A 72,089-nucleotide genomic window follows, 5' to 3' on the forward strand; every position below is an offset into this window, starting at 1 on the left:
CACACAAGGAAATCGAGCTATTGTGTGAGGTACATTGTGCACCCGAGCCACAGGTGGCGCTACACGCCCCATCGTGTTGGTACACTTCTGGTTGTCGTCATGAAGAAAAGCTATTCAAGAGTATAAACTAAGTTATCAGTTCCGTGTTCACAAGGAGAACTGCTCGCCATTTTCTCTTCTTCGTTCGTTTGTTCTCCTTGTTCCTCCTGACCTCTTCTGCTGCTCGCTACTACTACTGTTGTCATGCCGACCGAGGCTGTTGTGTTTCCTGTTTGTGGTCTCGTCACTCGTCACTTCCGGAAGGGGCAGTGCTGAAGTAAGTAGCTCGACTACGTAGCTCGATAGGGTTTACATGCACTAAGTAGCTCGGCTACAATCGCATAATCTAGGTCGCGTAGCTTGATTACGAGAAATCCAGTTCGGTTCGATTTCAGCCGAGCTAAGGTGTTTACATGGCATTTAGAACTTCGATTTCAGTCGAGCTACAGCAGAAATTCGATTTTCTCTATGTGCATGTAAACGCACTAACTGAGTCATCCTGTTGGTGTGGGTCACTGGGGGCTGGTTGTGAACGGCCTCGAGAGTCATTAGGATGATCAATGGATTGCCCGTTAGGGTGATCAATGGAATGCTGATTCTCTCTGTCCTCCTGTGAGTCACTGAAAACATGAAGGTAGACAGCAGAGTCCTGGCCTGAGGAACTGGCTCTCCTATGTTGAGCCATGCGCCAGTGAAGCGGTTGTTTTGTCTCTCCAATATATGAGTCCATGGTTCCTCACTGCACTGAATGGCATACACTACGTTGTCCTCAGGCCAGGACTCTGCTGTCTACCTTCATCTTAACAACAAAAGACACTCATTTCAGGATTGCAATGTACGCATTTTAGCCAGAGAGGATCGTTGATATGAGCGAGGAGTTAAAGAAGCCATTTTTGTCAACCTGGAACGGCCATCACTGAACAGAGGTGGGGGTCTAAGACATCATTTATCAGCCACCTACAATGCAGTCCTTGGCACACTTCCCAGACAACTGAATGCACACCAAAACCCAGCTGTTTTCAGTCAGTGCGTTTACATGCACATAGAGAAAATCGAATTTCTGCCGTTGCTCAACTGAAATTGAAGTTCTAAATGCCATGGAAACACCTTAGCTAGGCTGAAATTGAACCGAACTTGATTTCTCATAATCGAGCTACACGACCTAGATTATGTGATTTTAGCCGAGCTACTTAGTGCATGTATACCCTATAGGGGCTAAGTAGTCAAGCTACTTACTTCAGCACTGCCCCTTCCGGAAGTGACGAGTGACGAGACCACAAGCGGGAAACACAACAGCCTCGGTCGGCATGACACGTCACCTTAGCCACCACTTTATTAGGAACACTTGTGTCTGGGCATGTACGCACCCATTTCCAATTAGTTGGTAAGTTATTAGCATATGTAGTGAAAATTCATTATGTCTAATAATTATAACTATTCTTTTAAGTTCGTTTCTTAAGACACGTATTTTTAAGTATGTTACCTCGCTTGTTGACAGTTTCGGCGAACACTTCCGCCTTCTTCAAAACAGTCACCAGATGTCGAGTGGTGACGTGCCTTATCAGCTGATGTTACTCTATGGAGGCGTGAACGTCCCGCCCAATTTGACAGGTAGTCCACGCCTCCTGCTGTCAGGTTGCTGCCCCAGGACTGCGCTCCAGGTGTGTGACAGTGCGTATGCTCCCTCATCCCGGTTCATCGTCCTCTGCGCCCGCTTACGTATCTCCACTGCCTCCAAAATCCAACGCTGATATCTATTCTCTTCAGCGCGAATGACTCTGGCCTCTTCCCAATTCATTATATGATTTTGTCGTTTGCAGTGGTCTGAAATGGCTGATTTTAAGTTTTCTTGGTTTGCTTTTTCTTTTTCGGATCTTGTGAGTCTTTTTGTTGTTTCTTTTTCACATTCTAATTGGTGTTCTTTCCTGCGAGTGTGGAAGCATCTGCCCGTTTCACCAATATAGACTTTATTACATGAACAGCAAGGGATTTCATATATGACATTGCATTTATTGTCCAGTTGTATTTTATCTTTGGGGTGAACTAGCAGCTGTCGGAGGTTCTTGTATGGTATGAAGAGAATAGATATCAGCGTTGGATTTTGGAGGCAGTGGAGATACGTAAGCGGGCGCAGAGGACGATGAACCGGGATGAGGAAGCGTACGCGCTGTCACACACCTGGAGCGCAGTCCTGGGGCAGCGACCTGACAGCAGGAGGCGTGGACTACCTGTCAAATTGGGCGGGATGTTCACGCCTCCATAGAGTAACATCAGCTGATAAGGCACGTCACCACTCGACATCTGGTGACTGTTTTGAAGAAGGCGGAAGTGTTCGCCGAAACTGTCAACAAGCGAGGTAACATACTTAAAAATACGTGTCTTAAGAAACGAACTTAAAAGAAAAGTTATTAGCATGTTAGCAGGCTAACAGTTAATATGTTCACCATTACAGATCAATTTCAACTTAGTGGCCATTTTATTAGGAACACTTCTGTTCGTACATACAAACACTCTTCTTGTGAACACGGAACTGATAATTTTGTTTATACTCTTGAATAGCTCTTCTTCATGACGACAACCGGAAGTGTACCAACACGATGGGGCGTGTAGCGCCACCTGTGGCTCGGGTGCACAATGTACCTCACACAATATCTCGATTTCCTTGTGTGCATGTAGGATTGGATTTCTCTGGCACCCCTGCTGGGACCCTTAGCTCGATTACCGACAGTAGCTCGATTTGGATGTGCATGTAAACGCACTGACTGACTCACAGGAGGACAGAGAGAATCAGCATTCCATTGATCATCCTAATGACTCTCGAGGCCGTTCACAACCAGCCCCCAGTGACCCACACCAACAGGATGACTCAGTGACACCTTAGATGAGCTTTTCATCCATGAGAGGATAAATATCTGATGCTCCCTACCAGTCAGACAGAACTGAAGAAGCCTTTTGGACGAGAGGTGAAACGTCTTCAAGAATCTTCAAGCAAGTCCAGTTGCTCTCTTTTACCACCCACAGTTTACCATGACCTGGATGACTGAGAATCTTCACAGACATTCTGCTTATATTGTCATTCGTCACATTTAAATTTATACCGTTAATTCTGTTCACACTGCCACATTTGCCATATTTATACTTTCTGGATTGCCACTGTCTTTTCTTAGATAGCTTTGGCTTGTGTGTGTATATATACTTCTTTTTTTCCTAAGTTTATATCTTTTACCTATATTTTATATTTCATGTTTATTACTGTTTGCACCGCAGATAAGAGGGAAACGCAATTTCAATTCTCTGTATGTCTTGCACATATGGCATTATTGATAATAAAGTTGACTTGAACTTGAACTTGAATATTCTTCATGACAGGTTTATGGCTGTCTCTGAATACGTCATATTTCTAATTCCTTATATCTCTGTATGGTGGGAGTCAGAGCTGAGAACATTACCAGACTCAGGCTGCTTTTCTCTCAAATATCTCATCTTTTTGGAGCTATTAGGACTCTAGGCTGCTAGCTTGAATTGGACTCCCTCATTAACTTACTGGCTTTGTTATTTATTGCAACCCATTTCCAAAAAAAGTTGGGGGACTGTGTAAAACACAAAAACAGAATGTGATCATTTGCAAATCATGAAAGTTCTATATTTCATTGACAATAGGACAAAGACAACATACTGATGCTTTTCGGAAGTGTTCTTGAGCCCATACAGTGATTTCCACTACAGACATGTGTCTGCTTTTAATGCAGTGTCTCCTGAGGGCCTGAAGATCACAGGCATCCAGTGTCAGTTTTCAGCCTTGTCTCTTGCATACCGAGATTTCTCCAGATTCTCTGAATCTTTTAATGATATTATGAACCATAGATGATGTGATCCCCAAATTCTGTGTTTTACACTGAGGAATGTTATTCTTAAATTGTTGCACTGTTTGCCCATGCAGTCTTTCATAGAGCAGTGAATCTCTCCCCGTCTTTACTTCTGAGAGACTCCACCTCTCTGGGATGCTCTTTTTGTACCGAGTCATGTTACTGACCTGTTGTCAATTAACCTAATTATTTTTTGTAAAACTCTTGCAGCTTTGGGAATGGGAGACAGGAGTGAGCACTCAGGGCGTGCTTGTGTACTTTTCAGCGACTTTATTTTTGCTCTCTAAATTTTAGACACGCACACATGGCTCTAGGTTGCTTAGCTCTCTCTCTGGTTGCTGGCTTCTCTCTGCAAGAACACAATAGACACAAATAAATTGCCAGTAATCAAACACAGGAGAAACTCATCACATTACCTGCCAGTTCTACCTGACTGCTTGCTGCCCACAGCTGACACTTGAGCATGCCCCCACTGCCACAGTTTTATTAACATTACACAATTTTTCCAGTCTTTTGTTGCCCTGTCCTAACTTTTGAAACCTGTTGCTGGCACTAAATTCAAAATGAGAATATATGTTTCAAAAAATAATTAGATTCTCAGTTTCAACATTTGATAAAGTACTTGCCCTCTTAGTCACTTATTCAACCAAAAAACTAAATTTAATTGATAATTGGGTTCACGTAGACTCAATTAGACAAGACACACCATGAAGACATGATAAAGAAAGTGATATATCAGTCTGCAAAGAATTACAAAACCATTTCTAAGTCTCTTGGACTCCAGCAAACCATGGTGAGAGTCATTATCTCCAAATGGAGAAAGTTTGGAACAGTGGTGAACCTTTCCAGAAGGGGCTGGCCAATCAAACATCTTCCAAGAGTACATCTAAGACTCATTCAGAAAGTCACAAAATAACCCAAATGAACATCTAAAACCTTTAAAACCACTGACCAGGGTTGGTTCTGGGTTTTTTGACTGATGTCCAACCCTTATTTTGTCAATTCAAAGCAAGTCATTCAACACAGGTTAATCCCCAGTCATGACAATTCAGCTAGGACCTGGGTCACAACCTGGGAGAGATGCAGAACAATTAACTCAAGCCTTTTAGTCAAGCCTTTTGTTAATGGTGTTTATGAGGTAAAGGAGTAGATCTGGAGGGTCCTTAGACATAGAGTGTTTTGAAGAACTGGGATGTATGGATGCTGTCAGTCCCCCACTCGCTTGCTCACTTGAGTTTGTTGACGGTGTAGTGGCTGCTGCTTTATGTCCCGGGGCTCCCTCATGTATGTGTTACCTTCTGGCTCTCCCCTTTTAGTTATGCTGTCATAGTTAGTTTTGCCAGAGTCCCTGCTTGTACTCAGTGCAATATGTATACTGTTCCTACTTATTCAGGTGACATTGGGCATACCTAACAACCTGTGTTTTCTCGATCGAGATGCTGACCTTTTCTGCTCCTCGCACCTGCCTGATCTATCCTGGTGCCCTGTGTCTGGTTGGAGTCTCATCGCATCGCTCCTGTGGAGGACGGCCTCATGTGGACAACTGAAAGTCACACTTGGAGGATGCTCTGGACACTTACAGTAATGCTGTTATGGCTGAGGACTACAGTTGACTTGCTAACTTTAGGACTGAAGTTGTCATGAACAGTTTTGCACTCAAGTTTCCATCAATGAAGAGTTTATAACATCAACGAAACTGACTTCATGTTAAAACTGTTAATGTTATAGTCATGTTGTCTGTTGTTGCCCAAATGAGGATGGGTTCCCTTTTGAGTCTGATTCCTCTCGAAGTTTCTTCCTCATGTCGTCTGAGGGAGATTTTCCTTGCCACCGTTGCCACAGGCTTGCTCATTGGGGATAAATCAGGGATAAAATTAGCTAATGTTTTAAATCGTTCAAATTCTGTAAAGCTGCTTTGTGACAATGTTTATTGTTAAAAGTGCTATACAAATAAACTTGGCTTGACTTAACTCTAGAAATGGGTGGACATCATATATACACATACTGTGTCTGTATTTCACTCACTCTTTCTTTCCTCATAGTTGCATCGTCTCTGCACCTGTATTTCATATTCCCTTTGATCAGCACTCGTGGATGGCACATGAAACAGTGTGTGCTGGTGCTCATGCAAATTTAAATTTCATGAGCTCAGTGCATGGTGAGTAGTAGTACTGTGTTTTCACCCATACCTCATGCACAGCTTTTTTTTTAGTCTTGTTTAACATGCTTGAAAATTAACTGCATTAAAGTTTGTAAGTTTGCACTTGAGAGTTGTTAAGTCAGTTTATTTGTATAGTGCTTTAACAATAGACATTGTTGCAAAGCAGCTTTACAGAACAATAAAGATTTTAAACATATGAACAAATTTTATCCCTAATACATTTATTTATCCCTATTGAGCAAGCCTGAAGCGATGGTGGTGAGGAAAAACTCTCTCAGACAACATGAGGAAGAAACCTTGAGAGGAACCCATCCTCATCTGGGTGCTAACAGATAGTGTGATTTATAAATAACTCACTTCTATAACTGTGTCCTACAGAGTCACAAAGTACAACTGTGTAACCATGAAATTCATTATTGTTTAAAGGTCCCATGGCATGAAATTTTCACTTTCTGAGGTTTTTTAACGTTAACATGAGTTCCTCTGACCTTCTTAAGTCACCCCAGTGGCTAGAAATTTCATAATGTGTAAACCAAACTATGCCCACCCTTTGTCAACATTTGAGAATGGCGCGTCAAAATGGCGTGTTGATAGGCTCTTCCCTTTACTACGTCAGCAAGGGAGATGATCCCCACGCCCCCCCTCTGGATTCCCACCCACTGTATGGATTGCCCGCCCAGCTCAAAAGTTGCCACCAAACATGGAAGTTGCACTGTACATGGATGTGACAACACAGAAAGGAGTCTGTTTCTACTGCCGACGGAAGAGCCCCTGAAGACGCAGTGGCTTAATTTTATTTACTCCAATAATATGCCGTCGAGTCTACCTAAGACGGTGTATGTTTGTCGGAAGCATTTTCCTGATGAATGTTTCCACAACTTGGGACAGTACAGGGCAGGTTTTGCACATCAACTGTCACTGAAGCCTGGGTCCGTACCAAGCATCCCTGCCGCATCAGCCACAAACAGCGAACAAGTAAGTGTATAACTGTTAAGTCGTTTTGCCGTGTTTTAAAATCGGTGCGTTAGCCTTGCAATGGCTACATTAGCTGTGCAGCTAACTGCTTCCTGCAGTTAGCCAGGTACTCTGCGCTACAAAACCAAAAAGCATGCAGCATGCTCTGTTAAACTGAGTTTAGTCTGGAAATTGACTGTAACTTATGAGCTTATGTTTTGCCTTGTTTTAAAATCAGTGCGTTAGCCTTGCAATGGCTACATTAGCTGTGCAGCTAACCACTTCCTGCAGTTAGCCAGGTACTCTGCGCTACAAAACCAAAAAGCATGCAGCATGCTCTGTTATAATAGCCAATCAAAACAGTTTTTACAAAGACACCCACATTCTTTTTTTAAGTCACTCGTTCATTTTATTTGTTTGTTTGTTCAGTAAAAACCCAAACATTTGTTGAATTTATTTTATTTCCTTGCGTCGCACCTTAATGACGTCAGTGCGCGGTATTTTTCCCTTCGCAGTTTGTTCCTTCTCTCTCGCCATAGTAAGACACCCACATCCGCTTGTTCTGACCCACTGGAGGTAGCGTCACAGTGCTGTTAGCCAATCAGAGGTAACACGTTTACATGTCATAAATATTAATGATAAGAGCTGAAATCCTGTCGCTCTCCCGCCACCCACTCCTCCACCAAACTAGAACAGCCTGAAACAGGAGAACCACAGCATTTTTTTCACCAAAACCGGCTCACAGGGCATTCATTCATACTAGAGACCACCGCACAATTAATGAAAAAATGATGCCATGGGACCTTTAACATGAAGTCTGTTTTGTTGAAGTTATCAACTGCTCATTGATTGAGACTTGAATGCAAAACTGTTCATGACAACTGCAGTCCTAAAGTTATCATGGTGATTGTAGTTCTAAACCATTGTAGCAAAACTGTAATCATCCAGAGCCATCTTCTAAGTGTGTCTTTCAACAGTTTATATGGGGCTATCCTCCAAAGGTGCAACGTGATACTACTTCAGCCAGAAGTAGGGCATTAGGATGGATCAGGCAGGTCTGAAGAGCAGAAGAGCTCAGCATAATTGGTGTCTCAGGATCGACATGTAACTCGACAGAGAGAGACAGACAGACAGAGCAAGACAGGGAAAGAAAGACAGAAAGAGGAAGAGAGAAAATACAGGTTGTTTGGTATGCCTGTTATTGACTAATGGTGTACCTTGTTTGCTGAGTACAAGCAGGGACTCCAGCAAGACCAACTATAATAGCATAACTAAAAGGAGAGAGCCAGAAAGTAACACAGACATGAGGGAGTATAGCTGACACTGATAGGCTGTATGATGTACATGCGACCTCATTCGTGGTAATGGTGACCTCATGAAGATTAATTATGATTTCGTATAATTTAAATGTTTTTTTTGGTATGAATACTTTGTTGCTGTTGTCACTGTATTTTTTTTGTTGTTGTTGTATTCGTTGTTTTCATATTTGTATTTCCCTGTGAGGCTTGTAGGTTATGTGACCTTATGTGAGCTGTGGTCTATATGACCTGGAAGTGTTAGTGTCAGACAAAGGCTTGAATGATGAGATGACACGCAGAATTTTAATGCTCCCGTTTATTCTACTGCTGGTTTACCAGGCATACATGGTAATATGATGTTTTAATTATTTTGTACTTGTCTTTATAAAGTTTTGGAGTATGTGTTTATGATATTGTTGTAAAACCATGTGTTTGTTTGCTTGTGTTAGTTTTCATGGTGTTCCATGACCCACAAAAAAATGAATAAATAAATAAATAAAATAGTGTTATGGACATCAGTACAAGGCGTGGACTGACTCATTAACCAGCTGGCAGCTACAGTGAAAACATGGCCTAACATCCGACCAAGGTTTACTCTGCTCCCATGATGAACTACTGGCTTCAGCATTCGGCCCTGCTACGTCATTCTCCCTGGGTCTCTGCACATGGTTTGGCTGTCTCCTGGTGGACCAGGCTGCTGGCTTTGACGTGAAATTCTGCTACTCCTATCCTGGGTCTTTGTGTGCAGTTTGACTGCTTCATGTGAACTGCAGGCAGAGCCGGCCCATGGCATAGGCAATATAGGCAAATGCTAAGGGCGCTGCGTCCATCCAGGGGCGCAGAAACGGGGGGAGAAAAATTATGACTTCCACTATTCTGAAAATGAGTCAGCATTATAATGTCTTAGCCTAATTTAATTGTACAGCAAAGCATGTAGTCAGGGTGCGATTTGTCAAAAAAAGCGGGGTGGGGTGGTGGTTGTTAATCATGAAACAATAAGCGCTCAACAGTGGTTCACCCTGTCTATTGAGGTATTTCACCTGACGTCACAGGGTCACGTGACGCCCCGGTGTCCACCATTTTGGACGGCAAGCTAGCTAATGTCAACAACATAGTAGCTGGTATGTTACTGTAGCAATATTTACGTTCAGTCATTTGGATGACTGTTAAAACCTTTCAGTCTCAAGTTTTTCCTTTACTGGATTTACTAGTTTACTGAGCTAGCACGCGATGGCTCCGGGCTCGGCCGGAGAGCGCGCGATGGCTCCGGGCTCGGCCGGAGAGCGCGCGATGGCTCCGGGCTCGGCCGGAGAGCGCGCGATGGCTCCGGGCTCGGCCGGAGAGCGCGCGATGGCTCCGGGCTCGGCCGGAGAGCGCGCGATGGCTCCGGGCTCGGCCGGAGAGCGCGCGATGGCTCCGGGCTCGGCCGGAGAGCGCGCGATGGCTCCCGGCTCGGCCGGAGAGCGCGCGATGGCTCCCGGCTCGGCCGGAGAGCGCGCGATGGCTCCCGGCTCGGCCGGAGAGCGCGCGATGGCTCAGTAAACTAGTAAATCCAGTAAAGGAAAAACTTGAGACTGAAAGGTTTTAACAGTCATCCAAATGACTGAACGTAAACATTGCTACAGTAACATACCAGCTACTATGTTGTTGACATTAGCTAGTGCTAACAGCTAGTTGCTAATACACTGCTACAACTACACCGACCCTAATAATACAGTTCTTGGTCATTGCCTGGTAACAGCAAATTTATAACGGGCCATGTCTCAACAGACTAAGAAGTTATTTCAATGACATTTAATAACATTTTGTTTATCCTGAGGACCGAAAGTAAATGAAAATGTGAACAAACCTTAGCTGTAATCAGATGGCGACCACCGGCTCCAGGGACGACCCGCTGATGTAGGCATGTTACCCAGCCTGACACAAAATATTTGTAGGCATCCAAACTCGTATACGCTTTCAGATCAATACCTGTGTATGGCGATGGGTTTTTAACGACATAGGTATACAGATCATGTGGGCCGAAGTCAGGTAAAGACGAGGGCTTCGTGTACTTCCGTACGTCAGTGAACAATCCTGGTGGAAGCAGGTAAACGTCGTTCTCTAAGCCTGCTAACCTCAATTTTTGCAAATCCCTCTCCCTCTGCTCGCCCTGTAAATGCCCTACGTCGCTGGATAGTGAAGGTGTTTTCTGCATCTCGCTCCTTTTTCTTTTATGTTTTTCGTTTGTCACCTTCCTCGCATTCAAACTGATTCGAGCCGTGCCGTCCAAAATGGCAGCGTCACATGACTTGGTCACGTGAGTGAAATACCTCAATAGTGTGTCTTCGGGCGCGCAAGTGCGCATCCGCGGCTATTCTCTGTTTTGGCCATGTAATCATAGCCGGCGATTGCTATAGGTGACCTAGGCAATTGCCTAGAGCGCAAAGTGTGCCCAGGGGCGCCAAGGGCGACCAAAACCCCACCAAAAAGGAGGGATGGAGTTATTGAATGGAGATGTTACCAAGTGCATCAGTGGTGTACAGTGTTTTCAACCACTGTGCTGCCGAACTCTAGTACCGCGGAACACTAGTGTGCCGTGAGAGATCACCAAGTGTACCGTGGAAAATTATAGAATGACTGTATATTGTAAATATTGGCAACAGCGTTTTAGTTTCAGTCAACATTTTCTATTGGTGATGTGCCTTGAGATTTTTTCATTGAAAAAAAGTGCGCTCTGGCTCAGAAAGGTTGAAAAACAAGTGTAGCCTACGCAGTAGTGGTCGGTGATTTCCTTATGCCTACTAAAAATGCACAATGATAGGTTATAAGGGGGGCGGGGGGAGCGGTGTTCATCGGGGAATGAGAATGGCTATCCACTGCAAAAAGTAGCCCAGACTACAAGTGCTTAAATGAAGAAATCCAAACTCTCGGGTGCGCAAGGGTGCAAACGAAGGCTACAGGAAGAAACAAATAGAGCCAAGTATAGAGGTAAGTCTGATCTAATCTCTCATATCAACCATTATAGTGGCAAATTAATATTTTAGACGCCTGAATCAATGTCTGCCTAGCTAACTAGATGCAAACAGCAATAGACTTCAATAACAAAGTACCCATAATAGCACTTTTGTTTGAAAATACAGCCCATTGATGTCCTAACAGGGTGCTTAAGTTTGCACAATTTAGAATTGTAGAATTTTTATTCATTTAATTTGTTAATTCTTCAGAGATGACTTAACTTTTAATAGCAAAAAAGAAACTAAAAATAATTTCTTGTTTATTGTCCATGCACTACACTTTGAACAGGGTGCGAAAGAGTTTTTGCCCATTATATGGAGATATGTATTGAATTTGTGTGGTCATTTTACTTTGTGACACTTTATGTTAATAATGATAACAATAATAACAATAATGAAAAAGATAAAAATGGCTTCTTGTTTATTGTCCATGCACCGTACATTGTTTAATAGTAATAGAATAGAGTGATTAGATTAAAGTGTTATTTAGATGTTATTAGAGGGGGTTTTTCTGGGGGGGGGGGGGGGGGGGGCGCCAAAACTCAATCTCGCCTAGGGCAGCCAAAGACCTAGAGCCAGCCCTGACTGCAGGCTTCATCGCACGGATGTGTTACATCCTTGGTGGATTAAGGACCTAATTGTTCATTTTTCGTTCCATCCTCCAGTGGATTATCACGGGTTCATCGTGCAGTTCTGCTATGTTCCTGCAGTGGACTACAAGTGTTCTCCTGCATTCATTGCCTGCCGTGGCTCACAGGTCGTATTGTGCATGTTTTGTGCAATATTGAGATGCTACCTTGGTAAATGATGGATAGTTCCACAAGTTGAAGTAAATTGTAAATAAGAGTTAAAGGTGTTTAGGAGTAGAGAATAGAGTGGAAACACATTTAATTATCCTGATAATATCCGCTCCTTATTTGCTGTAAAGGTAATAATGTTAAGCCTATACGCTTAAGTGAAATTTAAGTTTTATTCTTGTCATTCAAGTATCATGTTGTAGAGTAGGTCTATTAAGGACATTGTTTTAAGCAAGGTATGGCTTTTAATCCAAGAGTGATTTACTGCCATTACTACAGTCGCACTGTATTTCTGTATGTACTGTCTTTGTTAAATGTTAAATCCTACAAGATTGTAAAATGTCAGTTCAGGACAAATTAATAGTTCAGTGTGATGAGCTAGCTGAGCAGAATGATTCTCCATTAAAAGAGCTTAGTTCTGCTTTAGCACAGATGAACGAAACTAGAAAATCTTCCAGTGAAAAACGTTTAACGCCAAAGATGCAGGAGTTAAAAAAGCAAGAACTCATTCAAAGAGAAAGGAAGTTCAAGTCTGCATATGAGAAATGGAAAACCCAAGTTAAAGATGTTCAGTCAAAGTTAAAACAGGAGTGCTCTGAAAGGGACTTGTGTGACATGATGGATGGAGTTGAGAAGCAAGAACCTGAATTGAAAGAGTTATAAGACAACATGCAACACCAAGCAGCACCAAGTCAAGAAATTAGAAGAAAAATTGATGCATGCTCAGCGGTGACTGCAGACCTGGTGAAATTAATGAGGGTACGCTTAGTTGAAGATGGCATGGAGTTTGATGCTGAGGCAGAGAGAGCAAGGTTACGCCTGCTGCTTGACAATGAATATGCTAGGTCCATATATGGATCCACAGTTTCTAAGGCTACTGTCCTTAGCCATCACTTCAATCCTCCTTCAGAGTTGGCAAGCATTTCATTTAAAAGAGCAGAGATTGCTGCGCAGTTGGCTGCAAGGAAAGCTGAAGTTGAAATGGAGGCTGACATTGATGCATAACGACAGCAATTGAAAAAGCTTGAACAGTGCAGAGACATTGAGGTTATGGAAGCAAAGCTCAGAGTGTATGCTAAAGAGGAGTCAAGGGTTAAAAGTGAGCAATGTAGTCCAGCATGCAGTGAGGTGATCGATCCAAGTCCACTTGCTCCTAGTGCAGCATGTTTGAAAGGGCAAGCTGGAAAAATTAAGCATCTTTAGTGCAGGCATTACAGGAGTCAGGAGTCCTGGGATATAAAGCAGCAGCCACTCCACCATCAACAAACCTGAGTGAGCAAGTGAGAGAGTCAGAGTAGGGAGTGGTGTACTTGAGCAAGCACTAGCAACCCCTCACTCCCCCTGGTCAGGGTTATGACCAAAGACTGGACTCAGCAGACTGCACGAAGGAGACCACCACCTGGTGGTTCAACAGGCAGGAAGGCAGACCCAGCAAAGCATTTGTGGAGTGCAATCAGGGCAGAGTGCAACACATAGAACACTGTTGGCCATCCACTGCATCCCAACCTAGCTCCAGCCATCTTGATTCTGTCTTGCCCCAGACCCAGTTAGGTTGGGATAAGAGAGTGAGGCTGACAGCTGCGCAACTCTCCCACACTCTAATCCAAGTCACATGCAAGTCATGACTTCAAATTCAAATCCTGTGGTGATGGGCAAGTGGTGAAGCAGCAGGTGTGGAAATACTGGAAGCTGTAGTCACGAACTTGCACACAGGCTGCCAAGGGCATAGGGTTGCTCTCTGCTGGAATGAAACAGCAGCGGAATTCAGCAGTCCCCTGGGTGTCTGAGCAACCCTGTTTAGGATTCATTCTGCTCACCTCCATGGAGAAAGGGGTGAGAAAATGTGCCCCAAACATAACCTGCTTCACCTCACCCTGGCCAGCACACCACAGCTGGTGGGGATCCCACTCAGCAGTTGAAATATAACAAATAAGGAAATAAATAAGGAAGTGAAGGTTCTCAACATTGGCACGTGGGATGTGCATACTCTACTGGATAACATCAAAGCAGACAGGCCAGAGAGAAGAACTGCACTAGTCTCCAGGGAACTAGCTTGCTACAATGCATCACTGCCTTCAGCAAAACATGTCTAGCGGACAAGGGCCAGTTCATGGAACATGGTGATGGTTATACCATCTTCTGGAGTGGTTGTAGCAGCACTGAATGGTGAGAGGCAGGTGTTGGATTTGCTGTAAAGTCCCACCTCACCCAGAAACTTACCAAACTCCCGGAGGGCATCAGTGATCACCTGATGACACTTCAGCTCCCACTTGGAGGCAAGAAGAATGCAATGTTGATTAGTGCTTAACAGAGGTGGGTAGTAATGCGCTACATTTACTCCGTTACATTTACTTAAGTAACTTTTTGGATGAATTGTACTTGTAAGAGTAGTTTTAATGCAGCATACTTTTTACTTTTACTTGAGTATATTTGTGAAGAAGAAGTGGTACTTTTACTCCATTACATTGGGCTATATTCTGCTCATTACTCGCTACTTTATTTTTATTGATCCGTGCGATGCGTGGTCTGTTTATTTATGTTTTGTCGAGACTTCCAGCAGAGGCTCTGTCACATGACCGCATCTCACCGATCAAATGGAGCAGCCAGAGCCATAGTGGGAGGAGCTATGGTTTAACTCCGTTTCGCCAATCAAACAGAGCCAAGCTGCCGCGCGCGCCCGCCCGCACACAAAATTCCCGCGGCAAGACCAGTCCAGGTGGAAAAGAGCACAGAAGCAGAAGAGAAATGGCAGAGACAGTGGCCAGTGGACAGCGTTTCTCATCAAGCCAAAGAGGCACACCCCTGGCCACACATACAAACCATGTTCACTCTCCAAGCAACAAAAAATAATAATGTTATGCGGTGTCACATGTGTCTCCCCAAACCAGTGGACGTTTCAGCTTATAAAAACTCAACGTCAAATTTGAGGAAACACATTGCGGTAAGTAGGCTATGTGCTTTTGGCTGTCTTCGTAGGCAGGTTAGCCCTGTTGTAACATCATAAATAACTGTAATATACATTTTTTTGTGGAAATGTATTGACGCACTGCGGCCTCAGACGGCAACACACACACACACACACACACACACACACACACACACCAGAGAACCAAGAAATAAAACTACAAAAAAATCTTCCTAACAATCACTTTTTATTGATGTGAAACCAAAAAATGCTCATGAAAATAAGGTTGCTCGCCTAATGTCACCTCCTCAATAGCGTTACAGTTGTACACGGCTCTGGTCAAAAACTGGGAATGGAAGACTGGTGAAAACTTACTAAATAACAAAACGCCTAACATATCATTTGTGAAATCTCCATTTTTCAAGCTACTGTATTTGTTGTGGATTAGAGGGATTTGTGAAGACTTTAGGTGTTTTTTTCTGTGAGATTTGTTTTATTATTTGTCTACAAGTGCTTGTTCACAAAAGGAAGGGCATTAGCTTGTTAGCTTGACCGCTTGCTAGCAATCCCCACCACCACCCAGCCAAGCTGGGCACTGGCAGCTAGTTAGCAACCTTTTTGCTTGTTACTTCCACTTGCTAACTCCTCTGCGAGATGGATCCAGTAAACAACTTTTTGAGAGATGAAAAGATTAACATCGTTGATCGCATCTTACAGGATTATTTCCAGTCTTTTTCGTACGAGGAGATATTGCATGTGATGTTCAGCTGCTGTTAAAGCTGAACAGTCACTTCATGGAGTGAACATGCACGCGCACACACACAGTGTTATGGTTTATGTGCAGACTGCCTTTTTCTTCTTTTTCTTTGTAACCTCTACCCATTCTTTTGTTATTATGTTACTTTGTAAAGATTTAATTAATTAATATTTAATTTATTATTGTTTTCACCTGTTCACGGCTAAAAGGTCCCAGCTTCACAGTGCAAAACTGAGAGCCAGCTGCTTGCTGTTAAAGCTGAACAGTCACTTCACGGAGTGAACATGCGCGCGTGCGCGCACGCACGCACGCACACACACACACAAAGTGTTATGGTTTATGTGCAGACTGCCTTGAGCTTCTTGTTGTTATTGTTAATACACAGAACTACACACACACAGTTTATGTGTGAAATATATATGAAATCTCTGCCTGTTATGACATCCTGATCAATAAACAAAAGTTACTCAGCAGTTACTCAGTACTTGAGTAGTTTTTTCACTTAGTACTTTTTACTCTTACTCAAGTAATTAATTGGACGACTACTTTTTACTTTTACTTGAGTAATATTATTCTAAAGTAACAACTCTTACTTGAGTACAATTTTTGGCTACTCTACCCACCTCTGGTGCTTAAGCTCCTACAATACATGAACTGCATTGTCGGGGCCCAGGTGAAACAAGCTGCGTGGAAGGCTCGAACTATTGCCATCCCCACTATAGCACCTACCCATGCATGCTCGACATGTGGGCGTACCTTCAAAACCTGGATTGGCCTCATCAGTCACCTCCAGGCCCACAACCACCATCCACCAAATTGAAATTGTGGTCACCTTCGACCCTGAAAGATGAACATCATTATGATCTCATCTCATCTCATTATCTCTAGCTGCTTTATCTTGTTCTACAGGGTCGCAGGCAAGCTGGAGCCTATCCCAGCTGACTACGGGCGAAAGGCAGGGTACACCCTGGACAAGTCACCAGGTCATCACAGGGCTGACACATAGACACAGACAACCATTCACACTCACACCTACGGTCAATTTAGAGTCACCAGTTAACCTAACCTGCATGTCTTTGGACTGTGGGGAAACCGGAGCCCCCGGAGGAAACCCACACGGGGAGAACATGCAAACTCCACACAGAAAGGCCCTCGTCGGCCACGGGGCTCAAACCCAGACCTTCTTGCTGTGAGGCGACAGCGCTAACCACTACACCACTGTGCCGCCCCATCATTATGATATTCCAAGTAATTTCTAGAATATTAATTGGTGGTTCCTATACTAATTTATTTGGTTGCAAGGGTGTTGGTATGGTATTCGAGTTGGTTGCTAGGGTGTTACTACATGGTTACGTTGACAGTTCAGGTAATTGCTAGAATGTTACTAGATGGTTGCTATGCTAACTCATTTGGTTGCTAGGTGGTTGGTATGCTAACCCGGTTGGCTGTTAGGATGTTGCTAGGGTGTTGTTAGGTAGTTGCTATGATATTTCAAGTAATACGAGGGTGTTGTGAGATTCACCATGTGTTACATAATGGTCAAGTTTCATGTCTTTTTCATGACTACTGTAGTTTGGCCTGCATGATCTTCTGACTAAAAATAAAAGCGTCCCGAAATCTTCCCTATGGATCAATGAACTACTTCAGAGTGTTGCTCTGTGACAACCTAATTCCAATCATTTCCAAATTCCCAAAGCACCCCATTCCAGTAAGGGATCAAGAGTTTTGCTGATTTTTATGTTTCTATGGCAGAAATTATCTGTGAAAACCGTGCAAATGTTTTGCATATACTACAACTACTACTTATAATAATAATAATAATAATAATAATAATAATAATAATATGAAGAGCAGTAAGTTGGCTATCAAACCAAATGTAAAACTTTATTTGATGTTTATAAAATTGGTACAGTGACATACAGAAGTTACATGAAGGTTTACATATGAGGATACAGCAAATGTATACACATACTGTCAACTACACAAGTGTTTAAAGAATGTTCCAGTTGACTAAATTTAATGAATGAAAGACAATAATCCTTGGAAAGACTGTTCAGATGTGGAGAAATGTTCAGGCAAGTCACCACCCTCATTAAATCCCCAGTTTCAGCAAATAAAAATATTTGATTTCTCATGTAAATATATACATAGTTTAGAAGAATTAAATATATTACTCCAAATTCCCTTTATCTTCAGTATTGTATTTCTTGTCAAAAGCAAACTTACATGTTATATTTATGAAGAAAAACTGTGTGTATTTACTTCAGTACAATATGCTGGATTGTTTAATAGAAATATACACTATTCAAGTTATTGTGTATGTTTCCTGGTCAGGCTTAGAGCTAGTAGTGCAATGCCACTGAAAGTAGAAGTGATAGAAGAGACAGCCATATCATGGAAAGTGAGCTGGCAATCACTGGTGGCATGGAATTACCTGCAACATATAAACACATAAATGAAATTAAATGTACAAAAATACATATTTAAACCTAAAAATAAACAAGAAATTTAAGTTTGGACACTAAGAACTAATAAATAAATAACACAGTAATATCTTCGCATGTTGATACTGACCAAGGATCTGGGTGGCACTGATGGAGTTTGGATCAACAGAGAAGTTCAAGTTGGCAAGTCCCTTGCGAAGAGTGTCTTTCACTTGGGCCTCAGTAACACTGCCACCAGGACCGAAAGACAGAGTGCTATTTGTCAAAATAGAACCATTCCTGAAATTACACAAAGACATACAGGTTAAAATTCAACCGTTAATCAACAAAGAAATAAACATTCAGAGCCATCTCCTCCTTCTTACTTGAAGTTTAGGATTTGCATGAGGAGGAAGTTTTGAAAGGCTTTCTTGTACAATGGTTCAACCTAAAAGAAATTCGAAAAAGATCAAGTGAGTTAACAGAAGTGTCAAATACACTGATAAACTGGTCTATCGCATTTAGTTCTAAATGTAGTTAAAGGTAATAAATAATGAATTCACTGAGACGACACTGAGAAAAGTTCAAATTCATATATAATTGACATGTCCATTGAATTGGACGTCATAATATTCAGAAATTAGAGAAACTGAACTGACATATTGGGTGACTACAAAAATTAGACAAGTTCTGATTTACTTCTTAACAGAAAGATAACATTTGAACTATGATGAGTTCTTCAGGTTGTCTGATATGGCAGCAGAATTGCTCAGGTGGCAAAGTGACTCTTGTTTAAAAGAATCAGATAAATTGTTAATGGAAGCATTATCAATAATACATACCCCGTTACGGATTTGTTTAGACTTTGTTGAAAACTGTGGAGAGCTTGTATTGGCCAGGGCTGCATTGAAGGTTTCATTAATGCTGAAGATCAAGTTGAAAATTGCAGTTACGATTTGAGGCGTTGAAGTTGGGTTTGTTGTAGAGCTGTTTGTGACTATTGATTGAGAGATTAAATAGGAATTAGAATGTTTACATGAACAAAACATTATTTAAAAGCAGTATCTTTGAAACTGTATACTGACCAGGAACCTTGGTGACATTTACAGAATTTGGAAGAATGTTCAAGCTTGAGATGGTGGTAGTTGCATTAACAAGAGTGCCTTGCACTATGGTGTTATTTGGGATGGAGCCATTCGCACTAAATTCAAGGGTGGAGTTTACCAAAATAGAACCATTCCTAAAACGTAACCACAGTGAGATACACACTGAAATACTGAATCATCAAAAGTATAGATAAACAATTATTCAGAGCAATATTTCACATATTTCTCACCTGAAACTGTGAATCACCATCCTGATGAAGTTTTGGAACTTTTGTTTGTAAATTGGTTCAAGCTGAAAAAACATTAATGAAGAGATTTTTCATAAACACTGAAGTCATATGCATTGGCAGTGAAGTTTACTCACTTTTAGACCTTGATATTATGAAAGACAACAGGTAAGTCATATACAAAGATAAAATGTTGAGATGCAGACAGTTGCCACACTGCATGGCAAATATAATTGAGTTCAATATGCACATAGAAAAACAAGAGGAAGAATCATAAGTGACCAGTATGTATGCCCTTTTGGCAGAAAGCCACCATTTATACCATTATAGGTCCTAAACATTGTCTTGTATGGGGGTAGAACTATTTAGGCGCAAAGTTATTTGTCTTGTTCTGAAAATTAAAATAGAATGTAAATAATATTCAGAAATTAGAGAAACTGAACTGACATATTGGGTGACTACAAAAATTAGACAAGTTCTGATTTACTTCTTAACAGAAAGATAACATTTGAACTATGATGATTTTTTCAGGTTGTCTGATATGGCAGCAGAATTGCTCAGGTGGCAAAGTGACTCTTGTTTAAAAGAATCAGATAAATTGTTAATGGAAGCATTATCAATAATACATACCCCGTTACGGATTTGTTTAGACTTTGTTGAAAACTGTGGAGAGCTTGTATTGGCCAGGGCTGCATCGAAGGTTTCATTAATGCTGAAGATCAAGTTGAAAATTGCAGTTACGATTTGAGGCGTTGAAGTTGGGTTTGTTGTGACTATTGATTGAGAGATTAAATAGGAATTAGAATGTTTACATGAACAAAACATTATTTAAATGCAGTATCTTTGAAACTGTATACTGACCAGGAACCTCGGTGACATTTACAGAATTTGGAAGAATGTACAAGCTTGAGATGGTGGTAGTTGCATTAACAAGAGTGCCTTGCACTATGGTGTTATTTGGGATGGAGCCATTCGCACTAAATTCAAGGGTGGAGTTTACCAAAATAGAACCATTCCTAAAACGTAACCACAGTGAGATACACACTGAAATACTGAATCATCAAAAGTATAGATAAACAATTATTCAGAGCAATATTTCACATATTTCTCACCTGAAACTGTGAATTACCATCCTGATGAAGTTTTGGAACTTTTGTTTGTAAATTGGTTCAAGCTGAAAAAACATTAATGAAGAGATTTTTCATAAACACTGAAGTCATATGCATTGGCAGTGAAGTTTACTCACTTTAAGACCTTGATATTATGAAAGATAACAGGTAAGTCATATACAAAGATAAAATGTTGAGATGCAGACAGTTGCCACACTGCATGGCAAATATAATTGAGTTCAATATGCACATAGAAAAACAAGAGGAAGAATCATAAGTGACCAGTATGTATGCCCTTTTGGCAGAAAGCCACCATTTATACCATTATAGGTCCTAAACATTGTCTTGTATGGGGGTAGAACTATTTAGGCACAAAGTTATTTGTCTTGTTCTGAAAATTAAAATGGAATGTAAATGGATCATCATTTTCATTAACAATTAAACATACCTGCTTACGGATACTTTTAGCTTTTTCTGCAAACTCTGGAGAGCTGGTATTGGCCAGGGCTGGAGCAAAGGTTTCATTGATGCTAAAGGCCAAGTTGAATGCTGCAGCAACTACTGGAGGAGTGTTTGTTGAACTGTTTGTAGTTGGACTCGGGGTTGTAGTCTGTGCTGATGCATTTGTGGCTGTCAGACAGGAAAGACAAAGTTTGATTGCCTATATCCAGCAAACAAACAAACAAAAAAATACAGCAACCACACAGTGATGTTCACTGTGAAATTCAGCTATAACATGAGAGTTCTCCGTAACCAAAAATAAAATTGGAAGCGCATTCAGACCCTCACAAAGTATGGAAATGAAATCTGGATCACACTTGCCAAATAACTTTTCTCGCTCTCATATTGTGATTGCTATGCAGTGTGTTATATAAAAATTGTATAATATATTAAAATAAAGGGTACAAATCTAATTTCTGTGTAGATTCAACATAACATTTCCAGAGGTCTGTATGTTGCACGACTGCAATTCACACATTGTCTTGCTAAATAATACAGCTTCTTGAGGGAGAAGACGGCATATTTATTGAGAGATTAAATAGGAATTAGAATGTTTACATGAACAAAACATTATTTAAATGCAGTATCTTTGAAATTGTATACTGACCAGGAACCTCGGTGACATTTACAGAATTTGCAAGAATGTTCAAGCTTGAGTTGGTGGTAGTTGCATTAACAAGAGTGCCTTGCACTATGGTGTTATTTGGGATGGAGCCATTCGCACTAAATTCAAGGGTGGAGTTTGCCAAAATAGAACCATTCCTAAAACGTAACCACAGTGAGATACACACTGAAATACTGAATCATCAAAAGTAAACAATTATTCAGAGCAATAGTTCACATATTATTTCTCACCTGAAACTGTGAATTACCATCCTGATGAAATTTTGGAACTTTTGTTTGTAAATTGGTTCAAGCTGAAAAAACATTAATGAAGAGATTTTTCATAAACACTGAAGTCATATGCATTGGCAGTGAAGTTTACTCACTTTTAGACCTTGATATTATGAAAGATAACAGGTAAGTCATATACAAAGATAAAATGTTGAGACGCAGACAGTTGCCACACTGCATGGCAAATATAATTGAGTTCAATATGCACATAGAAAAACAAGAGGAAGAATCATAAGTGACCAGTATGTATGCCCTTTTGGCAGAAAGCCACCATTTATACCATTATAGGTCCTAAACATTGTCTTGTATGGGGGTAGAACTATTTAGGCGCAAAGTTATTTGTCTTGTTCTGAAAATTAAAATAGAATGTAAATGGATCATTTTCATTAACAATTAAACATACCTGCTTACGGATACTTTTAGCTTTTTCTGCAAACTCTGGAGAACTGGTATTGGCCAGGGCTGGAACAAAGGTTTCACTGATGCTAAAGACCAAGTTGAATGCTGCAGCAACTACAGAAGGAGTGTTTGTTGAACTGTTTATAGTTGGACTCGGGGTTGTAGTCTGTGCTGATGCATTTGTGGCTGTCAGACAGGAAAGACAAAAAGTTTGATTGCCTATATCCAGCAAACAAACAAACAAACAAAAAATATACAGCAACCACACAGTGGTGTTCACTGTGAAATTCAGCTATAACATGAGAGTTCTCCGTAACCAAAAATAAAATTGCAAGAGCATTCAGTCCCTCACAAAGTATGGAAATGAAATCTGGATCACACTTGCCAAATAACTTTTCTCGCTCTCATATTGTGATTGCTATGCAGTGTGTTATATAAAAATTGTATAATATATTAAAATAAAGGGTACAAATCTAATTTCTGTGTAGATTCAACATAACATTTCCAGAGGTCTGTATGTTGCACGACTGCAATTCACACATGGTCTTGCTAAATAATACAGCTTCTTGAGGGAGAAGACGGCATATTTATTGAGAGATTAAATAGGAATTAGAATGTTTACATGAACAAAACATTATTTAAATGCAGTATCTTTGAAATTGTATACTGACCAGGAACCTCGGTGACATTTACAGAATTTGCAAGAATGTTCAAGCTTGAGTTGGTGGTAGTTGCATTAACAAGAGTGCTTTGCACTATGGTGTTATTTGGGATGGAGCCATTCGCACTAAATTCAAGGGTGGAGTTTGCCAAAATAGAACCATTCCTAAAACGTAACCACAGTGAGATACACACTGAAATACTGAATCATCAAAAGTAAATAATTATTCAGAGCAATAGTTCACATATTATTTCTCACCTGAAACTGTGAATTACCATCCTGATGAAGTTTTGGAACTTTTGTTTGTAAATTGGTTCAAGCTGAAAAAACATTAATGAAGAGATTTTTCATAAACACTGAAGTCATATGCATTGGCAGTGAAGTTTACTCACTTTTAGACCTTGATATTATGAAAGATAACAGGTAAGTCATATACAAAGATAAAATGTTGAGACGCAGACAGTTGCCACACTGCATGGCAAATATAATTGAGTTCAATATGCACATAGAAAAACAAGAGGAAGAATCATAAGTGACCAGTATGTACTGTATGCCCTTTTGGCAGAAAGCCACCATTTATACCATTATAGGTCCTAAACATTGTCTTGTATGGGGGTAGAACTATTTTGGTGCAAAGTTATTTGTCTTGTTCTGAAAATTAAAATGGAATGTAAATGGATCATCATTTTCATTAACAATTAAACATACCTGCTTACGGATACTTTTAGCTTTTTCTGCAAACTCTGGAGAGCTGGTATTGGCCAGGGCTGGAGCAAAGGTTTCATTGATGCTAAAGGCCAAGTTGAATGCTGCAGCAACTACTGGAGGAGTGTTTGTTGAACTGTTTGTAGTTGGACTCGGGGTTGTAGTCTGTGCTGATGCATTTGTGGCTGTCAGACAGGAAAGACAAAGTTTGATTGCCTATATCCAGCAAACAACAACAACAACAAAAAAAATATATATATATAGCAACCACACAGTGGTGTTCACTGTGAAATTCGGCTATAACATGAGAGTTCTCCATAACCAAAAACAAAATTGGAAGAGCATTCAGACCCTCACAAAGTATGGAAATGAAATCTGGATCACGCCTGCCAAATAACTTTTTTCTCGCTCTCATATTGTGATTGCTATGCAGTGTGTTATATAAAAATTGTATAATATATTAAAATAAAGGGTACAAATCTAATTTCTGTGTAGATTCAATATAACACATTTCCAGAGGTCTGTATGTTGCACGACTGCAATTCACACATGGTCTTGCTAAATAATACAGCTTCTTGAGGGAGAAGACGGCATATTTATTGAGAGATTAAATAGGAATTAGAATGTTTACATGAACAAAACATTATTTAAGTGCAGCATCTTTGAAATTGTATACTGACCAGGAACCTCGGTGACATTTACAGAATTTGCAAGAATGTTCAAGCTTGAGTTGGTGGTAGTTGCATTAACAAGAGTGCCTTGCACTATGGTGTTATTTGGGATGGAGCCATTCGCACTAAATTCAAGGGTGGAGTTTGCCAAAATAGAACCATTCCTAAAACGTAACCACAGTGAGATACACACTGAAATACTGAATCATCAAAAGTAAATAATTATTCAGAGCAATAGTTCACATATTATTTCTCACCTGAAACTGTGAATTACCATCCTGATGAAGTTTTGGAACTTTTGTTTGTAAATTGGTTCAAGCTGAAAAAACATTAATGAAGAGATTTTTCATAAACACTGAAGTCATATGCATTGGCAGTGAAGTTTACTCACTTTTAGACCTTGATATTATGAAAGATAACAGGTAAGTCATATACAAAGATAAAATGTTGAGACGCAGACAGTTGCCACACTGCATGGCAAATATAATTGAGTTCAATATGCACATAGAAAAACAAGAGGAAGAATCATAAGTGACCAGTATGTATGCCCTTTTGGCAGAAAGCCACCATTTATACCATTATAGGTCCTAAACATTGTCTTGTATGGGGGTAGAACTATTTAGGCACAAAGTTATTTGTCTTGTTCTGAAAATTAAAATAGAATGTAAATGGATCATTATTTTCATTAACAATTAAACATACCTGCTTACAGATACTTTTAGCTTTTTCTGCAAACTCTGGAGAGCTGGTATTGGCCAGGGCTTGAACAAAGGTTTCATTGATGCTAAAAGCCAAGTTGAATGCTGCAGCAACTACTGGAGGAGTATTTGTTGAACTGTTTGTAGTTGGCCTCGGGGTTGTAGCCTGTGCTGATGCATTTGTGGCTGTCAGACAGGAAAGACAAAGTTTGATTTCCTATATCCATCAAACAAAAAAAAATATCAACCACACAATGGTGTTCACTGTGAAATTCGGCTATAACATGAGAGTTCCCCATAACCAAAAACAAAATTGGAAGCGCATTCAGACTCTCACAAAGTGTGGAAATGAAATCTGGATCACACCTGCCAAATAACTTTTTTCTCGCTCTCATATTGTGATTTGCTATGCAGTTTGTTATATAAAAATTGTATAATATATTAAAATAAAGGGTACAAATCTAATTTCTGTGTAGGTTCAATATAACACATTTCCAGAGGTCTGTATGTTGCACGACTGCAATTCACATATTGTCTTGCTAAATAATACAGCTTCTTGTGAGAGAAGATGGCATATTTATTAACTGTGTGCATTCTATTTGACTGGTAAGTGTTATATTTGATTGACAATGTAAGGACGACAAAAACTGAGATACTGTACAATTTAGATCCTCAGGGAGAACACAGGAAACACTTACCAATCAGACACAAAATGGCCGGTATAAGCCTCCAGTCCATTGTGTTATTTATAACCTAAAAATAAAAATATATTTACACAAATTTTATTTAAAAAATAGATGTAGTAAAAGTTAAGCAAAGTAAACAAAGTTTCCAGAAAAGACTTTCATCAGCTGTGTAAGAAAAGTGTGTCTGTGGGTGTAGGAGGTGAAATCAATTGATATTCCAGTTCGTCTATGATGGACAGATATGTAATTAATAGATACTTAATAAATAGATATTGAAATATAAAAAAGTTAAAATGTACAATGAAAAATGTAATAAAACAAACTTCTTTTAGGCAAGTTGTCAGTTACCAGTTTAGACAAAACTCATGCCACATGAGAGTAAAGAATATAAAGATTATTTTGATGTTATCTATCTATCTATCTATCTATCTATCTATCTATCTATCTATCTATCTATCTATCTATCTATCTATCTATCTATCTATCTATTTTTATGATATGATTATACTTAAATTACAATGATATACTTAAAACAATTACAGTACCAGCCAAAAGTTTGTACACCCCTACTCTACTCATTCACAGTTTTTTCTATATCGTGACTCTATTTTTATGATATGATTATACTTAAATTACAATGATATACTTAAAACAATTACAGTACCAGCCAAAAGTTTGTACACCCCTACTCTACTCATTCACAGTTTTTTCTATATCGTGACTATTCTCTACATTGTAGAACAATACTGAAGACATCAAAACTATGAACCATATCTGGACCATATCTGAAATTATGTGGTAAACAAAAAAATACTGTTAAAAATATATGTTTGATATTGTAGATTCTTCAAAGTATCCAGTGTTTATCTTGATGATGCTTTGCACACTACTGGCATTATCTTAAACATCTTCATGAGGCAGTCACCTGGAATGCTTTTCAATTAACAGCTATGCCTCGTCAAAAGGAAATGAATGGAATTTCTTGCCTTCTTAATATGTTTGAGATCAAATATTAAATAATTAGAGTTGAGCCAGATACTCGGCTGAAACGAGTATCCGGTATGGATAAAGCACTTTTGCCGAGTACGAGTATTATACGAGTAATACGAGTCAATATCTGTGCTCGGCCTGAATGAAAATCCTCACACAGCGTCACAGCGCCCCTCCCCTACACACACCGCTCTGCTCACTCACACAGAGAACAGCTCTCTGTCTCTCCCTCAGTCACTCAGGTTCGCGGGTCTTTTCCGTTAACGTTTCAGGTTTCTTCAGCTTCAAGTTTGTTTTTATTTCAGTTTGTACTTATAACCAGTAGAGTTCTGGTAAACGTGGGTTTATTCAGACGTGGTGCTTGGTAGAAAGCGACTTGCGTTGCGTCTCTGCCTGTCGGAGATTTTTTTTTCTTTTTTTAACCGTCGGTTAAAAACAGGTTTTTTTTTACTTCACGTATTGAGTGTCTGAAACTTTCTTGCTGTAATTCATGTAAAAATAAAGGTAGTAGTGGTATAAGTATTACAAATTAAGCTACACACACACACACACACACACACACACACACACACACACTCTCTCTGCCGGTCGTCGGAATTTTTTTTTTTAAACCGTCAGTTGGCTCTAACCAGTTTTATTTTACTTCACGCACTGAGTGTCTGACACTTTCTAGGTAGTAGTGGTATAAATAATATTACAAATTAAGCTACACACACACACACACACACACACACACACACACACACACACACACACCTGGTGTGGAAATAAAAAAAATTAAAAAGAACAACAAAAAAAAAATCACACTGATCATAAAAAAAATTAAAAGTTAAAAAAAGAAAGTTGAGTATGAAAACTCTTGTTCATTACATTTCATTTCATAATTGCAACTGCATGTGTTGTATTCATTGTTGCAAAACTTGTTCTGTAAATTTCGCTTGCTATCGTGATCAAAACCATTGATCTGAAGCTCAATGCTGATGCTGTCCTGTAAATAGTTTTCTAATCAGCAATAAATATAACAATTTCTGATCAACCCATATCAATTGCATGCTTAAAATAACATACTGGTTAAAGCCCCGCCCGTTTCAAGACAACCAGACCCACTTCCGGGTTAAATCCCGCCCACTTGCGGGTTAGGCACCGCCCACTCCGAGTACGGATACAGATAATGCTGTACTCGCTCATCCCTATAAATAATAAAAATACAGTGAATAGCCATATTCCACAACTATAGTAATCCATATTATGTCAAGAACTGCTCAACTAACTAAAGAGAAACGACATCCATCATTACATGAAGACAGGACTTTTAATTAATAAAAATAAAGAAAAAAAACCCACTGAATTAGGTGTGTCTAAACTTTTGACTGTTACTGTATATTCAATAGGGTTGAGGTCAGGACTTGTTTGAAGCTTAATGTTATCCTGCTTTATCCATTATCTAGCTTTAATGTGTGCTTGAGGTCATTGTCCTGTTGTAACACCCAATTGCGTCCAAGCTTGCTGAAGAATTCTGAGGTAGTCCTCCTCCATTATTCCATCCACTTTGTGCAATGCATGAGTAAAACAGCCCTAGAGCATGGTGCTACCACCACCATGCTTAACAGTTGGTACATTGTTCTTAGGGTTGCCTGCCTTCAGTGTTGGGCACGCTACTTTCAAAAAGTAATTAGTTATAGTTACTAGTTACTTTTCCCAAAAAGTAACTGAGTTAGTAACGAAGTTACTTCGTCATAAAAGTAACTAATTACCAGGGAAAGTAATTATTCCGTTACATTTTGTGTCACCCCCCCCCCCAAAAAAAAAATCACATTCAATTAGTGTAATCATAATAAAAGTGAATGTTAAATGTGTTTAATGACTGAAATGGACACTTAACAGAACCAATTAGTAACGTTATCTACACTATATTAATATTTTTGTGGGACAATGTGAGATAAGACATCTATCAAATTTAATATATTTTTGTAGTTATTAAAATTATGTTACTAATTACTGGTCACTGACGAGGACAAATGCTTTGTTCCTCGACATAATGTGCATTGCACTTAGACATTTTTGCCTTTTATTTCAAGTAATGAAAAGTAATGGCTGTATTTCCAATGTGAAAGCGCAGTGCTGGGCTGACCATGTGTTGTATTCATTGTTGCAAAACTTGTTCTGTAAATTTCGCTTGCTATCGTGATCAAAACCATTGATCTGAAGCTCAATGCTGATGCTGTCCTGTAAATAGTTTTCTAATCAGCAATAAATATAACAATTTCTGATCAACCCATATCAATTGCATGCTTAAAATAACATACTGGTTAAAGCCCCGCCCGTTTCAAGACAACCAGACCCACTTCCGGGTTAAATCCCGCCCACTTGCGGGTTAGGCACCGCCCACTCCGAGTACGGATACAGATAATGCTGTACTCGCTCATCCCTATAAATAATAAAAATACAGTGAATAGCCATATTCCACAACTATAGTAATCCATATTATGTCAAGAACTGCTCAACTAACTAAAGAGAAACGACATCCATCATTACATGAAGACAGGACTTTTAATTAATAAAAATAAAGAAAAAAAACCCACTGAATTAGGTGTGTCTAAACTTTTGACTGTTACTGTATATTCAATAGGGTTGAGGTCAGGACTTGTTTGAAGCTTAATGTTATCCTGCTTTATCCATTATCTAGCTTTAATGTGTGCTTGAGGTCATTGTCCTGTTGTAACACCCAATTGCGTCCAAGCTTGCTGAAGAATTCTGAGGTAGTCCTCCTCCATTATTCCATCCACTTTGTGCAATGCATGAGTAAAACAGCCCTAGAGCATGGTGCTACCACCACCATGCTTAACAGTTGGTACATTGTTCTTAGGGTTGCCTGCCTTCAGTGTTGGGCACGCTACTTTCAAAAAGTAATTAGTTATAGTTACTAGTTACTTTTCCCAAAAAGTAACTGAGTTAGTAACGAAGTTACTTCGTCATAAAAGTAACTAATTACCAGGGAAAGTAATTATTCCGTTACATTTTGTGTCACCCCCCCCCCCAAAAAAAAAATCACATTCAATTAGTGTAATCATAATAAAAGTGAATGTTAAATGTGTTTAATGACTGAAATGGACACTTAACAGAACCAATTAGTAACGTTATCTACACTATATTAATATTTTTGTGGGACAATGTGAGATAAGACATCTATCAAATTTAATATATTTTTGTAGTTATTAAAATTATGTTACTAATTACTGGTCACTGACGAGGACAAATGCTTTGTTCCTCGACATAATGTGCATTGCACTTAGACATTTTTGCCTTTTATTTCAAGTAATGAAAAGTAATGGCTGTATTTCCAATGTGAAAGCGCAGTGCTGGGCTGACCGCTCACCATCGCTGTCTTCCGATTGAAAGTGTGCGCAGTAGTGCAGTAGGCGAAGCCTACCTACGTATGCTGTCCAAATCTACTCTGATTGGCTTACTATGCCATTGTCTCGCATCTCCCTGCCCCACACTAAAGCAGAGGAAAGAAAGACTGAACAAGCAGCGTGCTAGATAAGAACAGCTTTAATAAAGTAACGCATAGTATTTTATTGTAAGTAACGGGAACGGCGTTATAACGATGTAAAAAGTAATTAGTTAGATTACTCGTTACTAAAAAAAGTAACGCCGTTAGTAATGCCATTTATTTCTAACACCGTTATTCCCATCACTGCCTGCCTTACCTTTACTCCTCCAAGCGTACCTTTTGATGTTTGTGGTCAAATAACTCAATCTTTGTCTCATCTGATCATAAAACTTTCCTCAAGAAAGCTTTTTTTTTTGTCCATGTGGTCAGCTACAAACTTTAGTCTATCTTGAAGGTATCAATTTTGGAGCAGAGGCTTCAGTCTAGGGTGGCACCTTATCAGTTCGTTACAATGTGAGTCTTGCTTAACTGTAGTCAGTGTTCCAGCAGCTTCCAGTTCATGGCAGGTCTGTGCCTTGGTGGTTCCTGGGTTGTTTCTGATCACCCAAACCAATTTCTGCTCAGCTGAAAAGGACAGTTTGGGTCTTTTTCCAGACCTTGACAAAGTGGCTTCACTTCCCAGTAACATGTACTAATGTACAGTTGTTTGAACTGATGTTGGAATCTGCAGTTGTTTAGTAAACGGCTCCATGAGACATTCCTGGGTGTGTAAATCAATAATGCTCTTTCTCAGATTTACACTGAGCTCCTTGGACTTCCCCATTGTTCTGTGTGTTGGTCAATCCAGTGAGTGTCAATTAAACCTTTTTTATGTTGTGCACAGAGAAGCTACCAGCTGCAGTCAATCATCATCACTAACAAGAAGTTAAGAGGCCTTGGTCTTGGAGAGTTAAAGACATTTTGGAGCATTCAGCACCATTGAATTAATAATGTTAATAATTAATAATGTATGTTGTACAATCATTCTGCCACAGAAAAAGAACAGTTCCCAATATTGCCATGACATTCATGTCCATGATGAGTGTATGTAAATGTCTGACCGCAACTGTAAATACTTTGTGTTCAAAACAATTTTCTTTTGTATTATAAAAATAGTTAATCATGTACACTGCGTGTGAATACAGTACCAGTCAAAAGTTGACGCACCTTCTAATTCAATGTTTTTCTTTATCTATTAAAAGACATTTCATATACAGTATTTAAGAATCATTTCATGATTTTGAAGAATCTAAAATCTGAAACATATTTTTTAAACACTTTTTTGCTTGCCACATAATTCCATATATGTTCCAGATGTTACTTCATAGTTTTGATGTCTTCAGTATTGTTCTATAATGTAGAGAATAATCACAATACAGAAAAACCTGTAAATGAGTAGAGTAGGGGTGTACAAACTTTTGACTGGTAGTGTATAATGTTTTTAAGCATAATACCTCAATGAATATTAAACATCTTAATATTTAAATTGTCAATAAGAGCCTGATACATTTTTATATTTTTCAGGCTTGTGATTCTAATGATTGTGGGGAGTCTGGTGATTCTTGGGAGAAAGTAAAGTAATGACTCACCTGAATCCGCAGGTAGCAGAGGTAGAGTGTTCTCAGTCCAGTGGCAAAGTGTAACATATGGAGCAGGAAAATGGGATATTTAACCAGAGGGTGTAACAAGGCGTTTACTGTCATGATGCTAAACCCGTGATGTCAAAAGGGCCTGGGAGCCAATCACAGCTTGGCTGACAACCTGAAAAACAACATTATTAACAAATGATGTTTCCTGCCTTTTATTTATTTATTTATTTAAACAAGATAAGGAAAAGGTGAGAATAAAATTTATAATGTGATGATAAATTAGATAATGTTAATGCTCTCAGAGGATCTTCGATTCTGTGGTTCACACTATATACTGAGACCACACCCTAGTGTCACCTTTCTTTAGGCAAAGTTAACAAACAAGCCTGAAAGCAAATAAAGGGGAAAAATTATGTGTATTGCATGCATATGAAAATATAGGTGATGGAACCTTGCATGCTTACATTATGAAGTATTTTTGGTATTTGCTGAGATAGCAAACCAGCACAAATGAGTAAAAAGTAAAATGGCTGCTCAAAGGCTGTATTGGTCACAGGGTGATACCACATTCATACACTGCTTCAAGAATGTGGCAAATTCAGGTGAACTGAATGCTATATTCGGTAATAAATGTCACTGGGTTACCGACCAGATGAAGATGGAGTTGAGGAATGAGTTTACCAGTCACAAATCACATAACTGAAGGTTTGAATATGACTTTTCACTATTTCCTGAAATCCTTTGTCAGTGTGAATATGCATCAGTATCTGTAAATAGCAGGCTCAACCAGACCTACAACATCCATTTCTAGTTTCTCACATTGTACAGAAGGCAGGGGAATGGGTTAAAGAGAGGCAGCAGAGGGTGTGGCACATTTGTCAGATGATGTAAATCTGTGACCCCATAATTAATTTCTCCACTTTTTGACTACCCCAATGTGGGGCAGTCAAAAAGGCCTCTTTTTTCTGAAGTGAAATATTTGTATTACAGTAAATGTGTACTATTGCAGTAATAAGTAGTATTATATATCAGTAAATATGACAAAAACAAATCTGTGATTTTGGAATATGATAAATTACATAGTTCCTGACATGTAGCTTTTATTCTCGAATCATTTGCCAGGAGTTTCTTGCCAGTGTTGGTGTATAAACTATGTCCTTATTTCTGTTTTTCATCAATAATATTACATTTAACACTCATCATAGCAGACAGACAGCTCGTTCAGTGTTGAGTGCAGGATGTTTTGTCATTGTTCCTTCGCTGTTAGTGATAGCTTTATTTGTGATGTGTATATTATTCATTTCTCGAATGAAGACCGGCATTAGAGCCCTCACAGCAGGCCGAATGGGTGATGACTCATAATTGCAGAGCCAAAGCTACCGTTGAGGCTCACCCATAGGAGCATCACTCCTCTCCGTTTCACAGGTTTGCTGTCCTCAGTGATGCATCCACTAAGAAACCTGAAAGGGCTCGGGTTATAGGGGATTCGATCTTAAAGCACTCACGTAGAGTCAGAAATTAGCTCGACTTTTAGGAGAATCAGCCACTTCAGTTTGGTGTGTACCAGGAGCCAGGGTGCTGCATATAACTGTCAGTAACAGCGCTGAAAGCGCAGGTTCAGGTGGACTAACAATACCCAAGCACCACAGCACCCCTCTTCCTGGGGATACTAGACACACCTGTTTCCTGATCACCTACTCACCTGTATAAGACTCAGACAAACAAACAGACAATGCGAAGTATCGCTCAGTGTTCCAACCTGACCTTACTGAGCCTTATTCTCTTGTTTACATATTTCCATGACTCTGACCTTATCGCTTCATTTATTCCCGACCTTGATTCAGTTTAGTCTCCATTACACTGTTTGAACATCGACTGACCTTAGCCTGCCCCTGACTATGCTTCCTGGATTACGACTTGGACTTGGTTACCAGTTTGTGATGCCCCCTCTCTCCCCTGTGCCTGCATCCCGTAAGTGCCTGCAATCTGACAGGATACTTTGCCAATATGAATGCAGCAGAAGAGGTGAAACAAACTGCTTTAAACACACAGGGATGCCTGTTGGGAGAACACCAGCAAACATTAAGTGTACTTAGCACTCGTATGTCACAATTAATGGCTGTTGTTTCGCAGGCCCTCCTGACATCAAGCAGGGCTCGAAATTCGCGGTGGTCCGGTCACCCGAGGCGACTTAATTTGTCATTTGGTGGGTAATTCCTGTCACTAGCCAGCCCAGCTGGCTAGTTGAATGAAAATAAATTAAAAAATATATATATATGAAGCGAAGATTCAGACTAGGGCTGTGCGATATATCGAATATACTCGATATATCTCCGAAAGTTCTGTGTGAGATACATAAAATTATTATATCGTAACTATCGAGTATTTTATGGTCATCTGCCGACTTGCATTTGTTTCGTGTTTGCTGTGTTTGTTTAAAACATTTTCCGGTGGTTTTCTCCCTGTCCCTCAGGCAGTAACGTGAGAGGCTGCCTAAGGGTAAAAAAACAATAGCGTCACGCACTCTCCAACCAATCCCGGGCGACATCTAGGTGCTGAAAGGAACTTGCGGGAAGATTTTCTAGTTTCAGTTTACAGCATTGATTCAGTTCGTGCAATCACTGGTGTTGCATAGGCTACCGTGTAAGCTCTGTGAATTTCAGCAACAAATTAAAAATGGAAGTGCACGAATTGGTTCCTAAAAGAACTAGTAAGGGGTCAGTCATCTGGCATTTTTTGGATATCACGAGGAGGACGTGGAACAGCAAATGCCAATTTGTAAAGTGTGCAAAAAAAAAAAACTGTCATCATGAAAGGCAGCAGCACTACAAATATGTTCCATCACCTGAAAACTCACCCGGTACAGTATGAAGAGTCTCTTAAACTCCAAACTACTTGCCCACGAGCTAAACCCCCCCCACAAGCTAAACAAATGACCATAGCGGCCTCGTTCCCCAAAGCCACCCCATATGAGAAAACGAGTCAGAGATGGAGAGCTATAATGGATGCAATCACTAACGTCATTGCCGAAGACATGATCCCAGTTAGTATAGTGGAAAAACCAGGCTTCCAAAAATTACTAAACACACTCGATCCCAAATATGAGTTGCCTGGTCGCAGACATTTTACAGAGAAGACAATATTTTGGATGCTATAGTCATGATAGTAAGTATATTTGCTTTCAATACTCATACACCAAGTTGCCAAGTTTTCCGATATATTATTATTTGTTGATATTATATTATGGTGCTCTGTGTTGTTCTCATTTATGTGTTCAACAACAGTATCAAAATACTCCGGTCTTGAAATAAATGCACATTAGTCATGAACAATGGGAACTACTCTCTTTGTGTTATTTTTGACAGAAGTAAAATTCATACGTGAACAAATTTTGGCTAGTTGATTTTCTGTTTGGCTAGTTACTTTGGAAGGTAACTAGTCCGGCTGGCTGGTGAAAAAATATATGAATTTCGAGCCCTGTCAAGTCAAGTCAAGTTTATTTGTATAGCGCTTTTAACAATAACCATTGTCACAAAGCAGCTTGACAGAATTTGAACGACTTAAAATATGAGCTAATTTTATCCCTAATCTATCCCCAATGAGCACGCCTGTGGCAACAGTGGCAAAGAAAAACTCCCTCAGACGACATGAGGAACCTCGAGAGGAACCAGACTCAAAAGGGAATCCATCCCCATCTGGGCAACAACAGACAACATGACTATAACATTAACAGTCCTAACATAAAGTCAGCTTCGTTGATGCTATAAACCCCCTACCGACGGAAACCCGAGCGCAAAACCATAGTCCCAAAGTCAGCTGCAGTCCTAAAGTCAGCAAGTTAGCTGCAGTCCCCAGCCACAAAAGCACCACTGCAAGAGTCCAGAGTGTCCTTCAGGCACGACCCCCAATTGTCCACATGGGGCCGCCCTCTACAGGAGCGATGCGATGAGACTCCAACCAGACACAGGGCACCAGAATGGATTAGACATGTCCCACGTCATCAACCAGTGCTGCTTCAATGGTTCTGTGGCTGGAAAGGTCCTCAGGAGAGGTATCAGAATATAAATGCTTTCTCCTTCAGTGTTCTCTGTACTTCTCAACACTCACAGGTACCACAGATGAACAGAAGATCGCCCAGTTCATAACCCTTCTCATGGGTAAAGTGAAGTGGGCTAGTGCTGTATGGGGGCACAACGGTGAGCACACATTATCCTATGACCATTTTGTTGAACTGTTCAAGAGTGTTCGATCATCAACCCGAGGGAGTTGAAGTGGGCAAGTGATTACTCACAATATGGCAAGAAGAGAGGCCGAATTTGCCCTGGAATTCCGTATGCTCAAGGCAGGGAGCAGATGGAATGAGCCGGCACTCAAGGCCACATTTCATCAGGGTTTGAACCTGATGTCCTCACTGAGCTCACATGTTGGGACGAACAATTGTCATTGGACTCCCTGCTTGACCTAGCTATCAAACTTGACCATTTGCTCCACAATTGACACTCCTTAAAACATGCACTAGTCTCTCCACCAGTTTCACAAGAACCCACTCCAATGGAAATATCCAATACCCGGATGCCCTGATTGGAGAAAGAAAGAAGACGGAAGGAGGGACTCTGTTTCTATTGTGGTGAACATGGTCATCTCATAGCTCAATGTCCAGTCCATCTGGCTAGGAGAGCAGGTAATTCCTGACAAGCAACCAGTTCCAACAGCCTGGTGAGCCCCGAAATATGTTTTATGCAACCTACTCTAAAAATTCAGATATTACTGAAATTTCCAGACTCAACACATGTTCTTTCTGCCCTCATAGACTCTGGGGCTGAGGGTAACTTCAGTCACAAAGTCATCCAGAACCTCAGCCTGCCCACTGAAAGACTTCCACACCCAGTAAGTCTAAAGGCCATTGATGGCAGACCCATCGGCAAGGGGCTCGTCACCGACTGCACACAGTCATTATTCAGGTGGGAGCCCTACAGATGGAACGCATCTCTCTATTTGTCATGAATACTGCTTGCCAAGCCATAGTACTAGGTGTCCCCTGGCTGCAACAACATGACCTACTTATCTCCTGGCAGCATTGCAAAATTTTCTAATGGTTTCCAGTGGCAAAGTGTAAAATATTGAGCAGATAAATGGGATATTTAACCAGAGGGTGTATGTCAGAAATGGTGGGCTGAGGTGAAGTGAGGACCCAAGAGCAGACTCAAGACAGTGTACAAAAAGAAACTTCTTTAATGAAGTCCAGGGCAAAGGTACAATAGGGCTCAGGCAAAATTGGTGGTCAAAGAACGGGCCAAGAGGTCAAAACACAGAAGAGCAGGCAGGCACGGTCAGGGACAAAAACAGGACAGAAAAATCTTCACAAAAACCGAAGAAAGCAGGGACAAGGGAAACCCAGGCAGAGGAAGCAAAAAAACACAATCCAAAGGAACAAGCAGGTAGAACAGGGGCAAAAACTGGACAGAAAACTAGACCAAAAAAACAAGGAACAATTCAGGCAGGGGGAATCAGGAACACACAATATCAAAGGCTGTAGCAAGGCGAAGAAAGTCTACACGAGACAGTCAGGCAACTGGAGTAGCTCCAAACAGTTCTTAAGTAGGCCCTGGCTGATGGGAGAGGAGTGGTAACAGGTGTGGGAGTGCCGCTTCAGGGAAGATGGCCTCCAGCAGGGCAGGACTGAATTCCTGCCCCGGATCCAGCCTGAAGCCAGCATGGAAGTCCCACAAACATGGATGGACTGGACCGGACTGTGACAGTACCCCCCCTTCAACAGGCACCTCAGGAAGTGCCTCAGGGTGTTGTTGGTGGAAGTTCATGATGAGGGTGGGATCCATGATGAACCTGGCAGGAACCCAGCTCCTCTCCTCAGGACCATACCCCTCCCAATCAACCACATACTGGAGTCCTCTGCCTCGGGGTCGTACCTTCACCAACCTCCTGACCATGAAGACCTCACCACCATCTATGAACCTGGGAGGAGGAGGGGGTTTGGAGGTTGGGTTATAGGGAACTGGAGACAAGGGGTTTGACTTGGGAGACATGGAAAGTTGGGTGAATACGATGCATGGTTACAGGCAAAGACAGTCTTACAGAGCAGGGATTAATTACCTTGGAGACGGGGAAAGGCCCAATGAACCTGGGAGTCAATTTGCGGGAGATTGTCTTGAGGGGCAGGTGGCGAGCATCACCCGCTGCCCCACCCGATAGATGGGAGCTGCTGAGCAGTGTTTGTTGGCTTGCTCTTTAAACATCTTGACCGAACGTAGGAGCTTTTTCCTGGTCAATGCCCACGTTCTCCTGCAGTGGTGCACAAACACCTGGGCAGAGGGCACAGCGACGACTTCTTCTTGGACGGGAAAGAGTGGTGGCTGGTAACCCAGAGGGCACTGGAAGGGGGAAAGGCCTGTAGCAGAGGTGGGTAAGGAGTTGTGAGCATATTCTATCCAAGGAAAGGTCTTGCTCCAGGATGCCGCATCCTTGGGCACCATGCACCTGAGGGCCACTTCCAGCTCCTGGTTGGCCTGTTCCATCTGTCCACTAGTCTGAGGGTGGAAACCTGAAGACAGACTGCGAGAAGCACCAATGAGTTTACAGAAAGCTTTCCAGAATTGGGCAGAGAACCGGGGTCTACGGTCTGACACGATGTCTGAGGGGAGTCCATGTAGATGAAAAATGTGGCGTATCAGCAATTCGGTGGTCTTTTTGGTGGTGGGAAGCTTTGGCAGAGGGATAAAATGAACAGCTTTAGAAAAACAGTCGACAACAGTGAGGATACAAGTATTACCATCTGAATTAGGGAGTCCTGTGACAAAATCCAGGGCTGTGTGTGACCAGGGCTGGTGGGGAACAGAAAGGGGATGCAGCAGGCCAGCAGGGGGGTCTGTTGCCAGTCTTGTTCCTGGCACAGATGTCGCAAGCTGCCACAAACCTCTGGACATTCTCCTTCATGGATGGCCACCAGAAACGTTGTCGGATGAGTGCCAGAGTCTAGGCTACTCCTGTGTGGCACGGCATTCTGAAACCATGACCCCACTGCAACACCTGTGCCCGCACAGAAACAGGAACAAAAAGATAGTTAGGAGGTGCATTACTGGGCCCTGGGTCCTGCTCATGGGCCTTCTGGACCAGGATTTCCAACTCTAACAGAGTGGCCCCCACCAGGCACTGTAGAGGAAGGATGGTCTCAGGGGAGGTCGATTCCTCCTGGAGGGGAGAGAACATTCTGGACAAGGCATCAGCCTTACCATTCTTGGAGCCTGGGTGGAAGGAAAGTGTGAACTTGAAGTGAGAAAAGAAGAGAGACCATCGGGCCTGGCAAGAATTGAGGTGCTTGGCAGTCCTGAGGTATTTGAGGTTCTTGTGATCTGTCCATACAATGAAGGGAAGGTCTGACCCCTCCAACCAATGTCTCCATTCTTCCAAGGCCAGTTTCACGGCCAACAGTTCCCTATTGCCAACGTCGTCGTTTCTCTCAGAGGGGGAAAGCTGATGAGAGAAGAAGGAGCAAGGATAAAGCTTGTTGTCACTAGCCAATCTTTGGGATAATATGCCTCCGACCCCTGACTCCGAAGCGTCGACCTCAACCACGAACTGGGTGCTGATGTGAACCTTTGTTTGAGCTTGGAGAATGCCTTCTCGGCCCCTTCCCCCCAGCTGAAAGGGACCTTGGTGGAAGTTAGAGCCATGAGGGGCCCAGCCACTGTACTAAAGTTCCTGATGAATCGCCTGTAGAAATTCACAAACCCAAGAAACCGCTGGAGTTCTCACCAAGAGGATGGGGTGGGCCAGTCAGCAACTGCCTTGAGTTTCAGGGGGTCCATCTGAATCTGTGCAGGGGAGACAATGAAACCCAGAAAGGAGACAGAGCTTCTATAGAACTTGCACTTCTCGGCCTTAACAAAGTGTTTATTTTCTAGGAGTCGTTGAAGGACCTGCCTGACGTGGATGCGGTGTTCATCAAGGGAGTGGGAAAATATCAATATGTCGTCCAGATAAACAAAGGCAAGGCAAGGCAAGGCAAGGCAAGGCAAGTTTATTTATATATCACATTTCATACACAGTGGCAGTTCAATGTGCTTTACAGAAGCAAAAGCAAAACAGTAAACAATAGAAAATAAAATTACATAAAATAAATGGGGAAGAAAATTAATAAGAATTAAACAATAGTAGAAATAAAATAATAAAATGAGATAAAAGTTCAATTTAAAAAAAAAGAAAAAAAACAGCAGAATAAAATAGAATAAAAGTTAAGTAAAATTTAAAACATGGAGAGACTGTAAAAGTAAAGAGTTTAAAACATGTAGAGATGGTAATATTAATAATTTAGCAGAAAGCATCTGAAAACAGCTTGGTCTTTAGTCTAGATTTGAAGCTGCCAACAGCAGGAGCATTTTTGATGTCCTCTGGCAGTTGGTTCCATAGCTGTACTGCATAGTAGCTAAAAGCTGCTTCACCACACTTTGTTTTAACAACAGGTTTTAACAGTAAATTTTTCTGCTGCGATCTGGTAGATCTGATTGGGTTAGGCCGCTGCAACATATCAGAGAGGTAATTGGGCCCTGTACCATTTAGAGATTTGTACACCAGCAGCAATGCTTTAAAGTCAATTCTGTAGCTTACTGGAAGCTAGTGAAGGGACCTTAGAATTGGAGTAATGTGTTCTGTTCTTTTTGTTCGTGTGAGAACCCTAGCTGCTGCATTTTGAACCAGCTGAAGTCGTTTGACGTTTTTTTTTGGCAGGCCTGTGAAAAGGCCATTGCAGTAATCAACCCTACTAGAGATGAAGGCATGTATAAGTTTTTCCAGATCATTTTTTGACATAAGTCCTCTTAGTTTGGAAATGTTTTTTAGGTGATAAAATGCCATTTTAGTGATTGCTTTCATATGCCTCTCAAAGTTTAGCTCGCTGTCAATGAAAACACCAAGATTTTTAACCATTTCTTTTGTTTTAATCCCCTTTGTGTCAAGAATAGTGGTAATCCTGAGTCTTTCATCTTTTTTTCCAAATAGAATTACTTCTGTTTCATCTGTGTTCAGCTGAAGAAAATTTTGTGACATCCAGTTGTTGATTTGATCGATACACTGGTAGAGACATTCAAGGGGGGCATAATCATTAGGTGATAGAGCAAGATAAATTTGGGTATCATCTGCATAGCAGTGATATAAAATTGAATTGTTCTTGATAATTTGCCCAAGTGGGAGCATATAAAGGTTGAATAGTAATGGTCCAAGAATCGACCCCTGGGGGACACCACAGGTCAAGGACATTGACGCTGAGGTACAATTTCCCATGGTAACAAAGAAGCTTCTATCTTTTAAGTATGATTTTAACCAATTGATAACTTTACCAGTCAACCCAACCCAATGTTCAAGTCGATATAGCAGTATGTTGTGATCAACAGTATCAAAAGCTGCACTGAGGTCCAGTAATACCAGGACCGAAAAGAAGGTTAAGGTAGTCCCTCAGGACATCATTAACGAGGGCCTGGAAAACTGCGGGAGCATTAGTCAGGCCGAATGGGACCATGAGATATTCGTAGTGGCCCATGGGGGTGTTGAATGCCGTCTTCCATTCGTCCCCTTCCCTGATCCTCACGAGGTGGTAAGCATTGCGCAGGTCTAGCTTGGTGAAAATCTGGGCTCCCTGGAGTAACTCAAACACCGTGGTCATGAGAGGTAAGGGGTAACGGTTCTTGATGGTGATGTCATTTAGCCAATGGCAATCAATGCAAGGGCGCAAGGATTTGTCCTTCTCCACAAAAAAGAATCCTACCCCTGCAGGAGAAGAGGAGGGACAAATGATTCTCACTGCTAAGGACTCGGTGATGTATTTATCCATGGCTTGCCTTTCAGAAGGAGAGAGAGAGTAAAGTCACCCCTTAGGTGATGCAGTCCCAGGGAGAAGGCCAATTCCACAGTCATAGGACCTATGGGGAGGAAGGGAAACAGCTTGAGTCTTGCTGAACACAGGTTTTAAGTCATTATACTTGGGAGGCATGTTAGAGAGGTCAGGATATTCACTAATGGTGGGCTGGAGCGGCTCGGCGTGAGGGAGGGCAGATCTCAGGCATGACAATAAACAGAATTGACTCCATCCTAGAATGGTGTCGTTAGTCCAGTTGACATGGGGGTTATGTAAAGTTAGCCAGGGAAGACCAAGAACTATGGGCACATGAGGGTTGCTCATGATGAAAAACTGGATGGATTCAGAGTGGTTTCCCAAAATTCTTAAGGTGACCGGGACTGTTTTATGGGTGATAGTGGTCAGACCAGTACCGTTAAGGGTCAGGACAGTGAGGGATGGGCTCAGAGCCAGTAGTGGGATCCCCAGACGCTTGGCGGTGGTCGAGCAGATCAGGTTTCTGTCAGCCCCTGAATCAGTGAGTGCCTGGAGATCATGGGGCTGATTGCCATGGACAATGACCACTGGGAGTAGCAGTCGATTGGTAGGGGCTGATTCTGGACATTGCCCACCAGGGCCCCTAAACTCACTGGTGGGCTCTTCCTTTTAAAGGGCAAGATTGGCAGTAATGCCCCAGCTGTCCGCAATAAAAACATGCCCTCATATCCCGATGGCGCTGTTGTTCCTCAGGTTAGATGCGGACTCTGTCTACCTGAATTGGCTCAGCAGAGGGAATGGGAGGCTGAGGGGGAGCAAGATTAGTTTGAGTTCTTTCTTTCACCCACTGTCTGATCCCGGAGTCAATATGACTGGCGAGGTCCATGAGACCGGGAGGAGGGGTAACAGGAGGACAGAAGACGGGAAGGGGCAGTAGCCTAGCCTAACAATAAACAATACCGGACAATGTGCAATATAAAGTCCAATATCTCTCCTACCGCCCCCCCCCCTTCTCCCCACTTTCCCCCCTTCTCCATATCTTATTCTTTTTATATATTTGTATATATAAATGCAGCGGTCTCAAAAGTAGCTGGTCACCGGCGGCAAATCGCCGTCTGTGGCTTGTTATGCCTCCAGCTATTGTCAGTCGAGTCACAAAATTTAATATTAAATATTTCTGATGGCAAAAAAAGTTGTGAACGTAAATTACATCCACTATGTCATGTATGTCCGTTGCCGCGTCAACTTTGTTTACATCCTCGACATGAGTGCAGCCATTACTGCCCCTTGTGCCATATGTAAGCCGTACTCTGATTGGCTTAGAGTGTTCCATGGACTGTGAATGGTTTATACCATCATGTGACTCACAAATGGTGACGAAGAGAGTTGCAAGCGGCTCCATGCTGGATGCATGGCTAAAAAGGTCTAGAGGGAAAGGTAAGTACGTTTTGAATGCAAATTTATTCTGTCATTGTGTTGATATAGAAAAATAAATACGTCTTAGTCCACCGTTTCTCAGCCTTGCTTAAGACATTATAATCGCAGATCATAAAGTTGACTCTGCGTTTGACAGCTGCTCGAAAAAACAAACTGCATGCATAACAACGCTAATCAAGCTTAAGCTAGACAACCTGCCTCAAATACCCGTCCCGGGTAAATGTTATCCCAATTTTAGATGACCTGTTCCAAACCATCCCGCCCCATGAAAAATTTGTACTTGCATCTCTCTCTCTCTCTCTCTCTATATATATATATATATATTGGGTGGCACGGTGGTGTAGTGGTTAGCGCTGTCGCCTCACAGCAAGAAGGTCCTGGGTTCGAGCCCCGGGGCCGGCGAGGGCCCTTCTGTGCGGAGTTTGCATGTTCTCCCCGTGTCCGCGTGGGTTTCCTCCGGGTGCTCTGGTTTCCCCCACAGTCCAAAGACATGCAGGTTAGGTTAACTGGTGACTCTAAATTGACCATAGGTGTGAGTGTGAATGGTTGTCTGTGTCTATGGCTACGTTTACGTCGAATCAGCGGATCATCAGATTAACGTTCTTAAAACAATTCGCGTTTACACTAAAACCGTTAGCCGTGCACACAGCAACGCCAATACACGGATACGCTAATCACATGACTTTAGACGGCGCGTAACATGATCCCAGTGCATTTCAGACGGCGCGTAACATGATCCCAGTGCATTTAGGGCATGCGCAAGGCTCACCACTTGCAAGTAGAAGGATGGCAAGCCGCGCAAGGCTCACCACTTGCAAGTAGAAGGATGGCAAGCCGTGCAAGGCTCACCACTTGCAAGTAGAAGGATGGCAAGCCTAATACACGGATACGCTCGGCTCCGCAGGCATCCTGCGCTCCAAATCACTCCGCCCTGAACAGTGAGTGCCCTCTGGAGGGTGCACACTCCGGCCCTGCGCAGCTCACACAGCGCACGAGTGAAGTGAACAAGCCACGATTCGGTACTGAGCCGCTGTGTGTGTGATCCCAGCGCATATCACTTACTACTTGCAAGTGGAAGGATGGCAAGCCTAAAGACAATCATAACTACACAATGGGCAGTATTTGCATCAGTATTTGCAGTATTTTCATACTTTTATACTCTTTAATGAAAGGTGATACAAGGCGGAAGTCCGCGCCGTTTTTCAGCAGTCGCGTCACATGACCAATGCCAGCGAATCAGGAAGGTGGATGTCACAGTGACGTTGTCCAATGAGATGCCAGCTAGAGCTCAGCACAGCGTAGTCGCGTATTCTGAATGTTTACACAGCACCGGAGCTGACATGATCTGGATTGAATACGTGGACGCTGGCGGATTCCCGTTTCTTGGCGTTTCCAGGGGGTTTAATGTAAACGGACAGTGCATCCGCGAAGAAAACGAGACAGATACGGTCTAATGTAAACGTAGCCTATGTGTCAGCCCTGTGATGACCTGGCGACTTGTCCAGGGTGTACCCCGCCTTTCGCCCATAGTCAGCTGGGATAGGCTCCAGCTTGCTTGCGACCCTGTAGAAGGATAAAGCGGCTAGAGATAATGAGATGAGAATGAGATATATATATTGTTCTTCATCTGTATTCAAGATTTCACCATATTCTTCAATAGTATTAGAGAATCTGGAGAAACTTGTCACCTTAGCTTAGTCAAAGTGCACATCAGACTTAAAATTATTATATCATCCATATGTGGATTTCAATCGGACTACTTTTTATGTGTTTGTTTGCAAATATTTCTGAAATTTGATAAAATGACTGAGGTATGGTTTCATATTTCAAGTTTCCAAATGGTATTGATTACCCTTTATTTTCCCTGTTAAAAGTTACCAGAGGCCACCATTTCTCAGTGCATTTCATAAAATTTTCCGTGCCAAAAGGGGGGCGCACCCCCCCGCACGCTTTGCATGCATTATGTCTGCCGCTGGCAGACATTTTACCATTTTGCACCCTGCTGTAAATTATTTGTACCCTGCTATTCTCCCAAACTTTGAAGCCCCTGTAAATACTTAATTTATTTTAATTTATCTAGAAGTTCTCTCTTTTTCTTTTCTGTTTATCTGTAATGATGCTGCTGGAATCTTAATTTCCCTGAGGGAACCCGCCCAAAGGGATCAATAAAGTTTTATCTAATCTAATCTAATCTAATCTAATCTAATCTAATCTAATCTACACTGTAACAAATTGCTGTAAAAATACTGGATATTTTGCACAGTAGTGTACTGTTCTCCATTAATACAGTTGAATACTGTAAATTCCGATGTCTTTGAGGAACAAAATATTAACGACAAGCTTCTGTAAAGTCTTACGGTATAAAGCAGTATTTATTTATTTTATTTTTACAGCAAGCTACCTATACTCACGGTATAATACAGTATTTTTTTCTTTTTCAGTTAACTTTAAAACAGACTTGATCTTCGGTCTGTTCAATAGTTAATCTGAACAAAATAAAAATTAAATTAAATTAAAAATAGGCCTACACAGTGTTTTTATGTAAGATTGAGGACAGAATAACAAGATGATGAAGAATTAGTTTTTATCCGGAATCTTTAGCTGAAAGCACCAAAGTGGACGGAGCACTTGAGGCATCACCTGCTGCTTTCCTCCCCGTTCTCTCATCAACTGCGCAGCGCACCCTCATCCATCCTGTCCCCGTGGCTTTCTTATGAAGGTAAATATAATCTCGCAGCATAATGCTAATGTGATTTTGTGTTGGATTAACATTTTACTGTTTTTTGCCGAAAAGATTGAGTCAAAAGTACGTGACGCAAGCTAGCATACGTTACTCTCATTTAGCAACTATGTGGACAAAAGGTTAGCGTTCTGTTGAAGCACATTACTTAAGTTAGCATAAGTTGGCTTGGTCATTTGATTTGTTGTCATATCACTGGCGGCTCGTTAATAGGGGCGATTTGGGCGACGCACTCCCAAACAGGGAGGGAGATATATATATATATATATTTTTTATCTACTCCTACTACCACGGCAACAGTAATGTCATTGTCCAATCAGGATAAGGTCGCGCCTGGTGTAGCCACGCCCTTTTGGTGCGATTTCTGTCAGGTTCAGATTTGCCCCAAAATCTCCCATTGACACTAATGGTACGTACGTTTTTTCCCGAAAATCCTGCTCCCAATGCATTTTCTATTAGGTTTTATGTGCTCGCACAAGCAGCGTGCTTACGTCATACGCCTGTTGCGCGGGAAATGTGTGAACATTCTATGAAGATGGCGGCGAGTGTTGAGTGCAACAATACGGTAGCGTCTCTGAAAGAAGTTCCCTTTAGTCGTCGTACCAATGAGGAGAAAACGGCAATCAAACAGCTAGGACTTCCTAGACCGAATTTAAACATCAAGCAAGTGTCTACGAAGGGGGAGAAGACCTACTCAAGAGGTTTTAACAAGAACTGGTACCACCGGAAAACTTGGTTAGCTGGCTGTGATGTAGTCAATGCTCTTTTTTGCTACCCTTGCGTTCTCTTCCACCCTGGAAGTAGCACAGCAGACGGTACAGTGATATCTGATATTTGAATTTACTAGGCAAAAGTTTTTTTTTGTGTGTGTGTTACCAATGGCAGTTTAACATTGCCATGTTTTTGTTTTACCAGTGGCAGTTTAACATTGCCATGCTTGGAATATTTCAGTAGCCTCAAGTTCTCTCTGACTTGGTGTAAATTAAGCATATTTTCAGTTTTTATATATTGTACAGTATATGTGTTCATTGGAGCCAGCAGCACCTTAGGCAGCTGGGCCATAGAAGGTTCACGCTGCATGCTGCACGCTACACGTTCACGTGAAGAACTGGACCCTGGGCCATTAAACTTCATGCTTGGATGTTCACGTGTTGCGTCTGTTCTACTTTGACCGCAATATGGACTCTTCGGATGACGACGATTGCCTCATTCTGCTTTTACTGAGACAGAGGAAGAGAAAAAGGAACAGAATTTGGAGCCGAGAACACTTCCTTCTGAGAGAAACCCGTGGTGAATTTCACCGAACATTCTATAATCTGCTTGACAATCCCGATGAAGAACTATGTTTCAATTATACCATTCAATTATATTTTTTCTGAAGTTTTCCCCTGAAAGCATAGAGTTATCTCCCTAGACCCGTTCTGATTGGCTGGCGCGGCGGTGACCGCATGCATTGACTGGAATTTCCATCTTCACGCCTAGAAAAAAGTGTGCATGTTCATTTCACGCTTCACGCGTGAAGTGTGCAGCGTGCAACGTGAACGCCGTTCTATGGCCCAGACAAAGCTGCCAGCAAACCAACCCCAACCCCGATATGCCTGTCAAACTTGTTGTTAGTAACCATAGCAACCAAGCTCGAGCTCGCAACCTGTGCAGTCTGCGCAGCTCAACCAACCGAATATCAGTCTTTGTTTTATGTGAGTTGTTGCAACTATGTATACACTGCTGTGCACCTCAATAAACCGAATGGTAATTAGTCTTTTGATTTTTCCGTGAGGTTTGCCTTATACAAAGAAAGACAGCATAGACGTTTTTTCCTCCCTATAAGTGGGGGGGGACCGAACGAGGTGAATTTAAATCTGGGTGGGACGAGTCCCACCCTCTATCTGCGCCCGTGATTATGCGCCATGTTGTTGTAACTTTTTTTGAGAGACCCGCCGCCTACTTCAGCGCAGAATAGTGACGTTTGTGGCTTGTTGATGACGTGTAAGTCGGATTAACGCGACCTGGCGGTTCAGACTGAAGTCGCATATGAAAAGAGCGGATAGGAATCGGAATTAGGACCACATATCCAAACGGCCTGGGTCGGATTTGAAAAAATCGGATCTGTGTCGTTCATATTGTCAATAAAAGATCGGATACAGGTCACATATGGGCGAAAAGATCGGATTTGAGTCACTTCAGCCTGCAGTGTGAACGTAGCCTAAATGTGAATATTTGCCACTTGTAGGCAAAAATATTTTTGGCCGCTAGGCGGGTGGGTCTAGTTTGCTAGGCTACCTTAGTTTGCCACTTTTAACTTGTTCAGTGTTGCCACCTAGTGGAGAGAAGAGATATTGTCTATATTGATATCTGAATTTACCAGGCAAAAACAAGTTCGGCCAATTGATTTGCTACCTAGGTCAATTTACTTTAGTCCTGTGGACATTTATGGTCCGTGTAGACATAACGGGGGAAAATTGCCCCCCCTGAAAAAAAATTCAGGAGCCGCCACTGTGTCACATCTACCTAAGGTGGGCTACAAGTTTCTATTTTACCTTTTGTTGTTTTATGTTTTGAAGTTTTCAAGTATGGGAGTTTATAGAGAGAAGTTTGTTATGCAGGTTGATGCAAAAAGCTAAAAAAGTAGCTTCAAATATGAACTAATGTAATATACAGTAGCTAAAAGTTAGTTGACTAGTTGTTGATGTAATGATTTTTTTTCCTGAGAGAGTATTTTAAAGATTGTGTGTTGGTGAGATTATTTTGCTGTGAAGGCCTGTAGTGAAAACATGATAACTTGCAAAATATGTGGTAAAACCTGCAGGAATACATTTGCACATGTCAGGCACATGCGAACTCAGTTATCTGCCTAAGGCGACTCATTTTAGATTTTTCGGATCACGGATCCGCCGACGGCAGTTAAATACTACCGCTAGAAAAATAAAAAGTCTGTGCATATTTTTATTTTAACCACCGAAACGTACAAAAAGAAATGTAAAAAAAAGTCACATTTTTCTTGTAACAGCACTGTATCCCTGGTACTAGGTCATATTTCTAATGCCGCTTTTCCACTACCAACGCGGCTGAGTTGGGCTGAGCCATGCCGTGCTGAGTTGGGCTGAGTACAACCGCGCTGAACCGTGCTGGCTGGAAGTGGGTGGACACATTGGGTGGAGTTGGCGAAAGTGGGTGGACGTCACGTGATGTCATTAGGCGGCGCAAACAGTGACATCAGTGAGCTTTTAAGCGGTAGTCTCACGACCCGGATAGTAAACAATAAACATGGAGGACATGGAGTCGTTAGTGTTGCTGGTCTTGGTGCTGTGGCTTGTTGTCACCAACAACGCCAACAGATACTGGCAAGAGCGTAAAGATGAGGCGAGGCGCATAAGGCTTCAGAAATTCTTGTAATTCGGAATTATTCTTCTTCCGGGTTTACGGTGTTTACAGATCCCAGCGTGCTCGCGGGGCGTGTGTGGGCATGTGAGGACACTCCTCCTCACCAATCGGTGCACAGGGGAGTGTCTCCTCACGCCCCTCGCCCCACTTGGCTCGCTTCAGCCCTACTCCAAAACCGTGCGAGTTTTGGGTGCTAAACAGGGCTGAAGCGAGCTGAGTCGTGCTGCTCTGAGGTAGTCGAAACGCAAGCCGTGTCGGGCTGAAGTGAGCTGAAAAAGGATAGTGGAAAAGGGCCATAAGTAAAAAGTATTAGAATCGCAAATACAAACGACATTGTGTGTTGTATATTTCCACTTCAGCCGAGTCCGAAAACGAAACTATTTACGACATTGAGTATTCACTTGAATGTTTTTATGGTATTTACGATCGCTTTACGACAGTGTCAACCTTGTGCTGACCATGGCTGACGCTGACAGCATGGATTCCGAGCTATCGCCTCAACTGTACGTAAGCATAAAGTGTGGTAAAGAAAAGTCTTTTCACTGTCTCACTAACCAAAACGTGGGCGATTTCGTCTCTCAAGTGTTGAAAGTAAACTATGAAAAGATCAAAAAGATCTTTGGTTCTCAGAAAGGTGGTGATGTAACGAGCGCGATGCCGAATATGCCTGCCATAACGTTAGTTCGCGATTTTGGCTGCAAATATCTGACTGTGGAATTAGAAGAGGATGGTGCCGCAGAGAGTCCTATCGAATCAAGTAGCACGAACGTGTCAGCCTTCGATGTGCTCATGAGAGCTCAATGGTCATATGACCACATACCTTCAGAGAAGTAAGTACTGGAATGCTAGTCCGCGTTATAAACTTATACACAAGAACACACACATATATATATATATGTGTGTGTATGTACAGTAGTGCTTGAAAGTTTGTGAACCCTTTAGAATTTTCTATATTTCTGCATAAATATGACCTAAAACATCATCAGATTTTCACACAAGTCCTAAAAGTAGATAAAGAGAGCCCAGTTAAACAAATGAGACAAAAATATTATACTTGGTCATTTATTTATTGAGGAAAATGATCTAATATTACATATCTGTGAGAGGCAAAAGTATGTGAACCTTTGCTTTCAGTATCTGGTGTGACCCCCTTGTGCAGCAATAACTGCAAATAAACATTTCCGGTAACTGTTGATCAGTCCTGCACACCGGCTTGGAGGAATCTTAGCCCATTCCTCCGTACAGAACAGCTTCAACTCTGGGATGTTGGTGGGTTTCCTCACATGAACTGCTTGCTTCAGGTCCTTCCACAACATTTCAATTGGATTAAGGTCAGGACTTTGACTTGGCCATTCCAAAACATTAACTTTTATTCTTCTTTAACCATTATTTGGTAGAATGACTTGTGTGCTTAGGGTCGTTGTCTTGCTGCATGACCCACCTTCTCTTGAGATTCAGTTCATGGACAGATGTCCTGACATTTTCCTTTAGAATTCGCTGGTATAATTCAGAATTCATTGTTCCATCAATGATGGCAAGCCGTCCTGGCCCAGATGCAGCAAAACAGGCCCAAACCATGATACTACCACCACCATGTTTCACAGATGGGATAAGGTTGTTATGCTGGAATTCAGTGTTTTCCTTTCTCCAAACATAATGCTTCTCATTTCAAACAAAAAGTTCTATTTTGGTCTCATCCGTCCACAAAACATTTTTCCAGTAGCCTTCTGGCTTGTCCACGTGATCTTTAGCAAACTGCAGATGAGCAGCAATGTTCTTTTTGGAGAGCAGTGGCTTTCTCCTTGCAACCCTGCCATGCACACCATCGTTGTTCAGTGTTCTCCTGATGGTGGACTCATGAACATTAACATTAGCCAATGTGAGAGAGGTCTTCAGTTGCTTAGAAGTTACCCTGGGGTCCTTTGTGACCTTGCCGACTATTACACGCCTTGCTCTTGGAGTGATCTTTGTTGATCGACCACTCCTGGGGAGGGTAATAATGGTCTTGAATTCCCTCCATTTGTACACAATCTGTCTGACTGTGGATTGGTGAAGTCCAAATTCTTTAGAGATGGTTTTGTAACCTTTTCCAGCCTGATGAGCATCAACAACGCTTTTTCTGAGGTCCTCAGAAATCTCCTTTGTTCGTGTCATGATACACTTCCACAAACATGTGTTGTGAAGATCAGACTTTGATAGATCTCTGTTCTTTAAATAAAACAGGGTGCCCACTCACACCTGATTGTCATCCCATTGATTGAAAACACCTGACTCTAATTTCACCTTCAAATTAACTGCTAATCCTCGAGGTTCACATACTTTTGCCACTCACAGATATGTAATCACATCACACATCACATTATCTCTAGCCGCTTTATCCTTCTACAGGGTCGCAGGCAAGCTGGAGCCTATCCCAGCTGACTACGGACGAAAGGCGGGGTACACCCTGGACAAGTCGCCAGGTCATCACAGGGCTGACACATAGACACAGACAACCATTCACACTCACATTCACACCTACGGTCAATTTAGAGTCACCAGTTAACCTAACCTGCATGTCTTTGGACTGTGGGGGAAACCGGAGCACCCGGAGGAAACCCACGCGGACACGGGGAGAACATGCAAACTCCACACAGAAAGGCCCTCGCCGGCCCCGGGGCTCGAACCAAGGACCTTCTTGCTGTGAGGCGACAGCGCTAACCACTACACCACCGTGCCACCCACAGATATGTAATATTGGATCATTTTCCTCAATAAATAAATGACCAAGTATAATATTTTTGTCTCATTTGTTCAACTGAGTTCTCTTTATCTACTTGTAGAACTTGTGTGAAAATCTGATCATGTTTTAGGTCATATTTATGCAGAAATATAGAAAATTCTAAAGGGTTCACAAACTTTCAAGCACCACTGTATGTATGTAAAGTGCGTCTCTTGAATTTAAATTATTTTATCATCTTAATCTGACACTGAAATTTTGCCATGCAAAAAAAAAAAATTGGCCAAGGACACTTTATTTTTATTTTGACCGACATCAAAAATATGTTGAAAAAAATCCGTGAACCTAAAGATAAAAAATGGGTGGCCTAATGCATCTTTCAAGTGTGGTTTCCCTGAATGCACTAGAGCTTTTTCTAAGTTTTCGACCTTTTGCTCTCACACTCATTGCCATAAATATGTAAAGAATGTAACGAAACTGGATAATGCAAAAGATTTAACATGTCATATGGACTTCTGTAGTACAAAGTGTGAGGATATCCGAGGTCTTCTCTTGCACCTGAAAAGTCATATAACTGATGGCAAGACAGTCTCGTGCCCTTTCAGACAATGTGACAAAAAATTTACAGTTAAGTCAACGTTCACGTCGCATGTGTCCAGAAAGCATAAAGATTACTCTGAAGGAAGTCTAGTTGAGTCCATAGCAAGTACAAGCAGCGCCAGTGATCGAAATGACGAGGGCTGCGATACACAGCTTGAGAATCCAGGTCAGTCCAGTGATGAAGACATGGAGGTCTACCCAGAAAAAGCAGATGAAGGGGAATTTGTCAGACATTTGGCCTTGTTTTATTTGAAATTACAAGCTAAATTGCTCTTTCCATCCTCCACCATTCAAACAATAATTGAACATTATCAGGAAATACATGACATCAATCAGCCTCACCTACTTTCCAAGCTTAATGAGAAGTTGCCATCACTTGGACTTTCTGAAGCTGACATAAATACTGTCATAGATACACTGAAAAATGAGGATCTCCACAGGGCTAGCAATACCCACGCACTGAAAACTAACCATAAAAGAAAACCTTTTTTTTAAAAGTAGCTTAAATTATGTGGAGCCAGGGTCCATGTATTTCGGTCAGAATGAGTCAGGCAAAGAATATTTTGGACAATATGTTCCTGTGAAAACCACCATTGAGTCTCTCTTGTCTTCAGAGTCAGTGAGGGAGCAACTGCAGCAGGCAAAAACCAGAGTACAACCTGATAATGTTTTACAGGATGTGTGGGATGGTACAAATATTGAAAAGAACTTGCTGCTTAACCAGCACCACTCAACTGCCCCTTCATTAGGTGTAATCCTGTATCAGGATTCCTTTGAAGTTGTCAACCCCTAGGGTCCGGGAGGAAAAAGCACAAGATTTTGGCCGTGTATCTGACCCTTGCAAATATTTTGCCCTACAACAGATCAAGTATTGATCACATGCAACTTGTGCTGCTTTGTCGAGAGCAAGACTATAAATATTTTGGACAGGATCTAGTGTTTGGCTTTCTTGTGAAAGATCTGAAGGAACTTGAGCTGAATGGAGTAACTCTGCCTGATGGCCAGCTCTACAAAGGAACCCTGTGTGCCATAGCAGGAGACAATTTGGGTTCACACAACATTGGGGGCTTCACTGAAAATTTTAGCAAGAGCTCACATTTTTGCAGATATTGTGAGATTGATCGGGAAGCATTTCAGGCAGATCCTCTGGCTAAGGGCCATGACCGCACACCACAAACGTATCATAAAAACGCTGAGGCTGCAAGTCATAATGTGGAATCAAGGGGCTGTTGTGGTGTTAAATTTGACTCCATTTTCAATCAACTGGCATATTTTCATCTATGTCAGCCTGGATTACCTCCTTGTCTCGGCCATGACCTTTTTAAGGGTGTTGTCTCTACAGATTTAGCATTGTACCTCAACCACCTTGTTTTAAAAGAAAAAGAATTTACTTATGTTGAACTGAATCGGCGCATTAACCAGTTTAAATATCTTGGCAATGACGCCAACAACAAACCTTGCGAGGTGAACCCAGGGGCTGGAAAACTCTCTGGACATGCAGTTCAAAATTGGTGTTTCCTGAGAATGTTGCCATTATTAATTTGTGATAAAATAAAAAGCCCTGGAGAGAGTGAGGTGTGGCAGCTTATTTTACAGCTGAGAGAGATCATGGAGCTGGTACAGTATGTGTTCCAACCATTTCCACAGGCCAGGTAGCATATTTTAAGAGTCCTGATAGAGGAGTATTTGCATATCAGAATGCAGACTTTTGCGGATCATCCACTCAAACCTAAACATCACTACCTAAATCATTATCCAGAACTCATTGTTCAATTTGGGCCACTCATCCGTCTATGGATACTAAGATTTGAAAGTAAACACACTTATTTCAAACAGTGTGCAAGAAGGCTGCACAACTTCAAAAATCTCTGTGGAACCCTTGCTGAAAGACATCAGCTTTTGCAGTCTTTTCTAAGTGCTGGAACACTGTTTCCACCATCTGTTGTGGTAGAGAAGGGAACTGGATTTATTGTGGGAGACTGCAATGATAAGATCAGACAGTCAGTTGATCATCTTAATTTTTATCATCTAAATACCCTCATTAGTCATAATGTGACAGTAAAAGGGACAACATATAAGAGCAACATGTTTGTTGTTGTAGGTTATAATGATGATGACCTTGTAGTGGGAAAAATCAAAAAGGCTGTCATTCATAAGAATTCAGCAGTGTACTTAATCACTGAGGTATATCAGGCTGTTCGTCAACCAGAGATTAATGCTTACCACACTTCACCAATGCAGGAAGCCTACTACTGTGTCAGTCAAGCAGAGCTCCTTGATCACTACCCACTGCCTGAGTATTCAGTTTGGGGTATGTCTTTGCTAACTCTTCATCATTCTGTCCTAACATTTTAGATTCATGTCATCCATTGGTGATGAAATAAAGGTCATCATCCTCAAGACTTTGCCCAATTTGTCTGAGGATACTCAAAAACAGATCATCACAGCACTTGAAATCTCAGGTGTGGAATCAACAGAAGACCTCAAATATGTGCAGCAGGATGACCTCAGAGATCTCTTGCCTGTTATCCAGCAAAGGAAACTTCTGGAGGCATTCAAAATGGGTAGGTATTATCAATATAGTGTTTTCCTGTCCAGTTAAAGCTGCAGTACTTGGTCAAAAACAAGATAGTTTACACTCAGCTGACATATGGAATGAACACAAAATGAAGTAGTGATTTGGGCAAAACAATAAATGGAATCGCCATACAAATTCACAATCTCTAGTGTTTATGATATGAGTTTGCATGCATATGTGGCAAATATTGTGAAATAGTGATAATATATTTTATTTCCATGTGTTCTATAATCTACTACAGTCACACTTGATCTACAAATCTTGCCAGCTGACTCAACACATACAAGTCCGACTTTGCTGTCTAGTCCATTGCCTTGCTCTTCATCTTCACTGTCCAGCATTTCATCCCTGTCAAGCTCTTCAGAACCATCAACACCATGTACTTCGCACAGCCTAAGACAATCAGCCAACAAATCCAGTAAGTGGCATGAAACCTTTGAAGTCCCATGGGATAAAATGCCAGAGGAATTGCAGTCAGCCATTGCCAACAGCAAAAGACCTGCTCCTGACAAGCGACGCCAGATGATATGAATCCTTGTTGATGAAATGAGAAGGTATGAGGTTAACCCCACACGCAGCGAATGTCTTGTCATCTGCCAAAACATCGTTAAGCAGTACCCCAGTAGTTTTGCTGATATGACAACAGGAGTTGTCATCGTTGCTGGAGGGTTTACGTCACTCCTTTCTCGAGTGAAAACGCGAATTGAGAACATAAACCGTGCAGGGACATTGAAACAACTCCGAACATCAAGACAGTCTGGACAACTGCAGAGGCCAGCTGATTCTTACGGATGCACACAATTTCAGCCAAACCCTCCACCTGAAGAAACAGTGGAGCAGAAGCGGCAACAATTGGTGAACATCTACAGGCAGGAAGGTATTCAAGGTAGTGAGAGGGCAGAAGTGATAAACCTCATGAAAACAACATTCTGTCTTCAGCATAACCACATCAATCAGACTCCAGCACCTTCCATTGAAGATTTAAGAATCCAGTGGCCCTACCTTTTTACCCCAAGGGGTCTCTGTCACTTTGAGTTACTTACTGACATCAGCGTTCTGCATGCCTTCGAGCTATCCATTGAAGAATATGGACAAGGAATGGAGAAGTATTTAAGGACAAAACTGAAGAACAAAGATGTACAGTCTGAAGATAGGGAAGTGACTCTGTGCATCATCCAGTTACTGATGGCCTACTTTGATGAGAGAACAGAGGGACTGATGCTCTTTGCTGATGTAAGTTTTGTTTAGCATTATTTCTTGTGTCTACTATGACTGTACATGCAATTCCATTCTTAATTTGGATACTGTTGTCCATGTTCTACAGATGTCTGCCACTGCAGCCGATGTTGAGCGCACCCTGACCCTCCCAACCAGTCCACGACTGGTTCTACTGGGTAAGTGTCATAAAAGCATGACATGGAGTATAGAACAAAGTCAGTTTGTCTTTCTGTGTCTCCATCTGTCTAATTTCTCTTTCTGTATCTGTCTCCTAAATTTAAGTTTTATCGTGGTCTGTCATGGATATAGTTCTCTCATTCTTTTTCCTATCGCAAGTTGTGGAAACTAATGATTTGCAACAAGATAATTTATGATACTTGATATAAATACAGTAGAAAATGTGAGGATAGGTGTTGCACACTTGAACAGAGACTCAGTGTAACTTTTTATGTTCTGTCTTTAGTGTGTTATTCTGCAAAATATAGACATTGCAGTGAATACATCGAACGCATTTCTGTCCAGCTTTCCTCTTAGCACTACAGTTCAATGTGTGTGTGTGTGTGTGTGTGTGTACTGACCTAAAACACCAGTTAAACAATGCCACACAAACACATCAAGTTGCACAAAACATTACTGTTAAAACAATATTTAAGGGGTGGCTTTTTCTGTGAACGTCTTATCCTCATATAGGGCTCTTATACCCATATTTGTTTTCCATAACTGTTGTCTGCATCAGTTGCTGGTGATGGAGTCACATCGGGCCATTGGATGATCAGCATCGAAAGCCAAGTCAAATGTGAAGGCATCCAACAAACCTTCATCACAGGGCTTGCTGCAGTTTTCGCCACCTACTATGTGTTCAACCTGCAATACCAAGAAGAAGCTGCAAGGACACGAGTTTGTTCAAAGGTAAATTACTGCCAGAAATATTGTTTGAGTATGTTACCCCTCTTCCCAGCTCTGTTCAGAAATATTGAATGGTCATTTATTATAAGCCATGCTGGTATATTAACTTTTACAGTTGTTGCACCTATCTCCTGCACATCAAAGCATAGCCTGCTTCCTTTTGGCACCCATCTTAAGGAATGGGGCTGTTCAGACTGGCCATGTAACTAAAAATTACATGGCCAGTACTTAGCCACTCTGCTAAAAAAATTTGATGGACTTTGAGTGGGGCTTTATTTAGCCAGTATAGTTCAGTCCATCTGTCTCAGATGTCCAGGTTCATTTTTGGACCCACCATTGTTGAGAGCCTCTTTGATAATGTTTAATTGTTATTGTTAATGGAATGTGTGTAATTAAGTTAGCTTTTACTTAGTTTTCTTAGCTGCTATGCAATTGATGCAGTGACTTTAACCCAACTGTTGTCTTTGGGTGAAGGGAGAAGAAGAAGGAAAAAAACTAGCAGTAAAGTTAAATGAAGTTGAGCTGGCTGATTATTGAGCAATGCTCTCATTGAGCAATGTGTCCTTCTCTAACTGCTCTTCTTAAGTTGACAATAGACCCCATGGTTGAGGAGCCTGAAATACAGTCTTCAAAACGTATCTATATGTTGAACTTTGCCAAAGATAAAATTTCCCAAAGATAACAATGTTTCCTAACACCGCCCTCAAATCAAAGTTTAATAGACACTGTAATAATGGCAACAGGGGGCGGCACGGTGGTGTAGTGGTTAGCGCTGTCGCCTCACAGCAAGAAGGTCTGGGTTCGAGCCCTGTGGCTGGCGAGGGCCTTTCTGTGTGGAGTTTGCATGTTCTCCCCGTGTCCGCGTGGGTTTCCTCCGGGTGCTCCGGTTTCCCCCACAGTCCAAAGACATGCAGGTTAGGTTAACTGGTGACTCTAAATTGACCGTAGGTGTGAATGTGAGTGTGAATGGTTGTCTGTGTCTATGTGTCAGCCCTGTGATGACCTGGCGACTTGTCCAGGGTGTACCCTGCCTTTCGCCCCTAGTCAGCTGGGATAGGCTCCAGCTTGCCTGCGACCCTGTAGAAGGATAAAGCGGCTAGAGATAATGAGATGAGATAATGGCAACAGCTGATCTGTTGTAAACCTGAATCACGAATGTTTTGTTTTTCATAAATAGTTTATCAAAATGAGAATTCATAATTATGAGACACAGGGGTCATGATCATAAAAAGACATCTTAATTTTTTTATTCAATTAAGGTGATAGTTTTCCATATTAAATGCAAATTATCTTTACTTACCACACCTAATATCTGATATACTTTCTCTATTATTACATTTTAGGTGCCTCATTGGGATTAATCCTGAGAGGGGAAGAAAGACCAGCCAGGGGAAGGTGGTGTCAAAGACGACAGGAAAGCTGGTCCACAAAAAAGCAACAACAGTGAATCCCCATGTGGCCACTCTGCTAAAAAAAATTTGATGGACTTTGAGTAGGGCTTTATTTAGCCAGTATAGTTCAGTCCATCTGTCTCAGATGTCCAGGTTCATTTTTGGACCCACCATTGTGGAGAGCCTCTTTGATAATGTTTAATTGTTATTGTTAAGAATGTAGTACACACAGTAAAATTCCACTCAAATAGCTTCAGTATCATGTTTTAGTCAACAACACAATCAACTGTACATCAGCCCCATATATTGGTCAGCAGCACCATCTACTGCTAAATAGTAACATTTACTCTAAAATACAGTCAGTTAATTTCACTTTTTTTAATAATATTATTTATACTTATTTTCCCTGCAAACAAGCAATGTACAACTGAGTTTTTGCAATCTGATTATTGCTCATAAATTAAGTTTAATAACTTGCTTGCAATTCTTATTTTCACATATTCTAAAGAAATTGTTAGAGCTCTTTGTGAAATGAGTAGGAAAATAGTATCGTTTTTTGATATGTAAAGGTCTTCTTACATACAGTGCAACATGAGTAAATGATGCGAAAGAATTGTTGACGAACAATAATCACATTAAATGCAACAATATTAACATTAAACACGATGTGACTATGCGAGCATTCCACAAAAAGGGCGGCATGGTGGACAGTGTACTTTGTCCCAACTTTTTTGGAATCGGGGTTGTACATCAAGATCAGCAGGCGTTGCAATTTTACTCAATATCTCACTGGGGAAAATAATTGCCACCAAAAGTAGTAACAATGGCCATTGGGTAATATGCGTACTCCAAATAGACAATTCTACACTAATTTTAGGAAATGTTTATGGACACTGTAACATAGCACAAAACAGAAATCTTCTTACAGAGATTAGAGAAGTTATTTTGCAGTTTAAAACTAAATATGTAACTGGAAGTATAATATTGGCAGGGGACTAGAATATGGTTAAGGGCAGTGTTGGGCACGCTACTTTCAAAAACTAATTATAGTTACTAGTTACTTTTTCCAAAAAGTAACTGAGTTAGTAACGGAGTTACTTTGTCATAAAAGTAACTAATTACCAGGGAAAGTAATTATTCCGTTACATTTTGTGTTCTCCCCCCCCCCAAAAAAAAAAAATCAAATTCAATTAGTGTAATCATAATAAAAGTGAATGTTAAATCTGTTTAATGACTGAAATGGACACTTAACAGAACCAATTAGTAACATTATCTACACTATATTAATATTTTTGTGGGACAATGTGAGAAGACATCTATCAAATTTAATATATTTTTGTAGTTATTAAAATTATGTTACTAATTACTGTCCACTGACGAGGACAAACGCTTTGTTCCTCGACATAATGTGCATTGCACGTAGACATTTTTGCCTTTTATTTCAAGTAATGAAAAGTAATGGCTGTATTTCCAATGTGAAAACACAGTGTTGGGCTGACCGCTCACCATCGCTGTGTCTTCTGATTGAAAAGGTGCACAGTAGTGCAGTAGGCGGAGCCTACCTATGTATGCTGTCTAAATCTACTCTGATTGGCTTATTATGCCGTTGTCTCGCATCTCCCCGCCCCACATTAAAGCAGAGTAAAGAAAAACTGAATGAGCAGCGTGCCAGATGAGAACAGCTTTAATAAAGTAACGCATGGTATTTTATTGTAAGTAACGGGAACGGCGTTATAACGATGCAAAAAGTAATTAGTTAGATTACTCGTTACTAAGAAAAAGTAACGCCGTTAGTAACGCCGTTTATTTCTAACGCCGTTATTCCCATCACTGGTTAAGGGTGAATGGCTAACTAAACCTTCACCCCAATACTATGTTGGTTGACTGTTGTGATTCATTAAAACTTGTATGGCGAGAGATAAATCCAGATGTAAAACAATACTCTTGGTTCAAACCAGATGGCCACCTTTCAATGGTGGGCCGTATAAATGCTATAAAGATGCTTTCTCTGGCAAGATTTCTTTATCTCTTTAAAAATCTTCCAATTTTCTTAACCAAGTCTTTCTTCAAGTTGTTGGACTCAATTATCATGACATTTATATGGGGTTTTAAAGCCCATAGGATATCAAAAAAGCATCTACAAAAACCAAGAGAAAAGGGTGGATTTGGACTGCCATGCTTTCAGCATTATTACTGGGCAGCGAACCTTAGAGCTCTTGCTTACTGGGGTGAGGGTTATAATCCTGGTGTTTCAACAGAAACTCCACCCTGGGTTGCCATTGAAAAGACTGATGTTAAAGATACTTCACTCCCAGCTCTTCTTTTCTCAACACCTGGTCCTCCCAATTCAAAAGTGAATAACCAAATAATTTGTAACTGTTTGAGAATATGGCAGCAAATTAAGAAGTGTTGCAAACTACCTGGTACCTCTGTCTATGCCCCTGTGTGTCATAATCATGCATTTCCTCCTTCACTGTCTGATGCAACCTTTTATAGTTGGAAACTAAAAGTATAGTCGTTCTAAAAGATTTGTACATTAATAAACATTTTGCCTCATTTACTCAACTGCAAGATAAGTTTTCCCTCCCAGCAACACATTTCTTTAGATACCTGCAAGTTAGGAACTATACACCAAAACTTACATAATTTTGAATCCCTCCCTGAAGAATGTAAGATTTATAATCTTTTGCTTGGCCCACCAGATTCAAGACCCCTGATTTCAAGCTTTGTTAAGATATTCTCTGAACAAGTGGACTGTGCCACCCAGTCTTTGAAGAGTGCTTGGGAAGAGGAGTTGAATATCCAGATTGATGATATTGTCTGAGGGGAAGGTCTCAGCAGAATACAATATTGCTCTATTAATGCTAGACACCGCCTAATCCAGTTTAAGGTCATGCATAGACTCCACTACTCTAAAACTAAACTGCATAAAATATATCCTACTGTTTCCCCTTTGTGTCAGAGATGTAAATCTGCAGATGGTACCTTAGCTCACCTTTTCTGGTCATGTCCAAAACTGTATGACTTTTGGTGCAGTGTATTTCAATGGTTCTCTGAAATGTACAATTGTGTTTTCAAGCCTGACCCACAAGTGGCACTCAGTACATTTACATGCACGTCCAAATCGATCTGCTGTCGGTAATCGAGCAAAGGGTCCCAGCAGGGGTGCCAGAGAAATCCAATCCTACATGCACAAGTGAAATCGGGCTATTGTGCAAGGTGTATTGTGCACCCGAGCCACACGTGGCGCTACACGCCCCATCGTGTTGGTACACTTCCGGTTGTCATCATGAAGAAGAGCTATAGTGTTGCCAGATACTGCTGACGTATTCCAGCCCAAAATATGTTCAAATCCGCTAAAATGCACTTAAACCCCCCAATCTGGCAACACTGGCAGTTCCGTGTTCAAGCTGTTAGGCAGCTGGGCCATAGAAGGTTCACGCTGCACACTACACGCGTGTAAAGAAAAGTGGACAAACGTAGCATGACTTGCTCTGGGCCATAGAACGGCGTTCACGTTGCACGCTGCACACTTCACGCGTGAAGCGTGAAATGAACATGCACACTTTTTTCTAGGCGTGAAGATGAAAATTCCAGTCAATGCATGCGGTCACCGCCGCGCCAGCCAATCAGAACGGGTCTAGGGAGATAACTCTATGCTTTCAGGGGAAAACTTCAGAAAAAATATAATTGAATGGTATAATTGAAAAATAGTTCTTCATCGGGATTGTCAAGCAGATTATAGAATGTTCGGTGAAATTCACCACGGGTTTCTCTCAGAAGGAAGTGTTCTCGGCTCCAAATTCTGTTCCTTTTTCTCTTCCTCTGTCTCAGTAAAAGCAGAATGAGGCAATCGTCGTCATCCGAAGAGTCCATATTGTTGGTTACTCGGTCAAAGTAGAACAGACGCAACACGTGAACATCCAAGCATGAAGTTTAATGGCCCAGGGTCCGGTTCTTCACGTGAACGTGTAGCGTGCAGCATGCAGCGTGAACCTTCTATGGCCCAGCAGCCTAAGATAACTTATTTTGCACAAGAATATTTTTCTAAAGTCCATTTTTTGCTTACAAAAAAAATTTTTTTTTGCTTACAATTTAACTTGTGTCTTAATAAACACACAAAAAGTTCAATTGTTTTGTTTTTATTGACATTCTTCAGATGTTGGATATATATACACACACATACAATGACTTGTTTATGTACACAATTCACAGCTATGCAACAGCTGTACAGATGTATTTGGTGATACAGTAAGTGAGCTAAATTTTAACAGTGCAAACAATGCCACAAAAAGAAAAGATTCATGCCGTTGTCATGCCGACCAAGGCTGTTGTGTTTCCCTTGTGGTCTCGTCACTCGTCACTTCCGGAAGGGGCAGTGCTGAAGTAAGTAGCTCGAATACGTAGCTCAATAGGGTATACATGCACTAAGTAGCTCGGCAGAAATCGCATAATCTAGGTCGTGTAGCTCAATTCCGAGAAATCAAGTTCGGTTCAATTTCAGCCGAATTAAGGTGTATACATGGCATTTTGAACTTCGATTTCAGTCGAGCAACGGCAGAAATTCGATTCTCTCTATGTGCATGTAAACGTACTGACTGTTTGGATACTCAATGTTTCTGTTGCCACAAAGCATGCGTGTACAGCACACCATTATGCATGAAATGGTAATTGCAAAAAGACTCATTTTAATGCTCTGGAAGTCAGAGGCAGTGCCCCTTTTCAAGACGTGGCTATCTGAACTCACATCTCTATTGCACATGGAGAAAATCAGGTACAATCTGTCTAACAATCTTAGAGAATTCTATAAGATTTGGCAGCCATTCTTGGATCGTCTTGTAGAGTTTGATGGAGACCTTGAAACAATGTGATAGGCTACTCACCTCTTCCCTTTTTTTTTTTCTTCTGTGTCAATGTTGGCTATGCACTAGTGAAGACAGGTCATTGTCTTGGTTTGTATGCCCGGTTTGTTTTTGCCTTTGTGTGTGTTTTTGTGTTTTCCACTTTAATCTTCTTGTTATTCTTTTTTAAGCATAATATGTTCTTTTACTTGTCTATTTGCACATAATATTCTTGAAAAAAATCTAATAAACATATTGTAAAAAAAACCCCAGATGGCTCATCCAAATCAAGACTTGATTATTGGTTAATTACTGATGCTTTATTCAATCACATTTCACTCTGTGAAATGATGTCCGCACCTCTACAGTGGTGCTTAAAAGTTTGTGAACCCTTTGGAATTTTCTATTTTTCTGCATAAATATGGCCTAAAACATCATCAGATTTTCACACAAGTCCTAAAAGTAGATAAAGAGAACCCAGTTCAACAAATGAGACAAAAATATTATACTTGGTCATTTATTTATTGAGGAAAATGATCCAATATTACATATCTGTGAGTGGCAAAAATATGTGAACCTCTAGGATTAGCAGTTAATTTGAAGGTGAAATTAGAGTCAGGTGTTTTCAATCAATGGGATGACAATCAGGTGTGAGTGGGCACCCTGTTTTATTTAAAGAACAGGGATCTATCAAAGTCTGATCTTCACAACACAACACATGTTTGTGGAAGTGTATCATGGCACAAACAAAGGAGATTTCTGAGGACCTCAGAAAAAGCATTGATGCTCATCAGGCTGGAAAAGGTTACAAAACCATCCCTAAAGAGTTTGGACTCCACCAATCCACAGTCAGACAGATTATGTACAAATGGAGGAAATTCAAGACCATTATTACCCTCCCCAGGAGTGGTCGACCAACAAAGATCACTCCAAGAGCAAGGTGTGTAATAGTCAGCGAGGTCACAAAGGACCCCAGGGTAACTTCTAAGCAACTAGAGGCCTCTCTCAAATTGGCTAATGTTAATGTTCATGAGTCCACCATCAGGAGAACACTGAACAACAATGGCATGCATGGCAGGGTTGCAAGGAGAAAGCCACTGCTCTCCAAAAAGAACATTGCTGCTCGTCTGCAGTTTGCTAAAGATCATGTGGACAAGCCAGAAGGCTATTGGAAAAATGTTTTGTGGATGGATGAGACCAAAATAGAACTTTTTTGTTTAAATGAGAAGCGTTATGTTTGGAGAAAGGAAAACACTGTATTCCAGCATAAGAACCTTATCCCATCTGTGAAACATGGTGGTGGTAGTATCATGGTTTGGGCCTGTTTTTGCTGTATCTGGGCCAGGATGACTTGTCACCACTGATAGAACAATGAATTCTGAATTATACCAGTGAATTCTAAAGGAAAATGTCAGGACATCTGTCCATGAACTGAATCTCAAGAGAAGGTGGGTCATGCAGCAAGACAACGACCCTAAGCACATAAGTCGTTCTACCAAAGAATGGTTAAAGAAGAATAAAGTTAATGTTTTGGAATGGCCAAGTCAAAGTCCTGACCTTAATCCAATCGAAATGTTGTGGAAGGACCTGAAGTGAACAGTTCATGTGAGGAAACCCACCAACATCCCAGAGTTGAAGCTGTTCTGTATGGAGGAATGGGCTAAAATTCCTCCAAGCCGGTGTGCAGGACTGATCAACAGTTACCAGAAACGTTTAGTTGCAGTTATTGCTGCACAAGGGGGTCATACCTGACATTGAAAGCAAAGGTTCACATACTTTTGCCACTCACAGATATGTAATATTGGATCATTTTCCTCAATAAATAAATGACCAAGTATATTTTGTCTCATTTGTTTAACTGGGTTCTCTTTATCTACTTTTAGGACTTGTGTGAAAATCTGATGATGTTTTAGGTCATATTTATGCAGAAATATAGAACATTCTAAAGGGTTCACAAACTTTCAAGCACCACTGTAAATGGCCATTACTGTGTTGAGTTACTGGTTACACCCCTATCACAGTCCCCCAGGAGAAAAGGGTACTGGAAATTTAATTCTAGTTTATTAAAATATGATAACTTTTGTAAAGGCATAGCAAACCTTATACAAGGAACCTTACATGACGAAGCCTTATCATACTCTCAGAAATGGGAATTCCTAAAATATAAAATCTGTCAATTCTCCATCTCCTTTAGTAAACAGGTTAGAAGCCAAAATAATATAGAAGAGCAAAGTATTATAAAAGATATACTCTCAATTACTATTCACTCACTATTGTCAGAGAGCGATCATGTAAGGCTTTTACAATTACAAACTAAACTAGACAAACTCTATGAACGGAAAGCTCGAGGGGCATACATCAGATCATGAGCAAAGTGGATGGAAGAAGGGGAAAAATAAATACAGCCTACTTCTGCAGGTTAGAAAAAACACAAGAACGAAATACAATAAAATCTCTGATGATTAATGGCTCTGAATGCTCTGATCCGTCTGTTACTGCAAAATAAATTAGTGCTTTTTATCAAGATCTGTATACCTCTTCCTACTCTTCTGAAAAAGTGGATATCTTCCTGAACAAAATTGAAGAATATAATCCAAAAATTGACAATAAATTTAAAGATGAATGTGAAAAAGATATAGAACTGATTGAACTTGACAAAGCTGTAATGTGTTTAAAACTACATAAATCCCCTGGCCCCGATGGGCTAACTGCTAACTTTTACAGACACTTTTGGGAGCTACTTAGGGAACTCCTCTTTCAGGTGTTTAATGAAGCAATAACTAATCTAATTTTACCCACAAGCATGAAACAAAGCATTATAACGTTAATACCAAAACCTGGTAAAGATAAAAGGACACTGGAAAATTATCGCCCAATCTCAAACAATGATTATAAACTGTTAACATACATCTATACCAATAGATTAAAAAAAGGACTTGGTCAAATAATTAGTGAAACACAGTCAGGATTTGTAAATAAAAGATCAATACATAACATAAGGTTAGTGCAAGACATCTTAGAATGCAGTCACCTAATTGAGGACAAGGGCTTTATTTCATTTCTTGATTTTCACAAAGCTTTTGATAAACTTGAGCATCACTTCCTTTTTAAAGTCTTGCATTTATATGGGTTTGGTCCAAAATTTTGCAACATTATAGAATCCTTTTATGACGGTACAACCAGCACGGTAGCACTCCCAACAGGCAGTACTCCTCGCTTCTCCTTAAACCGAGGAGTTAAACAAGGGTGCAATATATCTCCATTTCTCTTTATTATGGCAGCAGAAATGTTAGCAATCCTTATGAAAAATTCAGAAATAGATAAATATTTTCAGTGAACAGTTGATAATAAGCCAGCTTGCTGATGACACCACTATTTTTCTAAAAAGCCTAGAACATATCCCTGAAGTGTTTAAATGTATTGATCTCTTCTCTGAAGCATCTGGTCTCACACTCAATCGTAGTAAATGTGAACTCATGGCTGTACATGATTGCAACCTTTTAGAAGCATCTAACATTCCCATTAAGTCTTGTGTAAAATATTTAGGAATTCACCTAACCAAAGACAGTGCCATGAGTGAAACATTAAATATTCATGATAAAATTCTTCAATGTAAATCAAAATTAAATTCATGGTTACAAAGAGACCTAACAATATTTGAAAGAATGTGCTTAACTAAAATGGAATCCTTAGCAAGATGTATTTACCCAGCCTACTCTATGGCTATACCAGATAAAAGCATCAAAACAATTAATCAACTAAACTTTAAGTACATTTGGAAAAACTGAGCTCACTATATCAAAAAAATCTGAAATTATAAAAGAATATAAAGAAGGTGGCATACAAGCAATTGACTTTGAATGTCTAAATGCTGTCTTAAAAATAAAATGGTTAAAATCTTTTCTGCTAGATAGAAATAATATTTGGTTTTGTCTTTCCAGAGGTTTATTTGAAAAAAATTGGAGGTATTGACTTTGTCCTTAAATGTGATTTTAAAATAGAAAAACTACCAGTCAAGTTGGCATCCTTTCACAAGCAGGTTCTGTTTTGCTGGAAACTTATGTACAACCACAACTTTACACCACAACAAACACCGATTTGGAATAATGGATATGTTCTGTGCAATGGAAAATCTCTCCTTTTGCAACACTGGATGGATAAAGGTATTTGGTTAATATCTCACCTTATGGATAATCAGGGCAACTGGCTGTTATATGAAAACTTCTGCTCCATTCATAATATTATCTGCAAAAAAGCTGAATTTAATAAAATATGCAAAGCAATTCTTCAACCAGTCAAACAACTTGTACAAAACATTGATCTGGAGAGTTTGCTTCCCCCTAACCTTCCAATACTCTACATCATGGAACAAGACTTTCTTAACAAAGGGATACCAAACAAAATCCTACATAATCATTTGAATAATAATCTATACCCAATACATTCAAATAGAAATTCCATCTGTCAGAAGTTCTCTGAAGTAGAGGTTAAAAAATGGAGGACCCAATATCTAAAATTTCCTGTAAGTCCAAAGGTGAAGGAAGTGCATTTTAAGATTTTGAATGAGATTTATCCATCCAGTGAAATGCTAAGAGTGAGGTTCAATATTGACAGTATTGATAACAACTGCATTTTCTGTGAATCAGATATTGAAACTACGGACCATCTTTTCTTTCAATGTATTTACACAAAAACATTTTGGGAGGACTTTTTGGACTGGCTTTTTTTTACAATCCAGCTACAGGACACACTTACCCTGGACAACATAACTTTTGGGAAGAATCTGAAGGATTCACAAGCGGACTATGTTATAAATAATTTACTATTGCTCTCAAAATATTTCATTCACTGCTCAAAATGGAAAAAATAAAGCCTATTTTCACTGTGTTCGAAAAACATCATGTAGAAAATTCTCACTGCCTTAAAGTGTATGAAATGCAAAAAAGCAATGTCACTCTTGAATGCATTTGATCATTCGAAAAAATTTGAAGACTTCTAATGGTAATTATACAACTGTGTGAATGTATGAGTGAATGGGAGTGTTTTGTTTTACTTTGTGCCTTGAACATTTTTGTTCACTTATGCAACGTATTTGTATGCCTAAATGTTTGTATACCTGAACATTTGCAATTTAAAAAAAAAAATCCGTTAACAAACAAACAAAACTAGTGGGGACGCCATTTTGTAGTGCTGTCTGAAACCTTGGTGAGGATTATTTACACCCTATATAGTGCACTCAAAGTATCCCACAATGCATCACGAAAAGTAGTGTACAACCGATGGTCACGAACAAAGCAAAATATCCCATCATGCATTCCGGTTGCACTGAAAGGAATCAAGTTAAAAGTCTCAAATTTGATCTAATAAAAGGCAGCGGCAAAGAAGAAAGTATTCAGCCTTGATTTAAAATAACTGAAAGATGCAGGTATTTTGTATTGATTCATGTGTGAAATGCGCTCAGTATAATATGTATTTATCACAAAAATACATTAATGTATTTATTATTTTGAAAACCCACCAGCCGACTGATCGGGCACGTTTTAATTGTGCGACAATAATGACGTAAATACCAGCGCGACGGACAAGTGTCCGAAAGCGTTTTTTTGTTTTTTTCATTTTACCAATGAGCTCACTATATAGTAATTCCCCATATAGTGAGTATGGAGTAGTGAAAGAGTGAGCGATTTCGGACACAGTGATGGGCTCTCTGCAGCCTATCTTACGTCCGATATTGTTAGAGTGGCTGATGTACATTCTTACAATATTCCTTTTAGCCAATACAGTTTAATGATCCCTAAGTTCAAGAGTCATGGTCAAAAATCCTTCCTGTTCAATGCTGTGAAACAGTGGAATAGTCTGCCACCTCAGATGCAGTCAATTCAGAGCTTTCAGTGTTTTTAAAAGGACTGTTAAAAGCCACTTTTTTAACAAAATCCGTAATTGTCTTTTTATGCTATTATTCTTAGTAATATTTCTGCTGATGTCCTAGTTATATGCTTACGAGTGATTTCCACTGCTTGTATTTCTAGTCTGTTTTTCATCTTGTTCCTGCCATCTTGAAACTTTATTATGGGGCCACAATGGAAATAAGTGTATTTTACACTTTGTGTAATCCTTGGTTTAGTTATGTTTTTCAGTTGTGGTGTACATGTATACGGTATAGAGAGCGTGCACGTGACGTCACGAGGTCACGTGATATTTGTTTATCTGCCATCTTGGACGGCATGGCCGCGCATAGAACTTAGACGAACCCATTCTAATTATCAAGTGTTTGGGAGTAGATCTTTCGAGAATGATTGATTATATCTTGTTCAGCATTTGGTTGTACCAATAGACAGGGCCAAAAGGAGGGCCTGTCATTTTATAGATTCCCCGCAGACGAGGAGAGACGCGCAAAATGGGTGTCCGCTGTGCGAAGAGAAAACTGGTACCCCAGTTCTACCAGCCGAATTTGTAGTGAACACTTCATATCAGGTGGGTGTCTTAATAAAATATGTATACAAATGCATAACTTGTTTATAAAGTTCTTCTTATCAGATTGTGTAAAGTACTGAAAAAGAATGTTATTTTAGGCACATAGAGGTGCAAGAAAATATTTTTTTAATTTGTTTGAATATAGAAGCTGGACATATCTGTGACCCCTATACATTTATATCTGATATTGAATAATAATTCTGCACAGATAAAGATAGTGGTGATTTGTGATTTTTTTTTTTCAGACAAAAACATACATATTTACAACCCTGTCATTATCTGGAACTGAGTTTAGATTTCGAACATTCTTACGATAAAACGTCCTGCATAGTCTCTTTATGATAAACGTCTTAATGTCACTTACCCGTAAGGTTATCAAGTAGACATTCTTCTTCGGAACCTTCCAGAGGTATAGTTGGGATACCCATCCCGCAACAAAATATTTATAAGCTTCCAGGCTCTTGTAAGCTTTGAGGGCTTTGCCAGTGTAACACGATTCACGATTAACAAGAAAATTGTAAATGTCGTGGTAGGCCAGATCGGGCAAATCGCCGGCACCGCAGCTCCGAATTTCCCTGAACAAGGATTGCGGCAAGTTGTACGGATCTGCAATCCCCAACCTGGAACACTTTTCCACGTAACGCTGCCTCACGTCACCTTCAAGATGCTGAACAAACTTAGACAAGTTATCGCGCGATGTAGATGGGGTATTTTCCGAATTTTCTTGGGGATTACTCCCTGGATCCGTTACGCTCGCGCAAGGTAAACAATCCTGAAGCCATCCAATATGGCGGAGTAAACACGGACGGGTCACATGACTGCACATCCTCTATAGCTGATTTGCATGTTATTTTACCTCAATAAATTCAATCAATCAATCAATCAATCAATCAATCAATCAATCAATCAAGCTTCAAGTCAACACACCATGTATGACAATGCTTCATTTATTAATATCATACTGTTTGAGCAATGTTCGTAAAGTTCTGTTCACTTTTTGTCCCTTTCCCACTCCAGCACGTTGGATTGCGAACATGTGGAATGTGTCTAGTAATAACGTTGTTAGTTAATTATTTTGTTTTAAATGGTTTTTTTTTGTCGCCTCACATTAAAAGTAATTTCTGCACTGCTACTAACTAATGTTAAAGTTAAGTGTCATCTGCCTAACTGTCTCTTCAATACACACAAATTGATTAGAGACACAACCTAAGGGAGAGAGAAAAGCAGATTGGGAGAGATATTGGGAGTACATTACTTTGCACTAGTTTGTTATGCGATGTTAACTGTAGCTCAAATTGCACTTTTTTTACTGTAAGATGCACTTTCTCTGTTTATAAGATTTTTTGTATTCCTCCTGAAAGTGACTTGAATTTTTCATTTATTTTGTTGTTGGATTCACCTATCTGGCTTCAGAGTACATTTGCCCGACGACTAAATGCGTTTTACCTGAGCTGATTGAAAAAGCTCTTGCTTTTATTTTATTTTGGAGAGATTTTTGTTACTGTAAGATGGGGGGGGGAAGAAGAGAGATGATGGGGTGAGAGAAAGAAGGAGAGGGGGATAGAGATTTTGTGTATGGGCTTTGGTGTTAAAATTGATTCAGATTCAATGCACTAGTTTACCTGTTACTGTTAAAAGATAATACGTTACTCTTTTTGCACTTGCTCTGTTTATTATACGATGGTTTTATTTTGTATTCCTCCTGAAAATGATTTGAATGTTCATTTTATTTTTTGAATTTTTGTTTTGTTGTTGGATTGATATATCTGGCTTCAGCTTGTATTTGCACTATTACTGAATTCATTTTACTTGAATTAATTGAACAAGCTCTTGTTTTATTTGAGATTTTTATTTTCAGAAAAAATGCTCTATAGTGCAGTTCTTCTTTAAAAGATATTTTAATTAATATTGACTTTTTGATATTTATTTTGGGTATGTTTTATTCATCCAGTAACAGGAAAATAATCACTAATTCATAAATTTAGATTAATCAAATTGTTAGATTAGTCAAATAATCAAAGATAATCACTAGATTAATCATTTTAAAAATAATCGTTTGAGACCGCCCTAGTTGGCCACAAGCTCGCCTCTGTGACGT

At 40.7% G+C, this 72,089-nt stretch overlaps 1 protein-coding gene across 2 annotated transcripts; it reads right to left on the minus strand.

Annotated features, from left to right (window-relative positions):
* Positions 1 to 17,631: 17,631 nt before the first annotated feature.
* LOC132883527 (mucin-2-like) lies at positions 17,632 to 31,994 on the minus strand. Of its 2 annotated transcripts, XM_060917238.1 has the most exons (21): positions 31,866 to 31,994; positions 25,866 to 25,920; positions 25,172 to 25,353; positions 24,727 to 24,788; positions 24,479 to 24,633; positions 23,802 to 23,983; positions 23,352 to 23,413; positions 23,104 to 23,258; positions 22,437 to 22,618; positions 21,995 to 22,056; positions 21,747 to 21,901; positions 21,087 to 21,268; positions 20,642 to 20,703; positions 20,391 to 20,545; positions 20,160 to 20,302; positions 19,533 to 19,594; positions 19,282 to 19,436; positions 19,039 to 19,193; positions 18,583 to 18,644; positions 18,348 to 18,496; positions 17,632 to 18,207 (listed from the first exon to the last, which is right to left on the minus strand). In XM_060917238.1, exons 1-21 carry the CDS (start codon positions 31,977 to 31,979, stop codon positions 18,116 to 18,118), a joined length of 2,583 nt encoding a protein of 860 aa, XP_060773221.1. In that variant the 5' UTR covers positions 31,980 to 31,994; the 3' UTR covers positions 17,632 to 18,115. The 2 variants fall into 2 exon arrangements, with proteins under 2 accessions (XP_060773221.1, XP_060773222.1); XM_060917239.1 differs by lacking the exons at positions 20,391 to 20,545; positions 20,642 to 20,703; positions 21,087 to 21,268.
* Positions 31,995 to 72,089: the final 40,095 nt, after the last annotated feature.

The sequence above is a fragment of the Neoarius graeffei genome, chromosome 3 (assembly GCF_027579695.1).
Source record: "Neoarius graeffei isolate fNeoGra1 chromosome 3, fNeoGra1.pri, whole genome shotgun sequence".
NCBI lineage: Eukaryota > Metazoa > Chordata > Actinopteri > Siluriformes > Ariidae > Neoarius > Neoarius graeffei.

Coding starts and splice junctions, on each gene's coding strand:
- LOC132883527 (XM_060917238.1), bottom strand. CDS start 31,979: ATGACAGTAAACGCCTTGTTACACCCTCTGGTTAAATATCCCATTTTC. Junction 23,414..23,801: donor CTAAAAGTATCCGTAAGCAG/GTATGTTTAATT, acceptor ATGTTTTTTCAG/CTTGAACCAATTTACAAACA. Junction 20,704..21,086: donor CTAAAAGTATCCGTAAGCAG/GTATGTTTAATT, acceptor ATGTTTTTTCAG/CTTGAACCAATTTACAAACA.